This window comes from Pinus tabuliformis, chromosome 6, assembly GCF_031772625.1.
Source record: "Pinus tabuliformis cultivar Carrire ecotype Pingquan chromosome 6, CPIR1, whole genome shotgun sequence".
NCBI lineage: Eukaryota > Viridiplantae > Streptophyta > Pinopsida > Pinales > Pinaceae > Pinus > Pinus tabuliformis.
This window is the reverse complement of record NC_142292.1, coordinates 69,078,718-69,150,806: the sequence shown is the minus strand read 5'-3', so window position 1 is coordinate 69,150,806 and position 72,089 is coordinate 69,078,718. Positions and strand designations below refer to the sequence as shown.

The 72,089-nt window shown below is 37.5% G+C and overlaps 1 protein-coding gene and 1 pseudogene across 1 annotated transcript; both read right to left on the bottom strand.

The window, feature by feature from the left end:
* Positions 1 to 2,150, bottom strand: part of LOC149257279 (germin-like protein 1-1) — a 37,158-nt pseudogene extending 35,008 nt beyond the window's left edge.
* A 15,736-nt stretch (positions 2,151 to 17,886) lies between these two features.
* Positions 17,887 to 23,255, bottom strand: LOC149257278 (uncharacterized). The gene is made up of 2 exons (XM_089413880.1): positions 22,929 to 23,255; positions 17,887 to 18,316 (listed from the first exon to the last, which is right to left on the bottom strand). Exons 1-2 carry the CDS (start codon positions 23,084 to 23,086, stop codon positions 18,250 to 18,252), a joined length of 225 nt encoding a protein of 74 aa, XP_089270006.1. The 5' UTR covers positions 23,087 to 23,255; the 3' UTR covers positions 17,887 to 18,249.
* Between the last annotated feature and the right edge of the window lie 48,834 nt (positions 23,256 to 72,089).

Sequence of the window (72,089 nt, the reverse complement as noted above, 5' to 3'; positions counted from 1 at the left end):
GGTTTCCCCCTCGAAGAGGCTGATTTTGAAGTCGTTGATCTATTTTTCTATCTTTTTGTGAGTTGGTTCATAACATCGGGGCCTCACACAACCACATTCCATTATCAGTAATGGAACAACTAGTTTTGGAGATCACCAGACCATACAAGGACCTGTACTCCTTTGACTCCAAGAGAGTCAAATGCTTAGGCATGATAAAGGATCTGGTGGTAAACCTGGCTCAGATCCTGGTGAAAAGTGTGGTAATGGATATAGTGGTGGCTAATATACCTCCTCATTTTGGAATGCTCTTATCCAAATCTTGGGGTTCCAAGGTGGGTGGCTTTATTAAGCTAGATTTGACTTATGCCACCATTCCCACTTTTGGAGGTGAGCAAAGGAGGTTGTACAGAGAATCATGGACTGTGAAAACCCTGACCCTAGCTAAAGGCTCAGAAAAATCCCTAGTGCATGGGAAGGATAGCGACATCTTCTGTCTGTTCCTAGAAGAGGATGAGGCCTTCCTAGAGGAAACATCAGTACACCTAATAGGGCAGTTAGAGCACTTGCAAACAAATGAAAATAAAATGTGGAAATTATACTTCAATGTAGCAATCTCAAAAGATGGGAATGGAGCTGGAATATTGTTGGTGTTTTCGTAGGGCAGCCTGATACCCCTATCTTTCAAACTGGAATTTGAGGCAACCAACAATGTGGTGGAGTATGAAGCACTGCTCCTTGGATTACAAATGTCAAAAAATAGGAAATATCGAATGCCTAACAGTCTATGGTGATTCTGAACTGGTCGTAAGGCAATTCAGAAATCAATGCCAGGCCAAACACCCCAGGTTGAGGATGTACCGAAATGAAGTGTGGGACTTAATCGATAATTTCTTCCTGGCCTTTAACATCCAGTTTTTGTCCAGGGAAGAAAACAGGATGATTGACTCTCTTGTGGTAGCTGCAAGCACTTTCAAGCCCCCACAAAATCCACTCCTCATATATGAGATACAAGTTAGACACAGGCCTTCAATACCTGATAATGTCAAACACTGGCAGGTATTCGAAGATGATGAGCAAGTGAAAAGATTCATAGAAGTCGTTGGGGAGTTCACCCACTCCACCATCGATCAAGAAGAAGAAGAAGAAGCAGAACAAGAAGCCACTTTGTGGAAAGACATAATGGTTGGGCAAAAAATTTTGCAACTAAAAGGGAACACCATCCCTCGTGGACTTGTTCCACTAGAAAGGATTTTTAATAAAGATGACATAGCCTCCAAACAAATGGCCCCCGAGAAGGATGAGAAAGTAGAATATTGCAACATCGGATTAGAGGAGGAACCCCAGACGATCAGGTTGTCCAAAGAAATACCCTTGCAATACAAACAAAGGTATTTAGATCTATTCAAAACTTACAAAGATGTATTTTCTTGGTCTTATGATGATTTGAAATCATTTGATACTAATATCATTCAACATAAGATTCCCTTGAAGAGTGGGATAAAGCCATGCAAACAGAAACTCAGACAGATAAATCCACTCTTACTCCCCTCCATTGAAAAGGAGGTAAGGAAGTTGCTGCAGGCCAAGATCATAGTACCTTTAAGATACTTTGAGTGGGTAGCCAATTTGGTCCCTGTCTGGAAAAAGAACAGAGAGATAAGGCTATGTGTGGACTTTCAGAATCTAAATAGGGCATCTCTAAAAGATAACTACCCTCTGCCCAAGATGGATAATATATTGCAGAAGGTAGTGGGTGTAGCCAGAATGTCCATGATGGACAGATTCTCCAGATATAGCCAAGTTGCAGTCCACCCTGAGGCCCATAAAAAGACTACTTTCACCATCCCGTGGGGAACATTCATGTATGCCCCCATGCCATTCGGGTTGATAAATGTAGGGGTCACATTTTAGAGAGCTATGGACATACCTTTCTTTGGAAAGCAAGACAAATTTGTGGTAGTCTACTTAGACGACATCACCGTCTTTTCTAAACTGATGAAGAGCATATCCTCCATTTAAAGCTCACCTTCGAGAAGTGCAAAAGATATGGTCTCTCTCTGAATCCTAAGAAATCTCAGTTCTCCCTGAGTGAGGGGAAGCTTCTTGGACACATAGTAGCGCAGGAAGGAGTAAAGATTGATCCTGAACGAGTCAAAGCCATCAGCCATATTCCCTTGCCCAGAAACAAGAAAGAAGTCCAAGCCTTTTTGGGGAGGATAAATTTCTTAAGGCGATTCATACCCAACTATGCTGAGATAGTCAAAGGTATTACAGACATGCTCAAGAAGGAGAATGAAGTCAAGTGGAGCTTTGTCCCCCATGATTCTTTCACTAGAATCAAAGAAGCTTTGGTTGAGGCCCCAGTGCTAGTCAACCCCGACTATTCAGTGCCTTTCTACATCTTTTCTTTTGCCTCTCCACATACTATTATTGTTGTGCTATTACAGAAAAATAAAGAAGGTTATGAGCAGCCCATTGCCTTTTTCAGCCAAGTCCTAAGGGATGTTGAGCTGAAATACAATATATTGGAGAAACAGGCCTATGCACTGGTCAAGGCGTTGAAGTCATTCCGTATGTATGTGCTACAATCAGGAATCACAACGTTTGTCCCAACGACTGCAGTCAAGGACATCTTGGTGCAGGGAGACAACGAAGGAAAGAGGGGCAGGTGGATAGCTAAAATACAAGAATATGAGCTAGAAATAAAGCCTACCAAGCTCATCAAAGGCCAGGGGTTGGCCAAGATTTTATCTGAATCCAACTACCAAGCTCTAGGGATAAGATTGATCATAGAAGAAGGCAGACCAGAGGATCACCAAAGCGGAATTAAAACCGCTGAGCAAAAGATCTATGCCAAATATGAGGGATCGCCCGAGTATAAGAACATTGTTTATTACCTCTTATTCCTAAGATGCTCGTTGGGACTGGATAGATATAAATACTCTAAGGAATTTAGTGTTTATTAATAGAATTGAAATCATTTCTTTTTCAACTCTGGTTCACGGTCACTAAGTGGCCTCTACATCCACAGGTAATAATCCGGGAAGATCCACCTGAAGGGATCTACCCGTCGACTTATCTGGTCGGACTTAACCCCCAAGGGCGTCGAGGAGATTTGACCCCATGACCTCCCAATTGGAAAGGTACTTCGTAACAGGAACACGACCAATTGAGCTATCCCTTGGGGCTCAATTGAAATCAATTTCAAATGAATCATCTTGGAAATTTCACTATAATTTTTATTATGGGAACCTCTTATAGATAATTTTTGCAAATATTAAGGAGACATATGAGGGTATAGGTGGTAGAAATTTTAGAGGTTGGTTCATCATACTTTTGAAGATATACCTTGTGGTGTTGGAAAAGTATCTAGATTTGGTCTTTATAATTATTTTTGTACTTGTATCAATTTTTAATTTATGTAAAAGAAGAAAAATAATTTTATTTAAGCATGGGTTTCATGCTCAAGTCTAGGTCAAAAATTTTCTTCATGCTTCTAGGTTTTGATTGATTCAAAGAATTGAATTTGAGTTAAAGTCCATTTGGACACTTTGTAAGAAAAATGAAATGAATTTTTGTTAATGAACTTTTGTTTAAGTAAAAAAGAGTCAAATTGACCTCCATAAGACCAAGTCAGCCCTCCAGATGGTCAAGTTGGCTCACTCAAACGAACATGTTTGTTCTTATGTGAGAACAACTATTTATAGGCATGAATCGTCCTCCAAAAGAGAGGCAATTCATTTAGGTTTTGAAATGACATGCGAATTTTAGTGGAATGGATATACGAGTTTCTATGGAAGGATAAACAAGTTCTCTAAAGTTTTAATGACAGGGCCAAATATCTGAAGCGATCTGCAACTTTGTGATAGGGCCAAAAATCTGAAGTAGTCTGCAACTTTGTGATAGGGCCGAAAATCTGAAGAAGTCTGCAATTTGTAGCAAGACCAAAATTTCTCTGAAGTTGGCAATAGAAAAATGATATGATTTTGTAGTTTGAAAGAAGTTTGAAGAAGCTTGCCTTTGACTATGAATTGGGAGAACAGCTAACTTGGGGATCTTATGGAGCAATTTGTCTTGGTCTTTGGGTCTTGAAGGTTTCATTTTGATCTGGTTCTATAAGAAGATGATTGTTCAGGTTTTCCCCAATTTGTGGGGTTTTTCCCTAGCGTGGAGCCTATATCTTGTGTTCTTTGTGTCTTTGTGAAATTCATGTTTTGGTAATTGCTTGATGAAGAAGTAAAACTAAATAATAAAAGCCAACAAATATCACAAGTAATTATCAAGTAAGGAAAATCAGCATTAATCTTCAAAGACCTTGATTTTCCAACGTGTGGAAGTCAGGATTTGTGACTAATCTAGGAAATAATTTCAAATGAGTCACTTTAGTATTGTCACTATAACTTTTTCCACATATTTCAAACTGAGAAATTTTAAGGTGTCTGAGGAGACTTATAGAAGTACATGTTGATCCACTTACACAAAAAATTGTGCAAACCATTGCACTATTATCATGATTCCTCCTCTTAAAAGACTGAAAAATAATAAACCTAAAGCAACTAAATTCTAAGTCTTCATAACAGAAGTATCCTTAGACACACAAATTTTATTAATAAGGAAAATAAAAATTACATAAATTATGCAAAAGCTTACACACAATCACTCAACACCCTTGCAATTTCCATTTACATTTAATGCATTTGTAACAATGCTCCTAACTATTTTCCTAAATTAGTTCTTAAGAAATGACACCTATGTCATATCTTTTATAACAAATATATATTCTAAGAAGACTCTGAGACTCTAAATAACTAATCTAAGAAAACTCTAAATAATTAAATAGTAATTTATGTACTTTGGATCATACATCTAACATCCCCCCCCATTTGATCCAAAGGTACATTACAACAGATACCAAGCTCTTCCCTGAACTTAGTAAATTTGATCTTGCTAAGTGGGTTTGTGAAAATATCTAAGATCTGATCTTCTAAAGGACAATACACTGGTTGATGACATCCATTGCGATGAGTGCCCTGATGTAATGTTACTTTGTGTCCACATGCTTTGTTTTGGAATGGAACATTGAATAAAGATGTGGCTTTTGCTTGAGGAATGCCTAAATCCTACAAAATTATGTGCAATCAAACAATCTCACATGTTGCTTCCCATGCTGATATGTATTATGCTTTTGCTGAAGAAGTTGCCACAGTGGCTTGCTTCTTGCAACTCCAAGAGACTATTGTTGACCCCGTGTTCATCAAATAATATGATGTTGATGCCCAATCATCAATACTTCGAGCAAAAACTGCATCTGAATATCCACCAAGTGCAAATTTCTTAGTCTTTTTGTAAAGGATACCAAAATATTTCGTCCCTTGGATATATCTAAGGACCCTTTTTACTACATTCCAGTGGATTTTCCTTGGTTCATGCATAAATTGTGAGAGAATACTAACTGCATAAGATGAGTTGGGATGAGTGGTTGTCAGATATATCAAAATGCTAATCAGTGTTCTATAAGTAGTATTATTCACTAGTTCCCTCCCTCAAATTTTGAAAGTTTTAAGTTTTGTTCCATTGGGGTGAGAACGGGCTTGCAATCTTGCATTCCAAATCTTTTAAGTAGTTCAGATGCATACTTTCTTTGACTAATGAAAATATTGTTTGGATGTTGGAATACTTCAACTCCAAGATAGTAATGGAGTAATCCCAGATCGGTCATCTTAAATCTAGCCTACAACTATTTCTTTATCTGAATAATATGATCAATATTGTTCCCAGTAATGATCAAGTCATCCACATACATAACTAGAATCACCAGATTTTTACCGTATTGGCGCACATTAAAGTATCATCAGATTCACTTCACTTAAATCCAACCAAAAAAATGTTTATAACAAACCTAAAAAATGACACCTTTCTAGATGTCATATCTTTTATAACAAATAGATATTCTAAGAAGACTCTAAGACTCTAAATAATTAATCTAAGAGAACTCTAAATAATTAGATATTAATTTATGTACTTTGGATCATACATCTAACAAGTCTTAGTAGGTAAGATCCCTTGGAGAAATAAGGAGTATTGTTATCATTGCATCAAGATGTGGTGCTACATTGAGGCTTTACATTGCTATACATGTGTTTGTATCTACAATGCATACATAGTTTGAAAGTTTTAATTATTTTGATAGTACTTATATAAATCTTATGAATTTGAAAGCCAAAGCATTTATGTCAGCATGTTATCTTGATATCATTCTAGGGCATAACAAGAAATGGACATTTTCTCATCAAGTATATACTCTTTATAATATTGTTATACAAATATACTACGAATAAAGGGTTTAAAGAGTTACACACACACACACGGCTATACAATTGTGTTATGCAAACATTAATAAATGAAATCATGCCATAACCCCTAAGGGAATATGCATTCAATGACACGTTATCATAAAGTTTGTTCAAGAGGTAATGCACCCCGCGAGCATATATACAAAGTGGATGCTAGCTATAAACAAGGGACATCAAAAAATTGTCGTTGGAAACACTGCAAATGTCAAGTTATAAAGCATGCCACCCTAACACAAGTTACTAAATATCATCTACCATCGCTATAGACTCATGGGAATCCTAGCCTACTATGTAATTTATATATTCTTATGACCATATGCATCATACATCTGGCACAAAGTGTCTACTAAAACCCTTAGACAAGCCATATGACATCACATAGTGGATATATCTGCTATTTCAACGTAAATGTTAAGATTTTTTTCGTGGAGTTGTAAAGACAACACTATATTAATCTGAGGCGAATCACATGGTGAAAATTCCATTCACCAGTGAAGTAATGGAGACGTGGTATGCCCCACAGCTTGAGGAGCACATTGAAATGGTAATCGAGAGGAGTTAGTATGTCCATCTGTGTATTGAGCAAGAAGTTAAACTTTTGACAATGAGCACATGGGCTCTTTCGAACGCGCATCCTATACCCAAAACTACTGAGGAGAACTGTTACCAACTGAATTGGAGCAAATAAATCTTGTCATCATAGGTATGAAACAAGTTGGCCTTTATTCTCCAATTAATGGTTTTGGTTGCAAAATATCATATTGTTTTAATCTGTTAAATATGATGTAGTGAGTTAATCCCTTCCATGTTTTTGCTTTCCATTATTCCCTTGCTTGTTTACTAACATGCATGTGTTATACTTGGTGTTTTTCTTCCCATTTTCTCTCTAATAACACACCCAGATTGCTTGTATATGCAATATGATTTTTCTTCTTTGTGACCTCATTCTCTTCTCTTGCTTGAAATGCATGCATGCACAATTTTGTGACTATGATCAATCGTTCCAACTATGCTATGTTATGGATGCTTCAGTCGAAGGGTAAATTGTTATTATTATGACACCATGTAGTTTTGATCTATGCCCACAATCCCTGCCCTGATGTCCCATTCAGCCTCTCAGGTCCACACCAATTTACTCACTTGAAATTCTAATATATATATATATATATATAGTCAGAGCCTGTTGTGAGTCATGTGATCTCTCTTATTCATTTTTTCTTTTTTTCCTTAAGCATTGTCTTCACACATCATTCTGCATTGTTTAATTAGCATTTCATATGGGAATTGTAATGTTTATCCTTATCCTCCCTGTTATGTTCATGGATCAACATACATGTTTTGTTACACCTATCTTAGATACATGCATGCACAATTCCCCTCCCTTTTGTTACACATTTCCCTTTTGTATGTATACAAATACTCCAGCATCATGTGAAACATGACTTCAAACAGTCTTTATTTTACTATTTTATGATAAAAAATTGGATGGATGCATAACAAATTGTCTTGATTACAACAAAGTATGAGTATTTTCAACAGTGTGTGAGTATTTTTAGCATAGGTTCATAGGGAAATAGAAGAATACAAAACAAAAGAACTAACATGTCATGAAGGAAAAATAGAAATAGAAGGATCATAGTTTTTATTCATTTTAATGCAGAATTTAACTAGTTAACTCAAATTGGTCACTTGTATCTTGGAGGTCATCCTCCACCTCCTTCTCCACATGCTTCTCAAAATATGCCTCTTCCTCACTTGAATATAATGGAATTTTGAAAGACTCAAGCACCCCACCAACAACGAGTCCATAATGATGGTTGGGAAACCGACCCTACTAGGCCTACATCTATATTTTCCCATTGGCCCACCATTTCTCATCACTTTGTGCAGTTTGTGATCATTTTCCCCCGCATACCTTCTGCTTTATCTTAGGCCACTTTGTTTCATGCTTAGCAGCGTCTCGATTCCCCTGCACAATTGGCATTGGGAAAACTTGTATTTTTATTATGCATGTACACTCTCCCTCTAAGGCTACCTCATCTTGTACTCATTATGACATCCCTAAGTTGATGGAGGAAGGAGGAGAGAGGAGAGAAATCTCTTTCACTAACATGCACCCAGAGATACAAGAGGGGAGAGAGAGAAGAAAAGTGGCCATCTTACATGGCTAATCGAAGCATATATTTGGAGTTGACTTGAGTTATTTCTTTGATATTATGGGTTTCTACTTCATTTACTTGCAATTATTTCATATTATGACGTTGGCATATTTTTGAGAGAATACTTTAATTTTTAATATGATACACATGTTTGATGATGCTATGCTATGTGGGAGACACAATATGGTTTCAAATGCTTGATTATATATGTTTATAGATGTTGGCTTGCTCGATACATGCGATTATTATGATGGCAATATTCATGTTGATGTCATATTTTATATGTTTTAATATGTATCTACAAGTTTAATGATAATACTTTATAGACATAGTTAGGGACCCCACTTTATAAAAAATAATTATCTAAAAAGACCCCTTCTAAATTCCTTCTCCTGACTTAAAAAGAAAACAAATTTTATATAACACAAATATTAGTTGTGAGACAATTTTTCCCTCCAACTACCTAAGAGAGGTATAAAACTAAAGAGAAGGCATATAAAGGAGGAGGATGGAAAATGTTAGTGAAAAAAGGTATGCATAAGTTTCGAAGGTTGTCATTTTTCCTCTTATTCATTTATTCTAGAGTGCTAGAGCTTACTTGTTTTGGTGACAGCAGAAATCCTTTAAGGATTGATAAGGAGAAAGCGAGTTAATTGATTTCTGGTTCTTTGATAAAGGTTGTTGTTATTTCTTGCATTAATAAATAATGTTAAAAGGTTTGATATTTCGTCTTATCAATGCTCACTGTTATGTTTTTTGCAGAAAACATTGTTCAAATTTTATCGAAAGAGTCCAAGTTGCTCAACAATTTGTCTTGCTTGATTATTTGTCATTCTGGGTGTTTATGTATGAATTTTGTTACATCTCAAATATTTTAAGGTGATTTATGGTCTTGATTTTGCAGAAATCGATCAAAACAATACATTGTGCTCTCATTTTTATCAATAAAAACAATATTTTGACAACTGATATTATTGGCATATTTGCTCCAATGAGTTTGCTTTATATTTTTTTTATTTTGAGAGGATATTTCTCTTATATTAACAACATAAAATTATTATCTAACTTATATTAGATTGCATAATATATCTCTATAGTCTTATGGATGACACAGCATGATCTTTAAAATATACTTGTAAAGTTATTTATTATTTTATCATTTGTTTATTTTAGTTTCAGAGTATTTGTCCACAAAAATGTATATGGTTGTTCATTTGATTTATTTTCTATGTATTTTGTCATTGTAAATTATTTTCCTTTATTTTCTTGCATAAATCTGTTGTAAATATCTATAACATAATCATTGGGCATTAAACCTCGGGCCTAGTCCCATTATCTCACTAGCCTAATGATATTCAAGGGTGTCGACAGTGAAGCATAAAAACATCACTCATCAACAATACCTCTATTGCAAATTTCATAATCATATTTTAAAATTTGGACATGTGATATGATGGACAAGTTTGCTCTCGAGAAGGGACCAAAAATCAATAATTTTTGGAAAGTTACCATAACTTTCACTTGTCACACAAATTTTGGTTAGGCCTATGGGATTGTATAGAAGACCTATCATAATATTATAGGCTGAAATTGCAAAGATACACCAAACGAAAGCTCAGATAGAAGGACAGACTCCAAAACAAGGTTTTAAAAAGTCTGTTAACTTCCAATTATCAACTTTTGATTGGGATGAGGTGATTTAAAAGTATTTGGAGACAAAAAAACAAAAAATAATAAACTCGGAAAAGTATCAATAACTATTTGAGATCATTAATTTTAACATATTAAGGTTGTAAATTGAGGGTTTGGATTAGACCTCACTTAAGAATCAATGGAAATACCTCACTTTTTTGGAGATGAAGATAGAGATGAAATCAATCCCGAGGAATGGTTGAGATTGATAAATGAAGCTTTTTCAAGTCCTTATTTTTTAATTTTCTTTTCAAGGTAAAGCTTCCAAGTGGTGGAAAGGCTTTGATGAAGATACTAGATAACACATCACATGAGAAAAAATTGAATAATTGTTCCAACAAAATGGATCAAAGACTAAAAAATGGAAGCAGTACATAAAATTCGAGGTGAATTGAAAAAAACTAAAGAAGAGATAAAAAAAAAAATAACAGTGAGGAGAAATACAGAACCTTCACGAAGCATTCATTGAGGAGATTCAACAATTAAAATGAAGAAATAGTAGCAAGGGGAATTGAAAAAAGGATGATTTAAGGAAAGAATTGAAAAGAAAGATGAAAATAATGTAGATTATGAAACCATACTAGAAAACTATTAGATGACATCAAGGTATTGAAACAAGAAAATAAGCATTATCAATTTCAAGAAGGAACAAGGATCTTACACAAAGTAACTACCAAAATACTTGAAGAGGAAATTTGCAAGAAGATTGAAGAAGTCCTACACACAAACGAGGTAAAATCATAAATTTGAAGAAAGATGTTGAAATTTAATAGATGGGGTCACATTCTAGCTTCAAAAGGAGAAAGAAGACAATTCAAAATGGTCACCAAATGATACTAGATGAATTTGAACACCATTTAGAGGATGTGCATGTCAATATGATGGTATAATCTCCAAGGCTAGAGTAATTAAGGCCAAGCAAAGAGGATAGAGGAGGCCATTGTCATTGAAAATAAGGCAAATGAAATGGGTATGTAGATTGAAGGAAATCCATAAAATATGAACTATATCAACATGCTCATCACCAGGAACAATTTCATGGAAAACAAGAAAATCAATAACAACATAATCAAGGAAGAAGTTGGAATACTCATCAATATTCATGGAACAAGGCATCACAAAATCGTTGTTCAAAAGAATATTATCAAAGACTAACAACTACTACAAATTGGAGAACCCTTAACAACATTACATGGAATCAAAGGAAAGAAAATTATGTAACAACTTGCCATCAAGCATTAAGATTGAAAAGAATTGAGTTTGGATGGATAGAACATCATCAATGACAAGAAGATTGTAGGAATATAAGGAAATCATATTATTTGGTTTCATAACATGTAATACCCTTAATTGCAAAGCTTTGAGATCAAATATTTTTGGAGGATACTATGATATGAAACCAAGGGGGGCATACAAGGTTATATGTAAATGATATGACCCCTAGGAGGGGGATATATGGGGTTAAATGTAAATGATATGACCCCAACAAGGGGCATGCATGGGGATAAATGTATATGTAATGTGTAAATGTAGATGTAATAGGGTCAACCTAATAAGGAAGGGCTACATGTGCAATGTGTGAATAGGCATATATAGAAACCATGAAGTCATTATTGAGGGCATGTAATTTGCATGTATGAATGTATTATGGTATTTAGAGGAGGTTCTCCTATTTTTTAAAGAGATATTAGGTAATTTTCCTCTCTTATCTATATTGGAGTTGTATTTCAAACTCACTTTGGTGTACATGGTGTGTACATCTAGTTTCTTATAACATTTTTAGTATTCGGATCATAAAATGGTAAAACATCTTATTTCCCAAGGTTTCTAATTGAAGAATGTGATCAACGAAGTTTTCAAGAGGAATTAAAGGTTGATCTTTCTTTATTCAAACAAGGCAAAAGTCCTAGTCTAGATGGATTTCTTATGGAATTCTATATAAGGTTTTATAACTTGCTTGAAGAAGACATGCAAGAGTGATAAATGAGATCAAAAGCTCAGTAAAAGTTCTAGGTGCACTTAATGCTACTTTCTTGGCTTTAATTCCTAAGGAGGAAAACTTAGATAGCTTTAAGGAGTTCAAATCAATATCATTATACAATTGTATATATAAAAAATATTGGCAAAAGATAAGGGGATGGGAGAGGAAGGGGCGCAACGGGGGAACCCTAGGCACCTTTGAACCCTTATGCGGGTTGTTGTTTCCAATTTATTGGGGTCATCTGGTGTGTCAGGTGCCTATGCCTTGGCCTCTTTCCTTCACTCTGCTAGTGCAGCCCATTCATATGAGGGTTCTGGTGGTGCTTTGATTCACTACGATTGTTGCCACCTCAGCGTCTTAGCATTGTGCCTGTCATCAGTGTTCCTTTTCATTGTCACCGTCGATGCCTCTAGTTTTTCTCATGTGTTGATCTCTATGGGATTTCTACAAGGTTTGAATCCTTTGTCGTCACCTATGCTCTGTTGTTGCAAGCTTTTTTCGGATCTGGGTTCTAGATGTCTGCTTTAAAGCTGTTTCAACACCTTGGTCATTGTGTTTATCATCACCACCTCTTTTTGTATGTTGCTCTTTGCTCTATTTTTTGTTGCTTGGAGTTTTCAGCCTGAGGGCTTGCTTGCCAGTGGATTTTTGAGTTGGGTTTTATGTATGTCTATTTGTTTGAATGGGGGTATGTGGCCCTGTAAGGTGGTTTCCTATGTACAAGGGTTTTCTTGTTTACTGCCAGATTTCTCATATACATGCCATAAACTATTTCAAATGGCATTTATATCTTGCAAAATACTTTGTATCAATATATTTTTAGTAACTATTAGTTACAGGTCTTAATACTGACCAGTTTGTGACTCCTTGTGGCATGCTTTACACATGTCACAGGAAAGAAAATACTTGAATACACTGACATAGTGTATATGCAAAATGTAATCTCTTTTCATTTTTTTATGAAAGTAATTACAAGCATCTCTCTCTCTCTCTCTCTCTCTCTCTCTATATATATATATATATATATATATTAAAAAAATCTTGATTATTAGAATTAAAAAGCTTTTTTTTAAGGGAATTTCAAAGGAGCAATTTGGTTATTTTTGGAAGGAAGACTAATCCATGATGTAATAGGGGCCACTCAAAAAGGTATTCATTCAATGAAACTAAAGAACAATCCAGTAGTGGTGATGAAGATAGACCTATCTAATGCATATGATGAGGCAAATTAGTTGTACATTATAATGGACTTGATACAAATTGGATTCACCTTGCCTATGGTAAATTGGATCATGGGATGTATTATTTTAGTATCTTTTAGCAATGCTAATAAATGAGTCAACTTCAATTTTTTTTGTTTTTCTCCTTAGGGATTAAGACAAGGATGTCCATTCTCTCTCATTGTTTTTAATAATCATTGAAGGGCTTAGTTGATTTATAAAAGAGGCAAAACGCTTTATATTTATTGTAGGGGTAAAAGTGGAAAGACATGTTCTCTATCTCGTTTACTATTTGTGGGTGATGTATTATTATTTATAAATGGTGCAGTGAGAGAAGCAAGAAGTTTCAAAGAAATAATATATTTGTATAGCACAACCACAGAAATTGAGGTAAACATTGGGAAATCTTCAACTTCTTTTATTAGAAAAAATGATGGGTCAAAAAATCAATGCCTTGATCTCTTTCCTTTCAAAAGTATTAGACTTCATGAGGGTTTCAAATACATAGGGTAACCTTTAAAGCCTAATGGGTATGGTAAAATAGATTAGCAATGGCTGGAGGATAAAATAGAGGTTAGAATAAATAATTGGTGCAATAGGTGGTTATCTAGTGGTGGAAGGTAAAGTTTGGCCAAATCAATCTTAAATGTCATTCCTATTTTCTAGCATACTTTAGCATATATGCCTAAAGGGGTTCTTGAGAAAATTTTCATGAGGAAGGTGTTTAGGTTTCTATGGTCGAGGAAAAAAATAGAATGAGGGGATTCCTATTGTTAAATGGAAGGTTATTGCTCAACCAAAGAACAAAGGAGGGTGGGGCTTGAAATTTGTAGACCTATTTGGGAAAACCTTAGTAGCTAAGAGTTAGTGTAGGGTGATCACCTAGTAAAGTTCATGGAAAGAGATGTTGTGCAAAAATATATCAACCTCAACACTATTCTTGATTATATCAAGGGCTAGAGGAAATCAATAAGCAATGTGCTAACTCATTATAAAGATTTGGTGCACTCGTTCCCATTCATAGGAAATCAGATAGAAATGCAAACATGTAATGTGAAACAAATGAGGGTAGGGATAAATCTATTGGTGGGTTGTAGAAATGATAACAAGTTGCAAAAGATGCTAATACAATTATTGTTGCATAGGGGTATTTTCACTCTCTTAAGTAAGGTATAGATAAAAAAATCCCCTAGTATTTAATAGTGAAGCTAGAAGATGACAGATGCAATAGGATTGGAAGGGGAGGATGTAGATGTATGGAATGCTTACAAAAAATCACGTAAGAGTTTCATAGGATCATGACATTGTAATGTGGCAAAAAATAATCTTTAGGTTTGTGTTTAGTGAAAATGGGCTACCAAGAAAACTTTTCTACTAATTTAAAGGATAGAGATTAGTGGTGGAAAAGGCTATGGAAGGTCAATTCGCAAAAGAAGACAGATCTTCATATCACTAGCTTTAAAAAATAGTCTTAACCTAAGAGAATCTCTAGAAAATAGTGAAGCAAGGTCCTAGGATATGTTTATCATGCAAATGAAGTGAGGAAGATGGGGCCATGCGTTTGTTAAATGCTATTATGTCAAGCAATTTTGGGTAGAAATTGATTGATTCTTGTGATTTCGGGGAGGTTAGGTAGGGGATATAGTGGATCAATGCCTTAAGTTGGTGGGAAAGAAGGAATTAAATGGAGCGTCGTTCCTTTTCGTTATGATAGGGAGTATGGGTAGCTAGAAACCAACCATAAGAGTTTTAACCTTAGAACACAAAAGGGAAGAGAGGTACTTGGTGTGTTTTATTTTTGTCTAATGTTCATGTCTTTAAAGTAAACACAACATTAGGGAATGGCTCCAATAACTTTGTAAAACTTATGGTTCAAATATTGCTTCTAAAAACCACCATGGAGGAAAATATAAAGCCTATTCATATTTATTATGATTCTAAATCTATTATTACATGGATGGATGGTTCTACCTTACTATTCAAAAATAAAGTGGCAAGAAATTTTGATTCTTGAAATTTATCACATGTATAGGAAGTAATATATGGAAGCAAACAAGTTATCAAAAGAGGGTCATCAAGTGGGACAAGGCAAGGATGTGTATAAAGAAAGTATAGATGGGTAGTCCATCACTACAATGTTATATCCCTGAAACAAAAGATTAGTTTCCTTGTTCCTTGTGCTTTTGATCCATGTGTGTTTCTACCAATTTCCTAGTAATAGTTGTTTATGATAGATAATGGATGCAATTCCGTTGTTATCTTGGGAAGTATTTTGAACTCTAATATAATATGTACTCATGTAACAAGGATTAAAACTTAAGAACAATTGACTTTTATAATGAAAGATCCACACAAATCTCATAGGTTTTTTCAAATAGCTCATTTTTTGAATTTGTAAATTGAGTGTTTCATAGGAAGCATTCTAAGCCCTATTCAAGTTAGTAGGCATCTAAAAGATGTGATTGTGTTTCTCGTTAAGTAAAAATGACAATTTTCCTTGAAATATATGTACATATATAATAAATTTTCTGAGCTTTTTTAAACTTTCATCGTCCTTTGAAATCAAACAGAAACATAAACTAGGTGACTTACTATCTATCTATCTATCTATATATATATTCATGCTATTTTATTTGCTGAACTCAATAGCAAATTTTATCAAATGTTTTTGGATGGGTAAAACTTCTAAAATCCATTTTTCTCAAATTTGACCATGATCAGAAACCAAGTGACTTTGATTTTAATAAGGTATAATATAATTAAAATTGTTAAAATGCTATCATTTAATTTAGTAGTGAAACCAATGTGCAATTATATTGAAAATTCTATTGTAAATTATTAATAATTTGATTATAATATTGAAAATATTAAAACAAAATAAATCGGTACACTTTTTATTCTGAAATTTTACTTCGGACCCTTAATCAATATTATTATAATTGTATACACACATTTTTTTCAAACCCCTCGTAGAACCACTTCCACTTGCATGTTATTGCAAATACCATGTGCATTTTCCAAATTACTCATTCCTAATAAAAACTTTGCTCATTCCTAAAAAAACATGTATGTATTGGGAAATTTCATGTATGTCTTCCAAAGTGCTCATTCCCCAGGTCAAAATGGTATAAAATAAAGCCTTTTAGTTGGTCTAATCAGTATTATTATAATTGTGTACGCGCATTTTTTTTCAAACCCCTCATAAAACCACTTCCACTTCCATGTTATTATTGGAAATGATTGAAAAAATACCATGTGCATCTTCCAAATTGCTCATTCCTAATAAAAACATGTATGTATTGGGAAATTTCATGTGTGTCTTCCAAAGTGCTCATACCCCGAGTCAAAATTGTATAACCTAAAGCCTTTTAGTTGGTCTCCACTATTTTATGATGATTAGTAAGAACGACTCCACATTGTTGATTATTTTCGATAGCATTTGGGTTGTATTTTTTTAGTTGTTTTAGCACTTCTTTTTAGAGTCTTTTAGTTGGCCCCGCTACTTTATGATGATTAGCAGGAACAATAGCATTTGGGTTGTATTTTTTTTAGTTGTTTTAGCACTTCTTTTTAGAGTCTTTTAGTTGGCCCCACTACTTTATGATGATTAGCAGGAACAACTCTGCATTGCTAATTACTTTGGATACCAATTGGCTTGTATTCTTTTAGCACTTCTTCCATGTTTTGTGTGATGTTTTCTTTTTTATTTTATTGGAAATGCATGAGGTGCTCCTTGACTGCTTTCTGTTGGTTGTATTTTTAACATTTACTTATTTTGGTCATGTACAGATATTAATATAATTTATTTATTTAAGAAAATAAAATCATGAAAAAAAATATGTATCTATCATTATGATAAACAAAGGATTATGATTTTTCCCCTTCTACTAAAAGTTTTTATGAAAAAGGCTAGACATTCTATAATTTTTTTGTTTTTTCAGGTTTGCCATCACCAAAATATGGTCTAGAGATATTTGTCAAAATTGCAATGTTGGATAATGAAATTGTTATTTTTAATGTAGAGATAGATTCAGCACCCTCAAATACCCCTCATGCAACTGAAGTGTACAATTTTAACATTTGGTATCTGCAATTCCATCCAGCCAAAATCCCCAATTTTCCCTTTTTGTTATTTTGAATGTCGGGGAAAGGGTTGTTAGTGCATTTGGGCTATGGTGTTTTACAATTAGTTTATAAGTTAACATCTTTGAAATTTTTGTTACATCTACCAAACAACCTATTAAAACAGGAAAAAAATGTCGATGAGTAAAAGGATGAAAATGTTTGATTAACTCTCTCTTGTCTGAGATCTGATTTCTTACTAATAGGATTGTACTTCCAGAATTATCAAGCTTTGTTTTTTACAATATTTAGAGCAGAAAAGAGCGTGGTGTGAAATAAGCCTCACTTTTGGAAGAGGGAAAAGGCCATTCTAACTCTAAAAAGAAATGTATTTGAAGTTCAAACCAAGCTTGCTTCCAAGATGTTTTCTATACTCATTGCATCCAAAAAGAGAAACGACTCAATGAATCAGCTCTCATTATATTGCTTACTGTACTTAAAATAACATCCATCATGATCAAAATACTTGCCAAACATCAATTACAAGCCTCATACTTTCTCCTTTAAAACAGAAGTTTGATGACTTGTCACACGTGGCTACTCAATTATGATAATATGCATAACCAGAAAAGGACACTATCAGATCCATACTGATCGTTTTCCTTGGAATTCTCTCAATTATGTAGATACAGAAGGTAATCCTCTTCTGACGGGTCATCTGAAGCACAAAAAGCACATAAAATGCTCGCTCTCATGCAAAGCAAGGTGCATTTTGCTTTCCTGATAAATGATCTAAGACCCTACATAATGACACAGCCACAAGACTGACAATGTTCTTCCTCCTCCTCACTGTCTGAATCACTATCACTGCCCACAGAAGTGCCAAACATACGTCATTGTGAGAACTTTGTGGATGTCATATTCAATATAATAGAACCTTATTAAATCATGTTTGAATGGAATAATGTGGATCTCCTCCACAAAATGTATACATAATATATTTGATTGCTACAAGACATAGATTAACAAAGTAGTTACTCAAAAAATAGTAAAAGCATGTGTTTTGAGTCTTGACATATAACCCCACGATTTGCATATGATCAATTTTTTTCTCATTATTTGTTTTGATTCCAAAATCAACAAATTCAACACCTTTACATGACTCATAATTTATTTGTATTTCCTACCAATGAAACCTGTGATGATGAGCAATGCCAAAGACGAATTGGTACAATTGTCATCTCATGAAGCAGGAAAACAACCATGAAACTTCTTAGAAGATTATAGTCTATAGAGAGTTTGTCTACCACTAATGACAAAATGCTATAGCATGAGAAACAAGAATGCTTTCCTGGAAATTCAATATGGAAACAAACTTTAGAGAAAATTGGTATTGTTCACACCACCATAAATGGTAAACCCAATCCAATTGTGGTTCCCAGTCCTGGCATGCTTGTCTAGTAAATGCTCTGTGCTCTTAATGCTGGGAGGTGAAATACTGGCTGGATGCAATGTGTTAGAATGAAGCTCGATTATTTATCCAAGCATGCTCAAGTCTCAACCTCATCATATATTTGAAACCCAACATTGCAGACACATGACTATGATTAGACACAAGAAGTCAAAGCTCCACAGATTAGAATACAATTTATAGAAATGAAAATCTGATATTGAATATTCCCTTTATCCGGGTCATGATACATTATTCTTCATATTCATAAATCTAGGATTATTCTTGTTCTGAAAAATAAGAGGGCTATTGTGATTGAGCACACGCAATATTTTATGATGAGGTGATTGATATGCACTGATCAGTAGATTTGGAGAAGAACAATCTCAGATCTAGAGGGCAGGCTTCAGGAACGACCACCAAGCCATCAACCACATTTTCACTTTACAAGCTATCATTGAAGAAGCTAGACAGAAATGTGCTAAGATTTATTGTTGTTTTGTGTACTTCAGGAAGGACTTTGATTCCATACCCAGGCATTTACTTTTCAACAGACTGAGATATTGGTATCTCACAAGCCCTCATTACTGCTATCATGAGGCTTTATGGATCAGTTATAAGCTGGTTTTGCAAACCCAATGGCTTCTCTGACCTTATTCTAAGTGCTGAAGGGCTTAAGCAGGGCTGCACTCTTTTCCCCAACTTAATCAGGATTTACATTGAATCATGAGCTTGACTAGTTTCTAAGGGAGATGACACATGCCAATGAATAGTGCATTTTACACCATGGTCTAAGCACTTATTGTCGTTGACTGATTTCGTCTTAATTGCTTCCTCTCTCAAGAGTCTTCAGTCACAGTTTGATTCGTTGGATTGTTTTTCTGACATTCGTAAGTTGGGGTTGTTAACCTTAGTAAGACTAAGAATACGTTTTTTAGTGCAACCAAAGATACTATGGCTTGGTTGCATTTCTCCATCAGAGGAGAACCAGTTAAGATTACCCCTACCTATACTTATTAAGCTATTTAGGTGTCCAATTTTCAAGGCTTTCTTTCAATTTGGGACCAGCTTCTCAAATGCTGCTATGCAAGGGATACGCTTCTTTAGCTGTTTTGGAAAAGCAGCACTTCCAATTCCATTTTCAAGACATCCATCGATGATGACACTCTTTCACTCTCTTGTTAGACCAATTGTATTGGATAGATCAAAGATCTAAAGACCGAACTTGGGTGAGGCCAACTGAACACTTATTGAAAGAACTCCAACCATCATGCTCCAACAGATGATCAGATGTAAGTGCACAGTTCCACATGCCATTCTACAAGCTGATTTGGACCTCACCCACTTCAACTAGAGACTTTGTTCGGACTCCTGGCGATTTGGCCTTTGGAGAGGAGAGGTAGCCCTATATGGCTCTTTTCTCTTCCAAGGAGATTGCTTCATATCCTTCTCAAAGTACATTGAAGAAAGAATGCTGGTATTTAAAATTCTAGAGGTATCTACATTGTTGTAGTCTATAGTTGTTTTCATTGATCGACTTCATCCCTACATGTCCTCTTTGAATTCCACCCTCTCCTGCCTGCCTGCCTCCTTTGAAGGCAGAACTCAACCGTCCAGTAGACAGTATATATAGGCAGTTCATTCAGGCAACATGGACCTCCCCTGCGCGAAACCCTCACCCACCCACCTACTCAACAACCCTCTCAGCCACTCAATCTTAAGTTGGGATCCAAGGTTGAGACCTTAATAAGAATTTTAGAGGTCATTCTTGTTCAACCAACATACGTACAATAGCATTGGTCTCATGGCTTTAGATAAGATAAGATAATTATATTTATGTCCAACTAATGACCACAAAGTAGGTCAAAGGGACTGTTGAGTACACTGATGTATATACAAAGCGGGAGAACCAAACGGTCTCCTATAAAAGATACAATGCATAAAGTAAATCAAAGATACAATGCATGAAGTAAATCAACATCTGACCCTAGCGGAGAAGAATTTACAGGAGTCCTCAAAGCAGCCTCTGATAGGTTGAAAGAGTAGCCTGACTGTTTAGCATGTGCAGCAGACAAGATGGGAGGACATTACAAAGTAAATATGGGCTATAAATCTGAATGTTTGCCATTCTCATGATGTTGGAAGTGGAACTTTAGGCTCCTCCCAAATAAAGAATTTTCCTCTGGTTGATCCTAAAATTATCTGGGATTACCTACAAAAGGGGTCTTGGCAAGGACCTGGTATTTACTGTTTATGTAAGAAAAGCTCCAAAAGTATCATGCATCTCTTCTTGAACTGTCACTTTACCAAGGAAGTGTGGAATCTGGAGTGACTCTGGAGTCTGGACAGCCTCACAATGTCACAGCTGTGGAAAAAGAAGCTGGGAAGGAGAATCAATTGAAGCAACCCTGGAAACCTGGTTCAAACACAATGGGGCCAGAAAGAACCACCAGTCCCTGCCAGCTTTTGTCCTATGGGAAATCTGGCTGACAAGGGATGAGGCCTTGTTCCAACTTCCAAGACAAAGTAATCTCTGCTGGGAACCTTCCCTAAATTTAAGACAGCCTACCTTTGCTACCAAAAAGTCTCAAAGCAAGAAAAACTAAAGAAATCTAGCAGCCCCAGACAGCTCTCCTAAACTTTAATACTCCTCATGGATTCTTCGATGGCGTAGCAAGCAAAGTGGAGGTGGGGGGATTCTGATTCTTCCAGAGAATCTGAACACAAAGCCAATCTCCTTTGAATGTGGATTAGGTGCTGCCACAAATACTTTTGCAGAAGTAAAGGCTAATGAACCTAGCAAGAGGAGGAGGTCTCAGAAACCTAAACATATATGGCGATTCCAAACAGGTTATTGACTGGATGCAGAGCTCCAAAAATCAGGTGTTCAATTACAGGGGTGCCTCCAGTTTGCAGAAGAACTAAAGAACACCTTCATTTCTGTATCCTTTCACCACATCTACAGAGTATAACCAGGAAGCTGATACTTTCTCAAATCAGGCACACAGAAGAGAACATGGTTCCTTGCCGATCAAAGGATCAACTGTGGGTGGGGGAGAAATCCATCCACCTAGACAAATCGAATACTAGTTAAAGAATACTCCAGTTGAGCATGAAGCTGTTTTCAGTCCATCTCTGATGATTGCAGGTTTTCAGAATCTTTCTTTGAGGCCAAAGTAGTAGCTCACAGACTAGTACTTTATCCAGTCTGGCAATACTCTTTCATTGTATATGAAGAAAATACCAGTGCCGCCTTTGCAAAACGTGTTCCTTGAAAGACGAATTCCAGCCCGAAAATCCGTCTCATTTTTGGACAGCGCCGTAAGGGCAATGCTTTTGGATGTACTCCTTTGATTTAATAAATGTTTATGCTTTCTTTTTATGGAAAGTAACATAGCATTGGTCTCGTGGCCTAATATTTCCATTGGGCCAATGAAAGTGTGATACAACTGGCACATACATACTAGAGGTCTGACTAGAGTATGAAATTAAGGAATTAATTTCCAAATCAAGGGCCATTTACATAAATCTTAATGACAAAATTTCGTGTTTAGGCACAGAATAGTCGACGGATAAAACCTGAAGGTTTTTCTCAACTGGCGGTACTAATTCATATGTGTAAGCTTAACAGTGAACACGGAATCATCTATGCCCGTGTATGTTTTGGGTGCTGTATCTCATATAGGCCCTGTGCTTTCAATATTCATTACAAGTCTTATTCTGAATGTAAGTATCTCCACAGTTTCTCGGGATCTGTTCTCTACATAATCCATAGTTTGAAAGAGAACCTATTCAACCCAGGCAGGCATAACTTTCTGTGGTTATAATTGATATTTTAAAGAAAGGAAAATCGAGATGCTAACTAGAAGCTTCATAAATAAAATTATAGAGATCCAGGGGATACCCTAAAGGCTAATATTAATATCTCTTCTCCCAATTTTATCATACCTAAAAGCAATTTGATTTTTTTCAATCAATTAAAACCTGTTAATTGAAAAACAACAAACATATTTGATTGTGAGAAGGTACCTTGGTTGAAACTTCCAGACTGAAGTGAGGTCCTTTCCGTTTCTGTCATTCCATTGCACCTTCCGTTTACTAATGAGATCTTGATTAGAATCTACCAGAAGCGCAACGTTTGAATCCTCATCTTGGAGGTCATTGACATTCTCAGAAGGCAAACTCATAGAATCCTTCTGAGCAGCACCAGCAGTAATGGCTGTCGATGGGAAGTTTTGGAAGAAGAACAAACGTGGCGAGCAGAGCAACTGGGATGGAAAATAAAGTCAATAGAACTACCAACCAACCCCCAGCCATACGCAGGTTGACAACCGCCTTTTCATCGCCACGAGCTCTCTGTCACCCAAAATTATTATGTATTATTTAATTTGTTTTTGAAACCTAACTCCTCGGCCCACAAAATCAAGTTGCAAAGATCAATGACCATTTTTTAATTATTATTACTGTGATTTTATATTTAAAAATATAATCCATCATAATTTAGGTTTTTTGATGTTTTTAATTATTAATTTTTTTTATTTTATTATAATATTTGATTTATATTTAAATATTAGTTAGTTTTATATTTAAAAAGTCATAGTCCAACGAGTCACAATTTTGGTGGGAAAATATGGAAATTCTGGCAGAATTTTTTTGGAAGTTATAGTTGTCAAGTTTCAAGATTTTGGATGCCCAAAATTCTTGATACTAATTCCATTTCCACCATAAAAAACAATTCATACAAGTCAAGATTAAATTTTAGTTGATTTCGTCAATATTTAACAATCCAATTGAAATTGTAACTTTAATAAACAACGCCATTTAAAAATGCATCCATCTCAACAGATAAATTTATATTTTTTATCGAATTAAATTTATCTAAAATTTAATATATATTTTTAAATTATAAATTTAATATATAAAATTCATGTGTAACAATTTTACTAAATTTATTTATATATTTTAAAACATTTTAAATAATAATAAAATCACAATCTCTGTTAAAATTATATCCCCAAATTTAAAAAAACTACACTGCATCTGCAGTTTTAAACTTTTATTTAATATTTTTTTATTAATAATTTTACCTTTTTAAAAGTCAAATTTCTCTGTTTTATTGTTATTACCCACTAATTGCTTAAATATAGATCTCCTCCCATTGCCCAACCTTGTTTTCCACGAGGACTTGATTTTCATTTCTCCCTTTTTATGCACGAGGAATAAAAGTCAACTATAAATTTAAATAATTAAGGACATAACGTAACAAATTAGAATCTTATTATTTAATTATTTAATTACTAATTAACGATCTAAAGTCAGATTAGAATCGTATTATTGATTTATTGAACAATTAAGGTTATGGATTAATTTAAATAAAAATTATTTGCCAATCAACAAATTATATAATAATGGAGGTTTTGGAGTAATTTAGGTATCAAGTCTCAGGTTTATTAATCTAATAGCTCATTTGATTTTGAGTTTTTGGAATTAAAAATATATTGATAAAAAGGCCTGGTGTCCGTCAAGTTTCATGCTTCTTGTTGCAGGGGTCGGCTTTGCACAAAATTATGACATCAATAATAATAAAATTTATTTTTGTTTTATCAATTTCATAAAATAGAGTTTTTTATGGGATTTTAGTGACTGTTAATTTTTATAAAATAGGGTTTTTTTAAATCTGGGCGAAATTATATATAGTTTTTTTAAGGTGTAATTTAGTTAATAAATGAAATGGTTTTTTGAGATGAATTTGGTTATACAATTTTAAATGAAATTGGGTTTTTTAAATGGGAATTTGGTTATATAATTTTAAGTTAAATTGTTATTTTTGTATTTTTTTTTAAATACGTTTTTTATGTATAAATAGATTCAGTGCCTTAAAAAAAGGTTTTTTTATGTATAAATAGATTTAGTGCCCTAAAAAGCCTTTTTAGATACATGACTATTGCGAATTAAACAATTTAAGCTCAAAGTTTTCCTAGATCTCTACCATATTTTGGTTAAAATTGACTCAAACAAAAACCCAAAAAATGTCATTTCATCTATTAATTAGACTACTTTTTTTAACTATATAATTATCATAAATTATATTAAATTTTAAGAATTTTATTGAGTCCGCTCATGTCATTTCATCTATTATTTAGACTATTTTTTTTAACTCTATAATTAGCATAAATTATATTAAATTTTAAGAATTTTATTGCTTCTTCGCTTTCTAAACTATGTTAGAGATGTTGTAATGGCATGTTCTGTTAAATATTTTGACTCGGCCAAATTACATAAAATAATAATAAAATAAAAAACATGAAATTAATAATTATATTTATAATTATAATTAATAATTAATCCTTCCTAGATCCATCTTAATTCCATATTTACCAAACCACCAAAGGATCAAATCTCTTTTCACTCTAAAAAAGGTTTGCATCAAGAGATTTGATCTCTTTCAATGCTTGGTAGATCCCGAGATAAGATGGATCTAGATTGGTATTAAAAATGTCGTAGTCTAACTAGCCCGAGGAATTGCACGAAAAGTTATGGAAATTTTGGTCATATTTAGAGAAAATCCCGCAAGGATTTTTGTAAATCCAAGTTATAGTTCTTAAAATTCAAATTTTTAGGTGTCCTAGACGTTTTTGATGGTGCTGAATCCATTTCCACCATCAAAAACACGATTCAAACACTGTGTCTACAAGATTTTGCCCGTATTTCGACCACTTTTGGCCGTCTGGGCAATTCCTCCGCCGGGTTCCTTTAAAAAATTTCAATCACATATCTCAATGTTTTCCACATAAATGCAACTTCAAAACTATGATCTCAAGAAATAAGGACATTGCTTACTAAGAATCTTTTCATCTTTAGAAAGTTTCATAAAAATACAAATAAAAAATAAAAAAAATTGCGAGTTGTTATTTAATTATATATATTTAATTGTTTTTATCATAGTTAAATTTTTGTTAATTTGATTGAATTTTGAAGATTTTGCTTTGTAAGATTGTTTAGGTTTGAAATTCATTTTAATCTATAAGAGATATAGAAAAAAAAAAATAGCCATGGTAAGAGTTGGTGTAGCTAAGGGTAAGCCCAATCCCAATTTATTTTAATGATTTAGATGTTCCTCGTATTATAAACACACAAATAAACCAACAAAAACGAACTTTGATTGTATCCACTTTTAGACCATGTATATCATTACTTACATAATTTTTATTTATTTAACTATTTTTATATGTTTGCATAAAACAATAACATACACTTGCATAGTATGAACTTCTTTTATTACACCAATCTAACATTTATATCTATATGTAACAATAATATTTGTATATTTATGTTTTAATCTTTTTTTTTGGTTTATATATATATATATATATATATAAGCGTAGTTTAACTTATGAAATGGTCTTTTTCATGACATTTTTCTGGTTAATTTTTAACAAAAATTGGGCATAATTTTTTTAAACTTGAGTTTAAGTTGTTTAATTTGTAGAATTCAAGTGTCATGGGGTTTTTTAGGGCGTTGAATCCATTTATGCATTCAAAAATGTATTTTAAACAATAAAAAATCACATTCTTGCTTGAAACTGTATCGTCGATTCCAGTGAAAAAGGATATTTTGTCTATAAGTTAGACTATTCATATATATATGTGTGTGTGTGTGTGTAATTTAATTATTCTATGTTTTGATTTTTTTCTAGGTATATTTTCTAGTTAATTTTGTCTAAAATCTAGTAAGGATGTAGTCTCTACAATTTGAGTGTCACAAGGGTTTTTTTGGGTGCTAAATCCATTTATGCATTCAAAAATGCAATTTAAACGACTAAAAATTAGAATCGCATAAAGAATTGTATGACATAATCCCAACAAAAAAAAACAAAACATAGAACAATTAGAGAATATATATATATATATATATATATATACACACGCTCAATTAGTTAGCTTGAGTGGTTGAATGTTGTAACTTACAAGCAAGGGGTCAAAAGGTCAAGTCCCTAGGTTAGCTACCTCTATGGATACTATTGGGCCTCACTCAATGTCCTCACTAGGCTAAGATGCCAAAACTGCAATTGGTTGATTTACCCTAGGCACCATCCTTGGAATGAGTGGAAGTGCTTGGAGTATTTCAGTGAAATGTACATTCCATCATATATATATATATATATATATATATATATATATATATATATATATATATATATATATATATATATATATAGGTAGCTCAAGTGGTTTAGTGCTTTATGCTTCACATAAGAGGGTCAATCCTTCAAGTTGGTTGCCTTTATTGCACAAATCACTTAATGTCTCGATGGGATTAGGCATTATAATAAGTGTTGACAAGTTTACACTAAGAAATGTCCATGAACTGTAAGTGGCTAATGGTTACCTCGTGAACTTTTCCATGGAATACACATCCACACACCCACATATATTATAACGCACAAGCATCCCTTGGGTTTCCTTTTGTTTAGCATGCATCACCTGGGTTTCTCCACAAGTTTTTCCTAGATATATTACCCAAGTGGATTATGTTAATGTCCAAAGTGGATTTCAGGCATATATACCCTTTAGGGCTCTTAAGGAAAAAGAAGTGAATGGAAACCTAGATAGGTCAAGGAAAATATTAAAGATGGAAATTTATATTGAAATGTAGGAACCTTAGGCATAAATACACTTATAGGGCTCTCAAGGAAAAAGAAAGTGAATGGAAACCTAGGTAAGCCAGGGAAAATATTAAAGATGGAAATTTATATTGAGCTGTAGGAACCTTAGCGAATCTTACTAATCCTTAATATGTAAAATGTAAAATGTTTGACAATATTTTTATAAAAATATTCAAATTTCTAAGAATTTCATATAGTTTTTTATAAAATGTTGACAAGTTTTAAGGTGAAATAGTTTTATCATATAGAATTTGGGCAAATCATTTTAAAAAATGGAAATTAACAAACCTTTCAGGAGAAAGCATAGAAAATTATCACATGGGTAAAATTTAGCCCTTAAAATTTCCCTTGTCATGTACTGCTTAGAGCCCTAACTCGCTAACTAGGTGATCTGAAATTGGAGTAGGTGATTTCTTCCTCTTTTCCAAAATCAAATAAAACAAAAATTTAGGACCATGTCAACACTTTGCAAGAATAAAAATGGGTCTTGAAACAACAGGTTGTTCAATGTCTCTTCAATCATGAATTAGTCTTCATATGTAACTGAACATAATGAACATAACACACATAATCCATGAAGGCATAATGAAGAGCAAGACAAAATGTTTGTCCTGGGTTACATCTCCAGGTCTGTCAACTTGACCAGGCCACTCATATATTCAATGTAAAATGAAGTACATAAAGTTTGTTGTAGGTAAACATGTGGCTATTACCCCTACAAGGTAATGTTCTCCTACAAAGAACTCTCACAAATAGTAGCAACACAAAGCATCTCCTACAAAGATGACATACTCCAACTGAAATGAGCTAAAATGAGCATGTGCATACTTCAATTCCACATTGAAGCACATAAACATAACTTCATGTTAAAAAAAGTTAAACCTGAGCTGAACCCTGCAAGTTATAGCTGCTGTAGTAGACTTCTAAAGGTGAGAATACCCCTACAAGGTCTTCTCCATGTCCAAATACCTTCCAGAATTGCTTCCAAACCCTGACTGATCCATACACCTTTAGTCTCAAACCTGCAAAAATACTTTGTAGATGTGCTCAAATCAGAAATTAGAGGTTACCAATGGATTCAAAACATCCAAAAACCCCTAAGTAGCCTCTTTCTAAGCTCCATTTGGATAAAAACTCAAAACGTTATGAGCTTCCAAGCTCTCTCATGAATTTCACTACTAACCATCCTACAAATTCGACCTTCTGTCAAATTGTTCTACAAATCCACCCCGAAAATCGCTAACAGAACGACAATTTAACTAATGGCGGGTGCATTTTGTCGGATGATTAATTTAGCCTCTGACCCCTATAGACCGGAAATCAAGGCCCTAGCCACAAGTCCAATGGTCGAGCTAATCGCCTACCCTTCCCGTCGGGCCCCTTTACGCTTTCCATCAAGTCACATTAGGTTGCATAAGACCTGGGGCTAGCCCCCTTTCTTGGAACCTTCCACTGAGCGCCCCAATGTCTGCACCTGTGATCATATGAACGGCCATATGGTCTTGGGGCTAGCCCCTTTCCAGTCGCATACGGGCTAGCACCTTCCACCTTCCATCGTGGGTCATGTACTATGGCCATGTGACTAGGGCTAGGGATATGACCCAGCCCCCCTCTCCTGTAGCGCCAAACTCCGTTACTGAGTTTATATGGCGTATGTCATGTGGTTATGACCTTGGGCCATGGCTAAGCCCTAGACCCTCAGGTCCTCCGCCTGTGGTCTCATAGGTGTGGGATGACCGAGGCTAGGGCTTAGCCCCAGCCCCTTCCCCCAACTCTGCTCAACATAAACTTTATATAATTGTTCGGTTGTATGTATAAAAAGGACCACCATACAACCTAGTTGTAAGGCGTTGTATTTCCAGGTCGGAGGTTCTCCGCTCAACATAAACTTTATATAGTTGTTCGGTTGTATGTATAAAAAGGACCACCATACAACCTAGTGGTAAGGCGTTGTATTGCTAGGTCGGTGGTTGGGTGATTGATCCTTGTGAGGGAATTTAGACCCATAACATAAATTTTACACCTCCGTTGGGAGGCCACGTGGCAGTCATCCATTGACCCACGTGGCTTCCATCCATTGGACCACTTGAAATCCGCTTCGACCAATAAAAATGTTTAAAATAGCAACAAGAAATGATAAAAATAGAATCTAGAATATTCCAATTTTAATTTGTCCTTGAATTAAAATTCGAATTTAGTCTCACCAGCTGCTTGGAAATAGTTAATTAATTCATTATGAGTTAATTAGTTGGAGAAATTCAAGTTAGAAGTCTTTCTGAAGTCATGCAAGAGTTATCCCTTAATTTAAGGAGATTATCCCTTAATTAAGGAGATAAGATTGAGTTATATTTGAGTTGTAATTAGTTAGCTCAGTTTACTGAGTTAAGTCCAGTTAAATTAGTTCCAAATTGTTTAAGGAAATAATTGTGAGTTATCAGTCAGTTGATGCATGCATGCACTCAACCAATGTACTCAAGATAACTGAAGATTCACTCATCAGTAACTCATGCATGTCTATTCTGAGAAAGACCCAGTTGAGCTAAATGTCAAGGACAATGTACTATCAGTTGCATGTTTTCTCTTATAAAAGAAACTCATGCATGCAGAAGGAATAAGTTTCCTTGAGGATTACGTAGTTTTACAAGGTGTGAGATCAGTGTGAGATCAGTGTGAGTGATCAGTGTTACACTTGGTAACAAGAGGATCACCCAAGAGAAAATGTGCAAGGAAATAGGAGGCTTGGAGAGCAGAGGAGAAGGTTTGTGAGAAGCCTTGTTTGCCTGTGAGCATCCAAGAGGATTTTACTGAGAGCTGGTTAGTTGTGGGAGCTAAGGCTTTGTGTAATTCTGATGTATTTCCACCTTGTATGATAATACAGATAGTGGGGTTTTTAGCTGAGGCTTTCCCTAGAGTATTCTTCTGTGTTTCATGTGCATTGATTCTACTTCTAATTATATGTGTTCTGCTTGATCTTGCTCAAATCTATTAAGCTTCCGCAAGTTTGATTGTAGAAGTAGATATAGTATTTTGCTTTGGTATATTGCATTATCGAGTTAATCTACGGTCAGATTTTCTACATAGATCTCAAAGGTAGATTTGTAGAGAATTTGCAAGAAATTCTACATGGTATCAGAGCCTAGTTTATCGGAGCAGTGAACAGTATACGGAGAAGAGAATTCAAAGTTTGAAGTTCGGGGTTGTAGGTGCAAATCGAATTCATATCATACTTAAAAAAAAAAAACACGAGATGGGACATTATGCAACTTGCCCATCGAAGTCCAAGAAGGGATCCTTAGATGGATCAGAAGGTGAGGCATTAGCCTCTCAGTTCGAAATTAGACTTCACCCTCATCGCATGCATGGTGTCATCGATGATGGGTTGTGGTTGGTATCTTGACAGTGGAGCCTCATTCCACATGACCGGCGATAAAATTTTATTCAATACCTTGGAGGAGAAAGACCTCAAGATGCGCATAGAGATGGGTGACGACGAAAGGTTTAGTGTTTCAGGAGTGGGCACAATTGCTTTTCAGAGGGAGCATGGAGCTCCTATCACCTTGACAGATGTGAAGTATGTGCCTGGACTGAAGAAGAACTTGGTATCGGTTGCGATGTTGGAGGAAAAAGGCTACGATGTTGTCTTTAGTAAGGGAAAGGTTTTCCTTAGACACATCACCACGAGACAGGTGAAACAGATCGGTTCATGAGTCAAGAACCTGTATGCTCTTGAGGTTCAAGATGCATGCAAAGCCTTGAGGAGCAAGGCAAATGTTAGAGACTTGGTGGTTGAGAGGGAGAGTAAATTACCTCTCAACATGCAGTCCCAGAAGAAGTCTCAGACAATTGTGGAGGAGCCATAATTGGAGAAGTGGGAGAGGGATCGCATCAGCCATAACTCCAGGTGTGAGGTGGGGCGATGTAAAGTGATAGTCTCAAGAAGGCTGAAATTGGGCAGGGTCCATTGAGAGGTTTTATCTCATAGATTGTACCTTGTTACGAGAGCCCAAAGTACATAGTAGCGGGAGGAATCAGTGGGATTGATGTAGTGAGAGATCAAAGTGACAGAGGCTAGAGCAGTCAGATACTGAAGAGAGCAGAGAAGGATTGACAACAGTGCAGAAAGGCTGAGTCAGCAGAAGCGCAGAGTTTTCAGTTGACAAAGTTAATAGCAGTCAGAGACTTTGATGACAGATGCATCATACTGATTCAGGTTTGATGTTTTTTTTGTTTCTAGAGATTCCTGGAGAAACAACGCTAGAGAGAAGTGTTGCATGCAGAACATTCCAAAGGTTCAGGATCTGGATTGAGTTGAATTACTTTCTTGTTGAGAGGGAGTGTTGAAAATAGCAGCAAGAAATGATAAAAATAGAATCTAGAATATTCCAATTTTAATTTGTCCTTGAATTAAAATTGAGAATTAAAATTCGAATTTAGTCTCACCAGCTACTTGGAAATAATTAATTAATTCATTATGAGTTAATTAGTTGGAGAAATTCAAGTTAGAAGTGTTTCTGAAGTCATGCAAGAGTTTTCCCTTAAATTAAGGAGATTATCCCTTAATTAAGGAGATAAGATTGAGTTATATTTGAGTTGTAATTAGTTAGCTCAGTTCACTGAGTTAAGTCCAATTAAATTAGTTCCAAACTGTTTGAGGAACTAATTGTGAGTTATCAGTTAGTTGATGCATGCATGCACTCAACCAGTGTACTCAAGATAACTGAAGATTCACTCATCAGTAACTCATGCATGTCTATTCCGAGAAAGACCCAGTTGAGCTAAATGTCAAGGACAGTGTACTATCAATTGCATGTTTTCTCTTATAAAGGAAACTCATGTGTGCAGAAGGAATAAGGTTCCTTGAGGATTGCGTAGTTTTACAGGGTGTGAGATCAGTGTGACTGATCAGTGTTACACTTGGTAACTGGAGGATCACCTGGGAGAAAATGTGCAAGGAAATAGGAGGCTTGGAGGGCAGAGGAGAAGGTTTGTGAGAAGCCTTGTTTGCCTGTGAGCATCCAGGAGGATTGTACTGAGAGCTGGTTAGCTGTGGGAGCTAAGGCTTTGTGTAATTTTGATGTATTTCCACCTTGTATGATAATACAGATAGTGGGGTTTTTAGTTGAGGCTTTCCCCAGAGTATTCTTCTGTGTTTCATGTGCATTGATTTTTCTTCTGGTTATATGTGTTCTACTTGATCTTGCTCAAATCTATTAAGCTTCGGCAAGTTTGATTGTAGAAGTAGATTAAGTATTTTTCTTTAGTTGTATTGCATTATCAGGTAATCTACAATGAGAATTTCTACATGGTATTAGAGCTAGCTGATTTGTAAAAATTTCTACAAAAAACACAGAAAAATTCAAACCAATCCATAGAGGACAAGTGGAAACCTACCATTGGTTTAAGAAACCCAGTCACCCTACCCAGTCAGCGTACGGACTACACAGTCAACATCCCTGTAACCAATCTACAATTTTTTTACCTGTTTGGGAAAACAACCAAAAAGCGATATCGGGAGCATACAATATCGATTTTGAGTGATTCAAGTTCTGTTGGATTTAGATTGGAGAGCTCTTCAATTTGGCACCGGTTTCAAGATGTTCTAGGCACTTTCATTTTTGAGTTTAAAATTGATCACCTGATCACTAGGATACTAGATTTATTAGTTATTGGAAATATTGTTGTCATTGATGTCAAAAAAGGGGGAGAATATAGATATCCAAAATAAATATTGCGAGATAGAGATTGTTGGAAATATCGTTTTTGGACTTTTGATGGCCAATTTGAATACCCTATATTTGGAGGCATTTTTACTCTAAAGACATAGCTCATATATATGGGAGCATAAGATATATTTTTGAAAATATTATTCTGAAACCTTTCTAATGGTATGTGGAACTCCCTCTAACTCCATAATAATGGTATATTACACTCCCTCTAACTCCATAGGAATGTGGATATATGAAAGATTCTATTAGGTCGACCCAACCAGAAAGTATAGGTTATCCCAACGAGTTTTACAGGTTGACCCCATAGTTGAATGCATAAACAATATAAATAAATAATAGTTGAGTGCATTTGAAGTATATCCAAGCAATAAAATCAATTATAAGTGTATAAAAATGATCTAAGGTGTGCAAGAGGAGTTGGGGAATATTAGTTGGGTTTATGTTGCACGAGAGTCTATGAAGGGTGTGCTATGAAATTTATTGGCTTGGTAAGGGTGAGTTATGAAGGTCTAAGGTATATGATATTGTGAAGTGGATTTGATTGGGGTTGTGAGGCTATGAAGTGAACTAGTATGGGATTATATTCTGTAAATGATACTATGAGGTTTTTTAGGGCGTGAAAGTTAAATCTGACTAGGGCTTGAAGTTATGTCTAGGGTATAAAGCAAGGAGAGGCATTGGAGCATGATGTGTGAAACACATGAAGTATGAAGCATGCAAGTGAAGTTAGAAGTATTATGCACATGAAGACCTTATATTGGTGCTTATACAAGTCTTGGTAAGTTAATGACTAGCCAAGTAGATGGGTGTCTCCAATAGGTTTGTGCCTACACAATATCTTGTTGAATTGGTGTTCAACTAAAAATATAGTGTCTCCAATAGGTTGGTGCCTAAAATATTTGTAATAGTATATTGGTGCCTACAAACATTTATAAAGATAAGTTTTTGTGGTTTTCTCCCACAAGGGTTTCCACATTAAACTCTATATACTATGATTTGAGTTTACATGCATTTAATGTTTTGAAGTTAATGAATGATTGATGAATGCTCATTTACAAACAGATAAAAGGATCTTATATTAATTCACCCCCCACCCGCCCCACCCCTCTTAGTATAAGCATAAGTTCAATAATTGGTATCAGAGCAAGTTCCAATAGTTAAATAGTGTAATTGCTTGAAGGCAGACTTTGGAAACACACATGGTCATTCAAGAAGTGTCAGGCGGAAAGAGTCGATAGTGCAGACACAACCAACCTCCCTAGGAGCCTAAGACTCTCTAGTGACAAACAAGACAAACAAGAGCAATCCTTCTCTAAACATGCATTTACTATATAAGAAATCAAGTGTTTAGATCCTACCTGTAATCCAACGCTGTTGTAGCAGTCCAGCTCCGCTGATCCGGATGAGCTCCTCCTTCACTTTGAAACCTGCATCCACTAACAATCAAACGATTAAATAGCACTTGATAATCTCATAGAATAAAACATATTTAACACATAGACCAAGGAGTACATGAAACAACTCATAAATAACAAGTTATTGAGAAGAATGGACTCATTTGCATTAATAGGTAACAAAAGGAACAAATACAACCTGAGCCTTGGTGTTGTGCGAGTTCCTCCCAGGGTCCATCAAGAGTTCTCCTTTACTTTGACAAAGCTCACCCACTTCCAAATAGAACAAGCAAAGATGGCAATCTCTCCTCACAAGCTTCTAAATGGGAGTCCTAATTCCAGCAGCATCTACCCATAGAAATGTATAGCTTCCAACCTCTCCTCCTTCTGGCCCAATGCCTGTATTTATAGTGCTCAAGAGGAAGTTAATCAGGTCCACCATCAATGGGATAATCCCCTCTTTGGATGGGATAGCTCCCTTATTGATGGGATAAGTTCCTCTTTGGTAGGGGTACATGAACCATCTGGAGGCGCTCAATACACGTCGAACAACCTTCTAGAATGCTCTAGAAATGACCACAAGTAACTTTTTAAAGATGAAACTTGCGCATTTTGACCTTTACAGGGGGACGCACCTGCTCCTTTACATACAGAGCGTCCAAAGACGTAGCTTTTGTGAACATTGGGTGCGTACCCGCAGGTAAGGTTGAGAGAACCTGCGTACCCAGAGATAAATACATTTATAAAGACTTTCTCTCTTTTTGGAGTTTGACATGGAGAGCAGAGGCATAAGACTTGCCTAAGAGGATAGCATGACTGTTGATAGAGCCATACTAACTGTAAATAGCCATGGTGACATTTTTTAGTGTAATAGATTGCCCCCTAAAGTGCGAAGCCTGTAATAGATTAGGGTTTTGTATTATCTAGGAAGGGTGAAGCGCTTTATCATTTCAAGGATTATCTCGTGGAGAGCCTGGTCAGAACCTGCAATTTTCAACACAAAATACATGTATAAGATTATATCATCACTGAGGTAGGCATTCCCATGCTCAGATCAAAACTTTAACTAACAGACTAACTACTCTGATATAGGAATGATCTTGTAGTACATCATAATCATAGACTTTTGTAGACACAGTATGGGCGCAGCCATCTGTTTATGATTAGTCTACTTAGATAATGAATACAAAACTCCTCGCAGCCTGGATGGTGGAAACTAGATCCAGGGTCTTCATTTCTACTTCCCGAATTGGTACGATTCTAGCCATGCGAATAAATGAGCTGATGTCGAACATGGTAGAAACCACTTGATTACCAGTCGATGATGTAAACTGTTAACAAGTGTGAGAGAGACCACCAGTAATGTCAATGGTTCTCAAAGTACCCAGTACAATCCATGAGATGTGAATGAATGAGTTGATGTCGAACATTTCACGGAATCCTTCGATCGAAAGTCAATGATGTAAACTGACGTCAAAGGCGAGAAACCTACCATTGATGCATGCAGACTTCAAGGTACTGACGATTTCTAAGTCATCTCTCTAGATAATGTGCTGATGTCGATAGAAAGCGACCCGTTGCAGGCAAGCCCACAACACGAAATCATTGTTCAAGTTGAAGAAATGTTGTTGTAAGGACTGACTCAGGGATGGCCAAATGGATGACAAGTATTTTGCAGATGAAAGTTTTGCTTGCAGACCTCTTGAACACATAACGACACGACAGATGGCTTGGTGATGAATAACTCAAATTTAATCCCCGGAACCCGGCTGAAGACTTTCAAAGTAGTTTGATCAACTGTGAGGTAAAGAATTTCCCAACCTAGGTGAATGAAAAGTGTCGTGTCCAAGAGTGGTAATAAATTTTCTTCTGAGACAAAAGATAACAAATAGGCTCATTCTTCTCTCTTTTTCCCCCACCATTTCTGGCAAGTACCTCTTTATTTTTAACAAGCTTGAGGAGGATAACATATGCTTGATTATAAGCTCATCCTTCGGATGAGTCCAACCTAGTTTTGATTCGAACCCTAGGAAGGAGTGGTTCGTTCCTGTTTGTAATTGAACAGGTCCTTTACTGTGAAATGTTTAACGAGCCCAGTATAGGAGAAACTCGGCGTTTTTCAATTTTAGAGAGTGAAAAACTTAAGAAGACTCCAAGGTGAACTTTTTCGTAAGTTTGTGTCCCCCAAGCCCGAAAAAGTATAAAATAATACCTGGGGGAACCGCTTGATCTTGCGACCAAGGAGTACTTTCATAATTAGTGCCACTGACCTGAAAAGTAAAAAGCGATCAAGGACACGTCGTTTTATTTCCAGTATCGAGTTTGAAACGACAAAAACCCGGCAATCTTTTCCTGATTTTACGGTCAGAAAAGGGCTATAAGGGGACCGTCTTTTAATTCCGTTTTAACGAGTGTAAAAGAAACGCTCGGCAATCTTTTCATGTTTTAGGAGTTTGAAAAGAGCTTAAGAGAGAACTCCAAGATTTCACTTTTTCATAAGTTTTAACGAGTTCGAAAAAATGATAAAAATGTACTCATATGGCCGACTTTCAATTTAATTTACGAGTAGGAAAAGACGGAAAGAACTCGGCATTTTCATGAGTTTAACGAGTCTTGAAAATAACTGAAATTGACTCGAAATAGGTTTCATTTTTACAAAAGCTTGAAACAGGGAAAAACTATGCTTCAAAGTAGTTTCATTTTTACACAAGCTTGAAACAGAGATAAAACTGTGCTTGATGCCCCCTAAGCATAACTGCTAGAGTGCATGCCCCCCTGCTTCATTTCATTCAACCAGTTGGATGAAATGAAGGTTGAGTTACGAGATCATTTGAAAGACTCGACCTAAAACTGTAAGAAAATTATGCAAAAACACTGAAATAACTAACCTAAATATACAACTTAACATTTACGAGATCTAGGCAATCTCTCGACTCAAGTAGAGGAGGATTTGTTTCATTTTTTAACGAGCTTGGCACAGGAAAAGAACTACGCTCGGATTCAGTTTCATGTTTACGCAAGCTTGAAATGAAAAACTATGCTTGTTATAAGTTCACATGCCCCCAGCATAATGACGCAAAACGAGGTACATGCCCCCCAAGCTTCATTGCATTCAATGAGGTGGATGGAATGAAGCTTTACTTTCAAGATCTTGGAAAGACTTGTAGGAGTTGTTTCATTTTTTAGTGAGGTTGACACAGGAAACGAACTATCCTCAAACCCTTGTTTCATTTTTTAAACGAGCTTGACACAAGATAAGGAACTATGCTCATAACTACTTTCTACAATCTACCTAACAAAAACTCTACTCTAAAAACCTTGATTCATTTTTTAACGAGCTTGACACAAGACAAGGAACTATGCTCTAAAATCCCTGATTCATTTTTTAACGAGCTTGACACAAGACAAGGAACTATGCTCATAACTACTCTCTACAATCTACCTACTTAACCTACCCTTGTTTTATTTTTTAAAGAGCTTGACACAAGACAAGGAACTATGCTCAAGACGTTCGCATGCCCCCAGTATAATGATGCAAAGCGAGGTACATGCCCCCCAGGCTTCATTGCATTCAACCAGATGGATGGAATGAAGGTTTACTTTCAATATTTAACTTGAAAAGGGAGTTGTTTCATTTTTAAGGAGGTTGACACAAGAAAAGAACTATCCTCATACCTGATTCATTTTTTAACGAGGTTGACTCAGTAATAGGAACTATCCTCAAACCCCTACTTTCTACAATTTACCTACATATCCTAAAATCTAGCTGATTCATTTTTTAATGAGGTTGACTCAGTAACAGGAACTATCCTCATACTAGCCTGTTTCATTTTTTAACAAGGTTGATACAGGAAAAAACTATCCTCGTACTTGATTCATTTTTTAACGAGGTTGACTCAGTAACAGGAACTATCCTCAAACAGCCTATTTCATTTTTTAACGAGGTTGATACAGGAAAAAACTATCCTCGTACCTGATTCATTTTTTAACGAGGTTGACTCAGTAACAGGAACTATCCTCATAACCCTACTTTCTAAAATCTACCTACATATCCTAAAATCTACCTGATTCATTTTTTAATGAGGTTGACTCAGTAAAAGAATTATCCTCATGCTATCCTGTTTCATTTTTTAAATGAGGTTGATACAGGAAAAAACTATCCTCGTTGCAGCCTGTTTCATTTTTTAACGAGGTTGGTACAGGAAAAAACTATCCTTGCACACTCACTGATCATGGCTTCCAACGGGAAGAAAGACATGTCAATGGACACACCTTGATCATGGCTTCCAAGAGATCTTCATCAGAAGGAAGAATAGTTCTCTGGAAGGAACACATGTCAAGGGACTCAAAAGGGATAAGAACATCGTGTTCAAATAATCCCATAGAGTTTTCCATGTCAATTACCAGATCTAAATCAAAGGAAGATGAGCAAACAGTGAGAGGCTCACTTACATCGGTAACTGAAAACATGGGACCAGTTGCCACATAATTAACCCGTGGCAGGGTAGATACCACTTTAGAATCAGGAACATTTAGGGGTGTCATATTATTGGTAGTCGAAACAAGACTAGGGAACGAAAGCTGGTCTACAGTCACAATACTGCCATTGTGAGGGAAAGACATCACGCGAAAGAGTGTCGATACGACAGCTTTCATTGCATAAACATAGTCTCGTCCAAGGAGTAAATTGAAATCCAAGGGACCTCGAACTACCATAAGATCAATATAGACAGTTTTACCTTCCAAGGTAATAGAAAACTTAGGAAGGATCCCTAAAGGTTCGCTAATGGTTCTGTTAAAAGCTTTCAGATTCTGCGTAATATGCGCAAGCTGAGGGGAACCCAAAGCTTTCCAAACAGTTGAGGATAAAATACTAACAGAAGCACCTTCATCTACCTGAGTACGATGTAGGTCCCTACCACCAGCCTTGACAATGATTTGGAAAGGGATGGAGGAAGGAAGATGAGGTTCTGTCAGTCTATTCCAATCAAAGGAAAAGACCTCAGTACTTGGAGGGGGTTCTGTAGAAACAGGTGAAATGCCCCCCGGCATAGAAGAATCTGATGTAACAAGAAGAACCTGAGCGGTATGAAGTTCACTCTCTAAATGGAAAGTGGGATCGACCGAATGTGAAATTGAATCGACTACTTGATCAACTAATGGATCATCAACCTGAGTGACATGAGTTTCACTCTCCAATGGAAGAGTGTGATTGACTGTACTTGAATTTAGATCAATCACTCCGTCAGTTGACGGTAGGTTGGGAGAAAGTTTACGGTAACCAGTTGGAAATTCTTGCTGTGGAACAGTAAGGTTTTCCAACAATGTTGAGGCTTCATCCATGTGAGGGCAAATGTGAGTTTGATGACTCCCTTTGCATAACTTACAAGGAAACCTAACTCTACCCTTTTTCCCAGAAACCTGACTATCACTAGTTGATGGATCAACAGAAAGTTGATGAGATTTTTCTGACCATACTTCCAAGACCTGTGGAATACTAGGACAATTGACAAGGAAGTGGTCACCCTTACAAAGCCTGCAAGGGTATTTGGGTTTACGGTGCATGTTGGAGTTTTCCTCAACACAACTAACACTTACAGTCGTTGTTGGTTGGTTGACTTCTTTCTTATCTTGCTTCTTCTTCTTCTTCTTCTTCTTCCCTTTCTTCTTCTTCTTAGCCTCCTGGTTACTAGCATCAAGGCTTTTACCAGGCGAAGAGGAAGAAATGGAGGAAGAAAAATTAGGCGAAGAAGGTAAAGGGTCAACAGAAGGTTGGTGATGTTGAGATGGTGAACTCTGTTGAGGTGAAGCATCCGGTTGAGATGGAACAATTGGAGTATTTTGGGCCAACGAAGTTGAAAATAACCATATCGGTAAACCTATTGTAAATCCAGGTAATGACAAAGTAGCCATATAAGGAGGACCAACATTTCCAAAGTAAGGAAAAGTACTAGGATTCTCGTTAGGATGGGTTCCTAGGTTGGTAAATTCCAGAACATTTGCCATTATATTCAACTTCAGTGAATTTTATTAACAATTTAAAACTTAAATTAACAATGCACAATTCACACCTAACAACTAAAATTCACAATTCACACCTATGGTCTCTAAAAGTAAAAACAAACAAATTAACACGCGCTATCAAATCTAGGAGTCAAACCACACACAAATAGTAACCTTCCGGACCGAAAACACTAGTTGGTGATGAAGCCCAACATCGCAGAAGTCAGTACAGAAGTGGCGGGTGGAATAGTTACCCCGGCAACCTGCTTAATGAATAGACTGGACCAAGTTCCTCCACTTTAACCGTCTCGAGTGAAGTGAACCCCCCAGAAAATCCAAGTGAGTCTAGCCGACGTCTGCTCCAGGTACAGTGGGATCTTCCCTCCACCGTCACCTTGGGTAGAACCCTAAAGATAATGGTCACTAAGGTTACCAACAACAACAAATGCACCTGGGGGAACAGTCTACACTCCGACAGCACGCAAGGGCAGAGTATCAAGCTCAATCCCCTTGCCGGCTCCTTGACAATAATCCAAGGTTTACCGACAAGTGACCCCTGGCTCCTCGACAATGGTTAATCCGAGGTTTACCGTTTGTAATACATGCATGTCTGGCGTCATTCCCAATGAGGGAGGATTGATCCCCTCACTGGTTCGGACACGAGCTCGTGCTTCTCCTTTAAGAGGAGCTTTCCCAGAGTACAAATGAAACAATTGGATTTATCCTACCACAAGATGAGATACTTGTTTGGTTTTGCTGTCTTGGAGAGTTAATTACTCTCCTACTCCAAGACACTAGCCTGATCTATATTGGTGTTTCAGAGCCCTAGAAATGTAAAAATTACTAGATGAATTTTAATTAAGCACTGTGTTATTAAGGCTGTTATTACTCAAAGGGGTAAATGGAGATGAAACCAATGGTGTTATGACCCGACTCAACTGAATGCAATCGAATATGATAATGTAATCTTTTCAATTCGATGAATCCTAACTAAAGTAAGGAGAGAGTTTCCATTCACTTCCAACAATGCAAGAAATTGATCACTAAGAGAAAATTCAACAAATTCTCTAATGCACTAATTTTATCAAGAAAAACTAATGCAAATCAATTCCAAACCATTTTTTTTATTTTTTATTTTTGTGTAAATTCAAATCAAAGAAAACTGATCTAAATCTACGATTGATTTTTCATAATGTAAACTATGCAATGGTAATCTAAGCACAATTCCCTTGAAAAGTATGCAAGTGTAATCTATGCACATTTTTCATTCATATTCTGAAAATGAGAATTCTAATTATGCAAATGTGATCTATGCAAGAGAATCCTCAAACACAAGATGATTCTAATGTAATCTAAGAACCAATCAAGTGCAAGTCGAGAAAATTGGGTGAGAGTTCCAAAGATCAAAAAATAAAAACACTCAAAGGCGATTAACACTCATACACAATTTAGCCCCCCCCCCGGCGAATGAGGGGGAAATTTTTTTGCAAAAACAAAAGCAAAAAGATGCAAAATTGTGAAAAAACTGAGAGAAACCTCCAAGTTATGACCAAAGGAAAACAAATCAAAAATTTCTCAAAAAGAGACTCAAAACACCCAATTGATGAAAGCTTAAAGTAGGAATGCCAATGAAACAAGCTTAGGTGAAGATTTATGGCAGGTAACCAGTGGATCTGGGCAGTGAAAACAAATTGAAACCAAAATCTAAAGAGCAAAAAAGCAAAAAATGGAATTTTCTTAAATTTTAGCAGGGGACGCAGGCAACCCGTTAAGACAGGTGCAGGCCCGCTCTGTGCACACAGCGACAGCGCGTATAGGGACGCACTGTGCAATACTCAGAGGGTGCGTCCTACTGAAAAACCAAGAAAAACTAAATTCAACCTAACCCTAAGCTAATCCACCCAAATACAAGTTCACACAGCCAAAAGCCAGAAAAATAACCAATTTTCTCAGAGCAAAGTTCATTCAAAGGAAAAGACTTTCACATCAATGGATTCCCCAGCGGAGTCGCCAATTTGTCAGGCGGAAAGAGTCGATAGTGCGGACACAACCAACCTCCCTAGGAGCCTAAGACTCTCTAGTGACAAACAAGACAAACAAGAGCAATCCTTCTCTAAACATGCATTTACTATATAAGAAATCAAGTGTTTAGATCCTACCTGTAATCCAATGCTGTTGTAGCAGTCTAGCTCCGCTGATCCGGATGAGCTCCTCCTTCACTTTGAAACCTGCATCCACTAACAATCAAATGATTAAATAGCACTTGATAATCTCATAGAATAAAACATATTTAACACATAGACCAAGGAGTACATGAAACAACTCATAAATAACAAGTTATTGAGAAGAATGGACTCATTTGCATTAATAGGTAACAAAAGGAACAAATACAACCTGAGCCTTGGTGTTGTGCGAGTTCCTCCCAGGGTCCATCAAGAGTTCTCCTTTACTTTGACAAAGCTCACCCACTTCCAAATAGAACAAGCAAAGATGGCAATCTCTCCTCACAAGCTTCTAAATGGGAGTCCTAATTCCAGCAGCATCTACCCATAGAAATGTATAGCTTCCAACCTCTCCTCCTTCTGGCCCAATGCCTATATTTATAGTGCTCAAGAGGAAGTTAATCAGGTCCACCATCAATGGGATAATCCCCTCTTTGGATGGGATAGCTCCCTTATTGATGGTATAAGTTCCTCTTTGGTAGGGGTACATGAACCATCTGGAGGCGCTCAATACACGTCGAACAACCTTCTAGAATGCTCTAGAAATGACCACAAGTAACATTTTAAAGATGAAACTTCCGCATTTTGACCTTTACAGGGGGACGCACCTGCTCCTTTACATACAGAGCGTCCAAAGACGCAGCTTTTGTGAACATTGGGTGCGTACCTGCAGGTAAGGTTGAGAGAACCTGCGTACCCAGAGATAAATACATTTATAAAGACTTTCTCTCTTTTTGGAGTTTGACATGGAGAGCAGAGGCATAAGACTTGCCTAAGAGGATAGCATGATTGTTGATAGAGCCATACTAACTGTAAATAGCCATGGTGACATTTTTTAGTGTAACAAGAAGGTTTCTACACAAATAGAGCCTCATTGTTTGATGAAAAAACTATGCATTTTGGAGTATAAGGATGTGGATCTATCTAATGGCTATTGGATTTGATATTTGGAAATTAGTTGTGACTGGTTATACATTCCCAAAAACTTCTCCAACTAATATAACAGTCGAGAAGAAGACTAGTGAACATAATGCAAAAGCCATGAATGTTATCTTGTGTGGTATGTCAAAATCATAATTTGTCAAGGTGATGCATTGTGAATTGAAAAAAAAAATGGAACAAACTTCAAAACATCTATGAAGGTGATGATAAGGTGAAGAAGGAAAAGCTCCAAACTCATATAAGACAATTCGAGAGTTTGAAAATGAAAGACAATGAAATTTGTGTAGCCTATTTCTTGCATGCGAATGAAATTGTCAACACCATGAGAGGACTTGGTGAGAAGGTTGAAAAACCAATTATTTTGCAAAATGTGCTAAGGTCACTCCCCTTAATATGTGATGCCAAGGTCTCTACCATTGAAGAAATAAATGGTCTAGATAAACTAACGATGGATGAGCTATATGGGATTATCACTACATATGAAATGAGGACAAAAAAATAAAAGTCAACACAAAAGTAAACAACTTTCAAAGCATCAAATAATAAAAAAGGACGAAAATTCCATGATTGTTCCAGCCATGAATCATATATAGAAGAAGCACAATTTGTGACAAAGCTAGAAATATGATATGGAAAATGCAAAGGTAAGCTACCCTTCAAATGTTTTAATTGTGGTAGAGTAGAACATTTTGTTGTTAAATGCCTGCATGCAAAAATGGAAAACAACGATGATGAAAAAGAACATAACAATAAAAGAAAATCTTATAGACACAAAAAAAGGAAAATATACTAAGAAGAATATTTTTATTCTAGAGAGGAAAATAGTTCATATGAAGAAAGTGATGGATATGTTTATGATATTGGAAAAGAAGAATTCCTCTTCATAGCTATGGATACAAAGTCTATTGATAAATAAATGAAGGCTATCATAAAGAAAATTAAATTTATAAGAAAAAGACAATGATGGAGAAGTGAGTCCTGAAGTAGAACTTGTTATTGCCTTAGAAGATGTAGACAAGCTCAAGGGAAAGAATAAAAGCAGAAGGATCAACTGCACAAATAGGAGAAGAAGGATCATGATATTAATTGTTAGGTCCCTATAATACTAGTGTAGCCCCTTATTGATAATGTTAGTGTAGCCCCTTTATTGTTATTGGTGTGCCCATATAGTCCCCATATTGTTATTATTGTGCCCCATAGAAGCCCACTATTGTAATTGTTGTGCCCTTACATTATTATTGTTATGTAGGCTCTGATTATATTATGTCCATTTAGACTTCTATATATAGAAAGGAGTTTTTTTCAATTGAATCATCCAAGATTTGTTCAATTATGTAATGTAAATGAGGTTTCCCCCTCAAAGAGGATAATTTTTAAGTCGTTGATCTATATTTTTGTGAGTTGGTTGCATAACATATGGTACCAGAGCTTTGGCTTATAGGGTTTCGCTTCTTCAAATAGGTCATATTGGAATGCTCGCTATAAAAAGATTTTACGAGGCTTCAGAAGCTCAAATTTTGACCAGATGGAGCTGAAATCTTGGTGAACTTCATGTAAAATTTTCAGATCTTGGTTCACTATATTTTTTGAGATATGATCCGAGGAAATTAGGGTTCTTGCAGGCTCCAAAATTCAGTCTCAAACAGGTGACCTAGGTAAAATCGTCATAACTTTTGTTTCAGGAATTGGATTTGAATTCTGTAAAAAGTGACAGAAATCGAACAGACTTTAGTTTTCCTTGTAGAAATTTCAGGGCTGAAGGTCTAAACAGTGACACGTGGCACTTCGTACAAATTCTCTCCGCTGAACCAGTCCATAATCAGGTCATCGTGGGAGATCAAGCATAACTCTTTCTTGAAGACTCCAATCTTAGTATGACTTGTGGGGTTAGAAATAAGACTCATAGGGCTACATAGGACGAAATTTTAGACCTTGGAGATCTGAAATTATAGAGATACAAAAAATTCAATATCGAGCTACTACAAAGCAAGAAAAAGGTGTGTATTTTTTTTAATTTGCAGAAGTTTTGTTTGAAAAATTAGTTTAAAGTGATTCAAGGGGCATAGTGAAGCATAAATATCATTGTTTGATTCCAAAATGACTCGAAGCAAGAAAATGGAAACACATAGTAAGAAACCAGAAAGCTCTACTATGACGCATGAAGAAGAGGAAGAAATGCAACATGATATATCAAAATTACGAGACCAAGTGCAACAATTTTTTCTCTCGCAAAGAGTAACCAAAAATGAAATGGAAGCTAATATGGATCGTTTGAAGAATGGTTTAAAATCATACATGGAAGGTTTGAAGGATGGTATAGGAGCAAAAATGAAAGGCAACATGGAAGATTTGAAGAATGGTTTAAAAGCAGACATGGAAGGCTTGACAAAGTTGCTACAAGAAATGCTTCATAATGGAGAAAAGGTATTATATGAAACTCATGATGCGAACAAAAAAAATCTCAATCATGATTTCATATACTCTAACGTTGGATTGAAGACCCACCATATTAGAAAGATAAATATGAGGAATTTTGATGGCAAGGATCCGGTAACATGGATACCACAAATGGAGCAATATTTTGATCTCCATATTGTTCAACGCACACAAAAGGTACGCATTGCAACTTTATTTTCAGAACCCAATCAGTTTGTATGGTATCGATGGATTTGTTCTCGTAAACCACTTGTCACTTGGTCAATTTTACGAAGGAAATGCTAGCACATTCTAAGGATACAAAGAGCAACACCCTCTTTAGCCAATTGCTAAATCTCAAACAAAAGGGTTCAATGGTGGAGCACATTGAGGACTCCCAAAAATTTAATATAAGGGTAAATGACATTCCAGAGGAGCATAGGAATGATGTCTTCATAGGGACTTTAAAGGATAACATCCAACATGAAGTTTGCCTTATGGAACCTAATTCATTGGAAAATGCATTCAGGTTGGAAAGAAAAATTGAAAGAAAAATTATGGCAACAAGGAAGCCTACCACTCACAACTATAAAGATGGAAGTGTTGCTACTCCTCGCCTTCCACAACCTACAAGGTTGACACCAAAACAATTGGAAGAAAAAAGAGAAAAAGGGCTTTGTTACAGTTGTGATATAAAATACACTAAAGGTCATATTTGTGCTGAGAATAAATTAGTTTACATAGATTGTGAATAGGAGGAAGAAAAGGAACAAGAAACTTTAAAAGAAGAGGATATACACCAGGAACCAACCTTGGAGAAAGAAGAAATGAATCCGACCATATCTTGTAATGCATTGGTAGGAATTACCACTCCTCAAACTCTCAAGATAGAAGGACATATCAAAAAGAAAACTATAATAGTGTTGATTGATTCGGGTAGTACCCATTCATTGTAAGATAGCCAAGGAATTGAATCGCTTCCGATATCCAGCACCACTGTGTCAAGTGATATTTGCAAATGGAGGAACTATAAATTGCTCTGGAAATTTCCATAATATCAAGATAACCATGGGGGAATATGTATTTAACAGTCCAATGATTTCCATTTGAATGGGTGGGGTTGATGTTGTACTAAGATTCCAATGGTTACAATCTTTGGGTACAATAGCTTTTAATTTTCAAGAACTTTTCTTGAAATTTTTTTGGGAAGGAAAGGAAGTTGAATTAAGGGGTATCGTCGGTAAACTAGGAAAGACATAAGCTCTAATGGCATGACAAAGCTTCTAAAGAAAGAAAAACGGGGTGTAATTGCACAATTATGCTCACTAGAGGTTCAAACATTGAAATCATCTATTTCTCCAGATCTCCAAAAAATCTTGGACAATCATTCCAAGGTATTTGAGGCTCTCAAATGCCTCCCACCTATTTTTGATCATGATCATGCTATTCATTTAATTCCAAGAAGTGTTCCTCTAAACATCAGGCCTTACAAATATCCCTATGCCCAAAAGAGTGAAATTGAACATATGGTTGCAGAAATGCTAGAGGCCGGTATAACTCAACCTAGTCAAAGTTCTTTCTATGCTCTAGTAGTATTGGTGCACAAGAAGGATGGATCATGGTGCATGTACCTGAATTATAGAGAGCTCAACAAGCTCACTATTAAAGATAAATTTCTCACTCCTGTCATTGATGAATTACATGGAGCAATTTACTTCACCAAGTTGGATCTTTGTTCAGGATATCATCAAATTAGAATGAAGACTGGATACATTCTGAAAACAACATTTAGAACTCATAAGGGTCATTATGAATTTTTGGTCATTCATTTTGGCATTACCAATGCACCTTCTACATTTAAAGGTTTGATGAATTCCATTTTCAAACCCTTCCTTAGAAAATTTGTGTATGATATACTAATCTACAACAAGTCTTGGAAGGATCATGTTCAACATGTTGATAGGGTGCTCGAACTATTGGAGGAGAAACAACTATATACAAAAACCTCCAAATGTTTATTTGGAGTATAGGAGGTGGAATATATGGGTCATATTGTATCTCATGAGGGTGTTAAGGTAGACCCTAACAAAATTAAAGTCATTAAGGAATGGAAAATCCCCACAACCATAAATCATCTACAAGGATTTCTCGGGTTGATAGGGTACTATCGCAAGTTTGTTAAGAATTATGGGAGAATAACAACACCTCTAACAACATTACAGAAGAAAGATGCATTTCCTTGTACTCCAGAAGAAACTAAGGCCTTTGAACATATTAAAGAGGCAATGTGCCAAGCATCGGTCTTAGCTACGCCAAAATTCACAAAAACCTTTATTGTGGAATGTGATGCCTCAGGAAATGGAATTGGTGATGTTTTAATTCAAGAAGGAAGACCCATTTCTTTTTAAAGTCGTCCAATCAAAGGAAAGTATTTACACAAACCTATTTATGAGAAGGAAATGTTGGCAATACTACATGCACTAAAGCAATGACGACCTTACCTAATGGGAAGACACTTCAAGTTAAAAAAGATCATGATAGTATTAAATACTTTTTGGAACAAAGATTATCTTCAGAAGAGCAGCAAAAATGGGTCACAAAGATGTTGGGTTATGACAAAAATTGAAGCAAAATGTTGTTACAGATGCACTCTCAAGAAAGGATGAGGATGTGGAAGCATTGCTTTGTGCCATTTCTATTATCCAACCAGATTGGATAACCAAAGCAAGGGATGAATGGAAGAATGATGAAGAAGTGTGGACACTCATTCAAAAGTTGTAGCAATATCCCAGTACATCTGATACATTTAGCTGGAAAAATGATTCATTATGGTACAAAGATCGCTTATATCTTTGTAAGAATTCCAAACTCAAACAAAAGATTCTTTTGGAATTACACACCTCTCCCTTAGGAGGGCACTCAGGATTTTTAAAAACCTACTACAGGGTCAAGAAGGAATTTTTTTGGGATGGCCTTAAATTTGATATTCAAACTTTTGTGGTAGAATGTTTGGTTTGCCAACAAAATAAATTTGAGATAATTAAGACCCCGAGCCTGTTACAACCTTTATCCATTACAAGTCAACGTTGGGAGGGGGTTTCAATGGAATTTATCACAAGTTTACCCAAGTCCGAAGGAAAGAGTGTCATCATAGTGGTAGTTGATAGACTTACCAAGTATGCACACTTTTGTGCATTATCTCTTCCATTTAAAGCCAATACATTTTCTATTGCATTTATGGAAACAATTCAAAAGCTACAAGGAAACCCAAATATTATTGTAAGCAACAAAGATCCCATTTTCACTAGAAATTTTTGGACTGAATTACTTTCTTGTCTAGGTACTCAATTACCTCATAGATCATCTTATCATCCTCAATCTGATGGGAAAACTAAGATAGTGAACAAATGTTTGGAAGGATAGCTTCATTGCTTTTTATTTGATAAACAAACACAATGGGTCAAGTGGTTACCTCTTGTTGAATGGTGGTATAACACTCCCTTCCATATTGCAGCAAAAATGACCCCATTTATGGAAATTTATGGATATCATCCACCGTCCATCACATCATCTTTAAGAGAAAATTATAAGGTTCAAGCAATGGAAGATCACATCGAGCATCAACAACAAGTTCTCTAACTCTTAAAGTATCACCTCACTTTGCCGAAAAATTGAATGAAACAACAGGCATATCAACAACGCAGGGAAAGAAGATTTGATATAGGTGACTGGGTATTTTTATGACTAAAACCATACAAACTAATGTCCATCAAGCAAGCTAAGAAGGATAATAAATTATCACTAAAGTATTATGGTCCTTACAAGGTGTTGCAAAAGATTGGTACTATGGAATACAAATTGGAGCTTCTTGCATCTTCCCGAGTGCACCCATTTTTCCATGTTTCATTCTTAAAGAAGGTTATAGGTGACAAGCTCCCAGTTCAAACAATAATGCCATAAATTAACAAGGAAGGAAAAATCATATTGGAACCTAAAGCAGCCACAGAAACAAGAACTCGACATCTACGAAATCGATCAATTTCAGAGTATCTCATCAAGTGGAAGAACTTACCCATTGAATATTCCACATGGGAGCATAAGAATTTTATACAAAAGCATCCAGAACTAATCAAGCATTGAGGACATGTTGTAGCAGCTACAACCACCCTCCAAAATTTTGCCTTCGCTTCGTTTTGGAGCCTCCCTACTAAATTCCCATCAACTTGTCTTACACTGCCCAGGTGCTTGTGCTTTCATTTGAGTTTGATATTTTTCTTTGCAACTTGTGTTTTCTTACTTGCTTTGTCATATAACCGCAAGGTGACCTCTTCACTTGGTTGCAATCTGGTTCTATCACTGCCTTGATGATCTGCGCAATCCTAGAGGGTAACCAAACTTGCTCCCAGGAACTGTGCAAGTCAACCCAGTAGTGAACTTCGGCTCTAGAATTGCGCAAACCCAGCTGGCAGCTTGTCCTCAGTTGAGAAATTGCGCAGAGCATGAGAGACAACTATACCACTCAGCCCAGGAATTGTGTAGAAGAATTCCCTCAACTGTTGTTCAGTGAATGTCCCAGTGAGTTGCCTGGTTCTCCCCACAAGTGCGCAATTTCTCCACGCATGCATGGCAGCCTTTCCCGAAAAAGAAAAAAGAAAAAAGCATCCTTAAAATATTGGGATCTATTTTTAGCAATCGAAGTTACACTTGAGCTATTTTTAGAAACTATTGCCATGTGTCGCTTTTTCCTAGATTTTTGGCCTTCACATCTTAAACCCTAAATCAACCATATCTACTTAATGGGCACTGCCATAGCTCATTCACACATTTGATCTTGGAGCTCTGGCATTCCTAATGCATCTAGGAACCTTCAGCAAGGTCGACACAACTTTTCTAGGTAAGTCTTGCTTTTCTTGTCTTTTGCTACTTTTTCTGTCGCTTTTGTTTTCTTGGCTTATCATAGTGTTGTTTTACCCATTTTATTGAACGACCACTGGAGTTTTGATTTGTTTTAGCTTGTAGAAATGATGTTTTAAGTTTTACATTGCCTTTCCTAAGCGTCGCATGCATAACCCAGTTTTGCGCTAACGGCCGTCGTTGCGACAACTCTCTCTACAAGCTTCGTTGTTCTTCTTTTTGACTGATTCCTACATTTTTTTTTATTGCATGCATCACCATGCACTCAGATATGCACCAACCATCACTCACACATTCAGATCTGCTCATTTTTATGTTTCTGTTGGGCAAATCTAGGTTGCCTTGGCCTCGATCTAGTTCTTCCTGGCATACACTACGCATTTATGGATCTCAAGGCTCTACCTTGGCTTCAAGAATTGTGCAGAGGATTCTAGTGACTGGCTCCAACTACGTATTGCACAAGTTCCAGGGGCCAGTCCCAAAGTCTTGCCCAATGGGATTGCACAATGCATAGTCCCAGCCAACATCAAAGCTAGACTGAATTGCACATTGCGCTGTTGGAGTCATCATCACCTCTCATTGACAGTTGGGAATGTGCAATGCGGAGATCCGGTTGACAATCCCTCACCGTTGAGAGCCAGAATTGCGCAATCTTGCCCAACAGTTGCCTAGTTTTTTGCATGATCTTCCCTTGAAGTGATTTTTTATTTCAAGCTAACATTTGCATGCCATGAGTGTCCTCTCTGTCTCCAGGTACATCAGTTGTTGAGCATCTTTTCAGCAGTACAAGTAACATGGATTCCAAGAGAGCTGGATCAAAGGATACTGTAGAGAACAACACTAGAGATGTAGTTGAATAGGTGTTAATGAAATTGCCAGTCTATGCAGACACACAGTTGTTCATAGAGAAGGACATGAAGATAACATGGCAAGAAATAAAGGACATATTTGTAGGCAGCTTCAAGGAAGATCTGGAAGATCGATAGGTCTATGTCAACATCCACAAGTCAGGCTTGTACAAGGTTGCATGCAGGTACCCCGCCTTCCCATGTGCGAACATCATTCACTGGATTATCTCACATACCGATCTCGAGACGATGACATTGAGCAGTGCCAGTGGAACACAACTTGCTACCTTCAGGACGGAAAACTATCATCAGATGTATCACTTACCACAGTTGGTGAATCGCATGGATGCACTCTTCTATACCCCCAATAGTAATGTGAACACTAGAGACATCATGAAGTGTTGGGTAAAAGAGCCATCGAATTTCAGGTCGACACCCAATCAGGTCTACAAGACTAAGTCACTCAGGAAGGCCTACCAACTCTTGATCATCTTTGCATGTCACTTGTATAGTCAAGAGAGCACAGAGACATTTCCGCATAATTGGGTGGTTGTGTTGGATCGCTGGAAAATGAAGGAAGGTCATTCAAATGGTCGGATATGTTAGCTCTTCAGCTAAAAGTGCATGTGACTAATTCCCGAAATCCATCTAAGGATGGGAAAGCGAGATTCTATTTGTTTGCATGCCTGCTTGATGCAATCTGTGCCTAACACCAGTTTCCTGGCACGAGTTGGATGTGGACACCATTAGAGAATCTTGTGAACATGTATTACAAGTTGCTTTATGAGTGCAGCTACTGAGGATTCATGGCGAGGTTATCTGACCATTTCATCACCTTGTTTTACAAGATGATATTTGAGCAGGATCCACCTTGCATGTCCTAAGAAGTAATGTAGGCATTGCTTAACATTTCAGATTGGTCTGCCTCACCCCGTGACACCTTCATCATGATGTTTGGCAGAGAGAAGCCTTTGCATGTGCTACCAATATTTACATAGATAAGTTGGTCATGCAAGAGGTTTCATATCACATCTCCAAAGGGTTATCAACAGGACTGAACAGGTGGAAGAAGGCAACATGGATTGCTCTTCCTTTGTGGATTGGACAGGAGCTTGAATGGTTCGGATGCTGAGGTCAAGGACTTAGAGAAGTTTGAGTTCAGTACCAAGGATTTCAATCCATATGATCCCCAATGCATATGCAAGAACCATTGTGTGAAGGTGTATTATCCATGGATCCACTGGACATGTCATTGGCCAGAGGAAGATCCTTGGAGGCACTGTTACAACTCCTCTAAGCTCAATGAACCGGTCAGCATCGCTATAGCATGGAAAGCAGCTCTATAGCAGCAACACCATAGGAAGAAGCAACAACAACAACAGTGATCAGCAAACTGACATAGGACAAAGGCAAGAGGAAGATTTTCGAGAACCCAGAGGTTGAGCAAAGCTACAAGTTCAAAGAAGATCCTCTCGTTGAGAGAGTAGATTTGGAAATAGAGGCAAAGAGGCAACAACGCAAAAGGAGAGTAGAATGGAGGAAGAGAGAGAAGCAAAGGTTGGAGGATGCAGAGAGGAAGTTGCACGAAACAGAGAAGAAGCTAAAATAAGAGCAAGAGATAAAGAGGAGAAAAAGGGAAGAGAAGCATAAACATGAATAAGAATATAGGCAAGGCGCAATGATAGAGAAAATTGTGCCTATACATGTTGAGGAGTCAAAGTATCCAACAGATGAAGAAGAGGGTGAGCAGGTGCAGGTTCGGGAACTTGATCAATAGATTGAGCAGATGGTTGAAGCAACAGACATGGAGTTGGAACAGGAGCCACAGGACCAAGATACCAACCTCATGCTGAGAACATTTGAGGTCGCACCTCAGTCTCCGCCACTTCCAGAATCATAACCACTCCCAGTTGAGCAAGGAGAGGTTGTCCTCCTTGATTATGAGTGATGGATGTATACAATATGTTATTTAATGAGTCACAACAAAGGATTTTACAAGCATGAAGAAAGAAAATCCCGAATGATCACGTGTCACCTTCACATATAGAGGAAAGGGTTGTTGTGTCATATGTTAGAAGACATCCAACTACCTTGTTCAATGCTTCTAAGGCTTATGAAAAAGCCACGAGTTCAACTACCAAGTTCTTGTGAGCAAATAATGATTGAATGACAAAGGAGTTGCAAGAGGCCAGGCAGAGGACAGAACAATCCGCAGGATATGCTATGGCAGAAATGAGAAAAGTGATACTTGCTAAAGTATCGACTCTTGAGACCACCATGTGGAGATTGTATGACAAATTTGTCACTGTGCACAAGGTGGTTGTCCATCTATATGGTTTTTAGCAACAGTGCATGAAGATTGTCCAAAATCTCAAAGGAATACACAATGATATTATGCATGTAAAGGAATGGACTATGAGGTAAAAGGGAGCCCCACTTTACTTTCATAAGATGATGAAGTTGTAGGGAGAGCTAGACAAAGCATGGATTTCGATGTTGATCTGGAACTATGAGCAGCTCCCTCCACTCATCGCCATCATTGAGGCTTCCTACGCACAGTTGTTCAAGAGTCTGGATGTCATAGTGAGGACACACGGGATCCCTCACTCAAGCCATGAAGAAGAACCAAGTCCTACTAGAGGTCGACAGGTATATGGAGAATTTGATGCGAGAAGCCACGAGCGATGACTTGCAGCTGAGCATAGAAAACATGTAGAAGTACATCAGTTTCCCAACCACACTCAGGACAATGTTGTGCATGCTTCAAGATGAGTTGGAAAGAGGTTCCATAACCATATACCCAGAAACCATGGAGGCAAGAGTTTATTTCCAGAAAGACATCACCAAACAATACGGGGACACAATAGTGCAGTACTAAGATTGGTATCAGTTCGTCACTAAAGACCATCAAGAGGATGTTTCTGAGTTGGTCTTTCCACAAGCTTCTGAATGGTGGTGTTTGTCTTATTAGGCTGACTCAAGCCTATTTTGTCCCACATGGGTATATGTGGAATTTGTATCATTATTTGTAAATATATTTTAAGTGAAATTCCAAGTGTCATTAGTGGAATGTGAATAGTGACTATGTAATGTGAAGAGTTATTTGTAAAGGAGTTGAAGAGTCATTAGGGTAGTCAAAGAGTCAAAGGGGAATGTCAAGGGTCACCCCAACCTTTGTTATATATAGAACCTTATAACTCATAGTAAGGGCTTTTGGGAGCCAAGATTTTGGCTAGCCATTGCTTAGAGAAGGCTTGGAGAGTATTGTGATGAGCCTTGGATTCTACAAAGCATGGAGTGAGTACATCTCTTTAGAGGAGTAGGCGATGTTGACTATAATGTTCCACTATTGGGGCTAGTGGCTTTCAATGGTGTATGTATGGATGGAACTCTCACTTAATAATATAACTGAGCCAACACATTTTCATGCATATATTATTGTTGTAGTTGGACTATTCTAGTTGCTTTAGCAATGTATGATATTTAACTTACGCATTTTTGTACGAACTATTTTGTGTGAAACTATATGAATCTTATTGGAAACGTGTTGTTGGATTAACCCATCACTTTGGATTGTGGACTATTCTTCTTTCCAGCTTGTGATGCCAGTTCGCTCATGTGTTCCTTTCAGGCTGCGTACTATTATAGGCTTCTAAGGACACACTTCCTTTTCCCCTCTGTGTGTTATAACTCCCATGTATCTCACCTGACTCGCTGCAAGGTCACACACTTGCTTCTGACAAACTTATCATACTTACCTCTCCGCGGTGCCACGATTAAGGCACTACTTTACTACCCACTGTAGGGACTCCTACTCCAAATGGTCTGAGGCCTACTTGGGACTCCTTACTGTGGAGATCCCCTTGACATGTTGGCGGGTCCAACACCGTCAACATTTTTTGTGCTAGAAGGAGGGCCAGATGACAAGTTGAGCCCTCAAAGTTTGTTTTGAATCTTTGCACATCATTCATGACTTACATCACAATCTCAACTCTGACATGTTTTTCTCTGAAGCGTCAGAGGATGTCATCGATGACTTGTCACGACTCACATACAACGGTGAAGGCAGAATAGCCCTGTTAAGACATGGAGTTGCCTTCTTAGGTTTCTGTGAGAGGAATGAAGTCCCCTCGGATGACATTTCCTGTGGGCTATTTGCTCACACGTTCAGATGGCACGTTCAACAATGGTGTCTCACATTTCCCGCAGCCTCTATTCACTCTTTTAATCACATGATCAGAGAGTTAGGTAATGCTTTCTTCCATTATGACTGTAAAGCACTTAATAAAAAAATTCTAGAATTATGAAAAGCACCTGATGAATCTGTTGCGCAATTTTGGGATCACTTTCATAATCTTGCTTTTCAAATCCCAGAAGATGAAGTTGATTGGAAATTTCTCAAAGAAATATTTCAGTATCTTCTTCATGTATTTGAAAATCCACATGAGTTGGAATCATTCATACCCCTCACATCATACCTTGGTGTTAGAGCTTCCAAATCTAAGACAGACAAGGTCGTTGTCACGAGTGACTCTTCGTCCTCTTCTCATCAAACACCTCTAGCTCCACATGACAAGGTGGGAGAAGTTGTGAACCCATCTATTGAACTGTCACCTCCTCCCACCCAACCTGCTTTAGATATTTGCATATATTTGGACTGCAACCCTAATGGTTGTCACGTGATCTTGTTTTATCAACCTTCGTCCTTTGGTTCCTATGATCCTCTGGATTTTACTGTGTTATGTTCACACATTCTAGACTCCACATATGTTGTTCACAAGGATCATGTTGTCGACGAAGTTGGTGCTGAGAAACCAACCTGCGCTGTCATTTTTTATGAGTATGTGTGGGAATCTGAAGAGGAACCTGCAGTGAAGGATGAACTCCTTCTATCAGCCCCTCATCCACTTTATCCTGACATCTTTTGTGATTTTGTTGTTTCTGATTTTCCTTGTGAAAATTCATACCCAGATTTTTCTACTTCTAATCATTTACAGGACACACAAGATGTCAGTCTATCATTTGATTGAGGTAAGGACAATTATTTCTTTCTGAATCCACCCAATCTGTGATCTTTTCTTTCTGAAAATTTAGAGGGTGAAAAATTTTGTTTCTCATCAACCCCTCTGTATGATTCGTCAGATCATGAGGATGCCGACGCAAATCTCGAATTTTTTTTATCATGGATTTCGTGATCTCTTTACTCATTCATTTGATCACGATTCTGATTCACTTACTGTTGATATTTTTAAGCCACCGGTATTTGATGATACATCTTCTGATGAAGTAGATACCCTTCAAGTTGTCGAGGCACCTCAGCCTGAGCTGATGGTTATGTCAGGTTCTCGCAACCCTGAAGTTAGTCCCTCTTCTGATCATAAATATGTTGAATCACCTCAAGATCCTCATCACTCTCTCATGCACATTAAAAATCAAGTTGATCTATAGATTTCACATCCTTCACCAAAATATCATGATCCTGTCGCTCATGCAATGGAGGAATCATAGATAGCAAGTCATGGTGCGAAATGAAATTTTTCTTCTTTCTACATGTTTACTCATTTGTCAAGATCAAGAGAGTGTACATGCTTGTCGTCTGCGCACAATGTGGTGCCACACCATGGTATGTCTACAGAGTGTTTGCCATGTGCTTTTACTCTTTTATTTTCTGTGGACGCAATCAAACTTCGAGCATGCTGGTTTTCATTGTTTTATCTTTCTTTCCTACTAGTTTTCCTGAATATCTTTCTTGTTAACCATGCCTTCACTTACATGGACCAACCAATGCACCGGTGGCTGCATTGAAAATATCACTTCACGTGAGATGGCCCATGTACTGTTTAGCTTAGGAGTAGGAGTAGTGTTTGCTTTCTTTTTTTCTTTTGCTTTCATGTTTTTCTTTTGCTTACTTGATTTTGCTTTCGTTTTACTGCTTTCCTTTCTCATGAAACCATGTTTGGCTTCTTGAGACAAGCAGGGTGAAATACAAGAGGGCTTGTAAACTATCAACATTTGGTTATTTGTATACTCCCTCTCCTTATGAAGATCTTGCGTTTTGTTTAGTCGATGATACCCTGATGGAAAATGTGTTTCTTTCAGAGTGAGTTTGGGTGAAGTTGCAACACTTACACTTTTAACTAGTACCACCTACTCTAATCGGTTTTCTATTTTCAGTTAACCCTTTTTAACTCAATAAAGTAGAGTAAGGTGATGGGGGGAACCTTAACAAGTATTTCATAGGTATATATAACATCCTTTTCTGAAGGGACAGCCTCCTCTACTCTCAATAAGTCGGGAGCCCTATTCTGCCTCATGAAATAAATAAGTGCCTATGCACAGTTATTTGAAAATGAAAAATGAAGAAATAAAATAAAGGTGAAATAATGGAAAGGCTTCCTACATAAAGGGTTGAAGCAAGTAACTCCGTCGGGGTACTATCCAGGCTAGCCGGCAATGGAGCAATTATGGTGTTCCTGAAGTGACTTCATCGGGGTACTATCTAGGCCTGCTGGTAGCAGAGCAACACCAGAGATGAAACTAAAACTTTGACAGTCTATATTACTTGTGCAACAATATACCCCTCATCCCCAATTGAAACAACTCAGTTTGAATTGGCTTGGTATGTGTGTTGACCGATCAAGAGAATGGCAGGGGTTATATCTTTAACTAAAGCTAGTGAAGAAACAATTATGATCAAAGAATCGAACAATACTTCCGGAAGAATTAGACTCGCTTTACAGGAGACAAGGTCCATACAGAGAGCTGGAGTTCTACCAGTGTGTCACCAATGTTGTAGCGGATACAACCGCCCTCCAAAATTTTGCCTTCACTTCGTTTTCAAGCCTCCCTACTAAATTCCCAGCAACTTGTCTTACACTGCCCAGGTACTTGTGCTTTCATATGAGTTTTATCTTTTTCTTTATAGCTTGTGTTTTCCTTCTTTCTTTGTCGTCTAACCATAAGTTGACCTCTTCACTTGGTGGCAATCTGGTTCTAGCACTGCCTTGATTATTTGTGCAATCCTAGAGGGCAACTAACCTTGCTCCTAGGAAATGTGCAAGTCAACCCAGCAGTGAGCTTCAGCTCCTGAATTGCCCAGACCCAGCTGGAAGCTTGTCTTCAAATGGGAAATTTCGCAGAGCATGCGAGGCAGCCAAAGGTAATTAGTCCAATAATTGCGCAGAATCATTCCCTCCGCTGATGTCTGGTGCATGTGCCAGTGAGTTACACGGTTCTCCCCAGGACTGCGCAATTTCTCCATGCATGCATGGTAGCCTTTCCCAAAAAAGAAAAAAGCAAAAAGAAAAAATTCATCCCTCAAAGATAAGGATCTATTTTTAGCAGTCATAATTACACTTGAGCTATTTTTAGAAATTGTCGCCATGTGTCGCTTTTTCCTAGATTTTTGGCCTTCACATGATAAACCCTAAATCAATCAAATTTATTTAATGGGCACTGCTAGAGCTCATTTCCACATTCGATTTTGGAACTCTGGCATTCTCGACGCATCTTGGAACCTTCGGCACGATCGGCACAACTTTTCCGGATAAGTCTTGATTTTCTTGCCTTTCGTTGATTTTTCTGTCGCTTTTGTTTCCTTGGCTTGTCAGAGTGTTGTTTTACCCATTTTATTAAACGACCATTGGTGTTTTGATTTATTTTATCTTGTAGAAGTGTTGTTTTAAGTTTTTCATTGCCTTTCCTAAGCGTCGCATGCATAACCCAATTTTGTGCTAACAGTCGTCATTGTGACGACTCTCTCCACAAGCTTCATTGTTCTTATATTTGAGTGATTCCTACATTTGTTTTGATTGCATGCATCACCATTCACTCATATTTGCAACAACCATCACTCACACATTCAGATCTGCTCATTTGTATGTTGCCCTTGGGTAGATCTGGAGTGCCTTGGCCCAAATCTAGATCTTCTCGGCATACACTACGCATTTTTGGATCTCAAGGCTCTGCCTTGGCTCTAGGAAATGCACAAAGGTTTCCCATGACTGGCTCCAACTGTGCACTGCGTAGTTCCAAAGGCCAGTTTCAGATTCTTGTCCACTGTGATTGTGCAATGCGCAATCTCATCCAGCATCAAAGCTAGACTGAACTATGCATTCCGCAGTTCTAGTCATCAGCAAGTCACACTAGACTGTGCATTACGCAGTTCGAGTCATCATCGCCTCTCACTGACAGCTAGGACTGCGCAATGCACAGATCCAATTGACAATCCCTCACCTCTCAGAGCCAGAATTGTGCAATCTTGCCCAGTTTTTTGCATGATCTTCCCTTGAAGTGATTTTTTATTTCAAGCTAAAATTTGCATTCCATGAGTGTCCTCTCCGTCTCTAGGTACATCAGTTGTTGAGCAGCTTTTTAGTAGTACAAGTAACATGGCTTCCAAGAGAGCTGGATCAAAGAATATTGTAGAGAGCATTACTGGAGATGTATTTGAACAAATCTCAATGAACTTGCGAGTCTATGCAGACACACAATTGTCAAAGAGAAGGACAAGAAGATAACATGGCAAGAAATTAAGTACATATTTGCAGGAAGCTTCAAGGAAAATCTAGAAGATCGACAGGTATATGTCAACATCCACAAGTCAGGTTGGTACAAGGTTGCATGCAGGTACCCTGCCTTCCCATGTGCGGACATCATTCACTAGATTGTCTCACTGATCCCAAAAATCTTTTCCTTGTGATGCATTAAAGAATTACATATTAAGCTTGCACTTAACCATGAAATCATAAGTGCATAAAATAGGAGGAAGAGAAGAATAGCAAGTCACGCATAGAAGACACAGGATTGATATCAGAGTTTGTCTAGGAGGGACTACGTCTCTGGGCCCTGCTCGAATTAGTGGGGAGGCCCTGTTTTCATTAGATGGAAAAATAATGAAAGTACATCAAAAGTCAAAATGACGACCTTATACCTCCAAAATTGAAGAAGCCTGAAAATTACAGATCTCTGATGGAGAAACGAACAACACCGTTGAGTTCGTGGCATCGAGAAATGTTGAAACCATATAAAATTTGTCGAAAACTGACAAAGTGAAAATCTGGCCCCTTGGAGAAATTGCTCAGATCATGGTTCTGGCCCCCTCTCTGCACTGCTCATGGTTCCACCTGCATAGAAATGCGTGCCCGCTCCTGGCCTCCTCCGGCGCACTATGAAAAAAGGTTCATATAATGTTTGTTGGGAAGATAAAACAAGAAATGTTGTTAGGCGCACTGGCTAAACATGTCAAGTTGTTGAAGAGGGGTCGGGGGATCAAATCCCGCCCTTCCTCGAATTAACATGCATATACCGTTTTTTGTGTTTTTTAAGGTTGGCGATTGGGTGTATTAAATGGTTGTGGTTGGCATGTGAGGGTGCCCGGGAGGCAGGCCAGCCACACCGTCCAAGCGGGTTCAAGCCCCGCCACCCTCGAATCAACACTTGGCAATGTGGAGAGGCATGGATCGGGTCCACCGGAGGTGGCCTGCCCTGCCATATATAATATGTTACAGTTATATGGTTCGGAGGTTGGAGGGTTGGCGGGGGTCATGGCCTGTCGACCCATATTTAATATCAATTTTGTTATGTTATGGTTCCAAGTGCGATGGGGGTGGCGAGGGTCATGGCCCGTCACCATTTTAATATATATATATTTTTTATTTTTATGATATAAAAAATCAATAGGCATTTTTGAAAATTCGGAAAATTGACCAAATGAGTCAATTTAAGTAGGCCACAAATTTTCCCGGAATTTGGCCTAGGTTTTCCAGAATCCGGTGGCCAGATTTTGTCCAAATTGCTACCTCCTTAAGCCTGTCGAGTCATCCAAGTCAAACCTGAACTTTGACTGCTCCTAATTTTCGCATACGGACTCGGTTTGATGAACCGTTCGCACCACCGTGATCATGATGACGAGATATTCAACATGATCCTAGTTCGAGCACAATCCAAACACTTTGATTTTTGACCATTTTTTAGTCCTCTTTGGACTTTTGCATGTGTCTGGAACCACCTGGATCAATCCTCCCCACTGAGGAGCTTTTGGACCCCAAAAGCATTTACACTTAGCACATTGTTTGTGTCCTTTTCAATCCACACTTTCAATCACCTGCACGTGAAACTGGTACATCTTTTGCAATCATGCACACCACACATGACTTAACAACCCTTCCTTGCCAAGAGTTTATAGCACACACTCCTTGGCCAAGGATTACATAAAAAGTAATCAATACCTCAACTAATAATAAAGAAAGGCAAAAATATCATCATTGTGTTTTGAAGTGATGGAAACACACCATCACTTTTATATTTACTTGCAACGTATGATTTACAATGGTGGCCATAACAAGCTACTACCTCTAAAAAAACCAACTTAATAAAGTAGACCACCGTGAATGGGGTGGATTCATTTGTTGAACATGTTCACCTTTTGGCTCCTTTAGCAATGTTTCTAGAGCATGGAGCATTGGACACGTGGTTTGCTGGTGTCCCTCTTTGTTGCAATGACTACAACGATTCTTTTTCCTCCAAACTTTCAAGGCTACCTTGGGGCACTTTCCCCTAGTGTTCCTCCGATAAGTGTTCATGGAGACCTCACTATCACTGGACTGTGAGGAAGGAGTTTCATCATCTATCATTGGTTGGTTACTAGCTGTATTGGAGCTTTCTCCCATTCCCTTTATGGCGTATCCGAGTCCTGCACGACGCGGAAATTCCTCGACTTCGATGGGGTTTATGATGCCTTGGCCTTTGATGCCGAGGCCCTTTCCCTGATACCCCATATTATTCAATATTTTGGATCCAATCCCTATAGTATGTTTTTCAAAAGCAACGAATTCATCATCATGAAAATCATATGAAATTGGAGAATCGGCTTTTACCTCCAGATAGCTATGCTACCACTTTTCCAAGGCCTCATCCTTGGCTTGCAACTGGCATAGTAATCTTTGTTTTTCTTCCCTTGCCTCCTATAGAAGCCTCCTTAGCTTAGCATTCTCTGCTTGGATGTGGTGGTTGATCTCCTCAAGTTCTTGGAGTCCTGCTGCGGGGAGTGCCCTTTTCATTATGTCTGTTGAAATCCTTGATTCATTGCCAGAATCAGACCCCAAATCTATGGGTCCTCCTGCCGTGATCCCAAGGGCTGCAAACTTCATTTCATCGTCGGAATCAGACCCCAAGTCAATGGGCCTACCTTGTGCAAATCCCGCAGCTGTGACCTTCTCATCTTCCTTTGACTCGGAATCTTGGTTTTGCTGCACAGTGGTGGTGACCTTTTGCTTCCCCTTTCTGTCATTCCTTTCAGGTCTCAGCTCAGGGTGCAGCTTCCAGCAATTTTCTTTGTCATGCCCCTCTTTCTCACAATGTGTACAAGAGGGCTTTGCTCCCCTTCTCTTGGTTGTTGCAGTTCTCTTTGGGTGGTCATCTCATCCATGTGTTCCCCTATTTTCCAGATGAATGGCCTTTACACTGGCCGAGTCAATGGTAGTAGGTTCAAACAATAATAATGAATGTCTAATGTAACTATGTAATGATCCAATATACTTAGTTACTAATTCAGGTGAGTCAAGTGCAATGCCGAAATTAAGTGCTTGTTTTCTAAACTCCTCGGTAAAGCTCTGAACATCTGACCTTTGCCTTGCCTTAAGTATTTCCAATCCATTAAGTATTTTTGCTTATAACCCAAGGGATAAAATTGTTCTTTTAATGCAGAAATGAAACTAGGCCATGAGGAAAGAAGATTACCCGCACTCTTTCTGCTTCGCAATTTGCTCTCCCACTAGACGAGAGCAGTGCCACTCAACCGAAGAGAGGCGAACTGAATCTTTGCCGCGTCCTCTTTGATATGTTGAATCTTGCAGTAGATCTCAATCTGCCTAATCCAGTTATTAATCTTTTCTGCATTACTTTCATTGTTATACATGGGAAGATCAAATTTGACATGTAATTTAAAGAAAGGTTTCTTAGATGCACCCCTTGAATTTCTATGATGATGGTGATGAGAGGAAGAACTTTCACTCGTGGAAGGAGAAGGAGGGGGTTCTTCTCCACCATTTCCATGCACTGAACCTTGTTCTTCTGCCTTTTTCCCTTCTGCTTTCTCCAGCCTTGAAAGCAACTGACCAACATTTTCTACCATTGTATAGAAGGTTTTGCGGAAATTGAGCTCCTCTTCATAACAAGCCTCTTCATCTGCCATGCTTCTCCTTTGATGTGCACACCCTGCTTTGGGATCGAAAGACTTTAGTTTCCCTTCACCTCTTCGGAGCATGTTTCTTGTTAGCATACAAACATGCAATTCACATCTACAAAGACCAGCTCTAATACCACTTCATCCCAAAAATCTTTTCCTTGTGATGCATTAAAGAATTACATACTAAGCTTGAATTTAACCATGAAATTACAAGTGCATAAAAGAAGAGGAAGAGAAGAATAGCAAGTCACACATAGAAGACTCATCACGGTTCTGACAAAGTGAAAATCTGGCCCCCCGGAGAAATTGCTCAGATCATGGTTCTTGCCCCCTCTCTGCACTGCTCATGGTTCCACCTGCATAGAAATGTGTGCCCGCTCTTGGCCTCCCCTAGTGTAATGTGACAAAAGGTTCATATAATGTTTTTTGGGTGGATAAAACAAGAATTGTTGTTGGGCGCACTAGCTAAACACGTCAAGTTGTTGAGAAGGGGTCGGGGGATCAAATCCCGCCCCTCCCCAAATTAATACGCATATATCGTTTTTTTATGTTTTTTAAGGTTGGTGGTTGGGTGTATTAAACGTTTGTGGTTGGCGTGTGAGGGTACCCGGGAAGCGAGTCGGCCACACCGACCGGGCAGGTTCGAACCCCGCCACCCTCGGATCAACACTTGGCAATGTGTTGAGGTGTGGGCCATATATAATATGTTACAGTTATATGGTTCGGAGGTTGGAGGGTCGGCGGGGGTCATGGCCCGCCAACCCATATTCAATTTTGTTATGCTATGGTTTCGGGTGCGATGGGGGTGGCGGGGGTCATGGCCCACCACCATTTATATATATATATATATATATATATATATATATATAGATATCTTATTTTTATGATATAAAAAATCATTGGGCATTTTTGAAAATTTGGAAAATTGACCGAAGAAGTCAATTTAAGCAAGCCACAAATTTGCCTATAATTTGGCCCAAGTTTTCCGGAATCCGGTGGCTGGATTTTGTCCAAATTGCTGCCTCCTTAAGCCTGCCCAGTCATCCAAGTCAACCCTGAACTTTTATTGCTCCTAATTTTCGCATATGGACTCGGTTTGACGAACCGTTTGCACCATCGCAATCACCATGACGAGATATTAAACATGATCCTATTTTGAGCACAATCCAAACACTTTGATTTTTGACCCTTTCTTAATCCTCTTTGGACTTCTGCATGTGTTTGGAGCCACCTGGATCACTCACATATTGATCCTGAGATGATGACATTGAGAAGTGCCACTGGAATACAACTTGCTACCTTTAGGACGGAAAATTATCATCAGATGTATCACTTACCATAGCTGGTGAACCGCATGGATGCACTCTTTATACTCCCAACAACAACGTGAACACTAGAGACATCATGAAGCGTTGGGTAAAAGAGTCATCAAAGTTCAGGTCAACACCCAATCAGGTCTATAAGACTAAGTCACTCAGGAATTCCTACCAACTCTTGATCATCTTTGCATGTCGCTTGTACGATAAAGAGAGCACAGAGACCTTTCCGCAAAATTGGTTCATTGTGTTGGATCAGTTGGAAAATGAAGGAAGGCCATTCAACTGGTCGGATATGTTGGCTCTTTAGCTAAAATTGCATGTGACTAATGCTCAGAATCTGCCTAAGGATGAGAAAGCGAGATTCTATATGTTTGCGTACCTGATTGATGCAATCTGTGCCACGCACCAGTTTCCTGGCATGGGTTGGACATGGACACCACTAGAGAATGTTGTGAACAGGTATTGCAAGTTTATTTCTGAGTGCAGCTACCAAGGAGTCATGGCGAGGCTATCTGACCATTTCATCACCCCGTTTACAAGATGATCTTTGAGCAAGATCCACCTTGCATGTCCCAAGAAGAAATGCAGGCATTACTTAACATTGGAGATTGGTATGCCTCATCCGGTGGCACCTTCATCAGGATGTTTAAAGGAGAGAATCCTCTGCATGTGCTACCAACATTTCCCATTGATAAGTTGGTCATGCAAGATGTTGCATATCACATCTCCATAGGGTTATCAACATGACTGCACAGGAGGAAGAAGGCACCATGGCCTGCTCTTCCTTTGTGGATTGGATTGTACGAGATCCAGAGCTTGAAGGATGCAGATGCCGAGGTCAAGGACTTAGAGAAGTTTGAGTTTGGCACCAAGGATTTCAATCCGTATGATCCCCACTGCATATGCAAGAACCACTGTGTGAAGGTGTATTATCCATGGATCCACGGGGCATGTCATTAGCTAGAGGAATATCCTTGGTGTGGAAATTCCCACTATAGATCACCTGGTAATGCAATGTACTAAAGCAAAACACTTGATCTACTTCTACAAATTAAATTAGCGGAAGCTTAATCGAACATGAGCAACATAAATAAGAACACATATAATTGATATGGAGAAATCAATCACACATAACACAAAAGAAATATCCAGGGGAAAGCACCAGCCTAAAACCCCATCTCTTTATTATCATACAAGTGGAAATATAACTAGTATTACAAAAAGAATCAACTCAAAAGATATCTTGCTCTCTCTGCAATACCTCTATTTCTCATAGACAGTCAAAGGCCTCTATCTAACCTCTGGTCTACCCTCCAAGCCTCCTATTTCTTTGTGCAATTCTGATTGGGGTCCAGTGCAGCCACTTGTGTGAATTGGCCTCTTCACACACTCACTAACCTCTAATTCAACTGCGCAGTCTTGAAGGAGATAAATCCTCATCATGGATAAGCTTCCTTTATAGGAAAAATACTCATCCAACTGATAGTACATTGTCCCTTCTCTGATCTCAACTGGGTCTCTGTCTGAACTGACATGCATGAGTTATTCATGAGAGAATATTCAGTTATCTGAAGTGCAGTAGTTATATGCAAGCATGCATTAACTAACTGAACTCACATTAATTTAAACAAATTGTTTAAATCAATCTAATTGGACTTGACTCAATTAACTGAGCCAACTAATTACAACTCAAATTAGAACTCATCCTTATCCCTTTAACTGATGGATAAATTCCTCAATTAATAGATAAACTATTGCATGTCCTCACATAGACTTCATGTTTGATTTTTCACAACTAATTAACTCATGGTGAATTAATTAATTTATTTTCAAACAGCTATTAAGTTCAAATTAGAATTTTACTTCCTATTTTTAGTCCAGGGACTAACTAAAATAGGAATCCATCCCGAACTGCTAAAAATAGAATGCTATTTTTATCACTTCCATTTTTCATTCCCTGTTGCTCAATCCAGCATTGATACCCAAACTTCTATTTATAGTAGTGCTATTTTTAGCACTTCTATTTATAGTAGTGCTATTTTTAGCACTTCTATTTTAAGCATTTCTTATTGCTATTTTTCAACACTTGGAGGTATTGTTACAACTCCTCTAAGTTCAATGAATTGGTCAGCATGGCTATAGAATGAAAAGTAGCTCTGTAGGCAACACCACCACAGGAAGTAGCAACAACAACAACAATGAGCAGAAAACCGGCACAGGACAAAGGCAAGAGGAAGATTTCTGAGAACCCAGAGGCTGAGCAAAGCTACAAGTTCATAGAAGATCCTCTCGTTGAGAGAGTAGCTTTGGAAATAGAGGTGAAGAGGCAACAACGCAAAAGGAGAGTAGAACAGAGGAAGAGAGAGAAGCAAAGGTTGGAGGATGCAGAGAGGAAGTTGCAGGAAACAGAGAAGAAGCTGAAAGAAGAACAAGAGCTAAGGAGGAGAGAAAGGGAAGAGAAGCAGAAACAGGAACAGGAAGAAAGGCAAGGCGCAATGATAGAGAAAACTATGCCTATACAGGTTGAGGAGTCAGAGCAGCCAACAAATGAAGAAGAGGGTGAGCAGGTGCAGGTTCAGGAACTTGCTCAACAGATTGAGCAGATGGTTGAAGCAATGGGCATGGAGTTGGAATAGGAGCCACATGACCAAGATATCGACCTCATGCCAAGAACATCCGAGGTCACACCTTAGTCTCTGCCACTTCCAGAATTAGAACGAGTCCCGAGCGAGTAAGGAGAGGTTGTCCTCCTTGATGATGATGCGGTGATGGATGTGTACAATATGTCATTTGATGAGTCACAAAAAAGGATTGTACAAGCATGAAGAAAGAAGCTCCTGGATGATCACGTGTCACCTGCACATATAGAGGAAAGGGTGATTGTGTCAGATGTTAGAAGACATCCAACTGCCTTGGTCGATGCTTCTAAGGCTTATGCAGAAGCCACGAGTTCAATTGTCAAGTTCTTGTTAGCAGAGAATGATTGGATGGAAAAGGACTTGGAAGAGGCCAAGCAGAGGACATAACAGTCCACAGGATCCGCTATGGCAAAAATGAGAAGAGAGATACTTGCTAAATTATCGACTCTTGATACCACCATGCAAAGATTGTATGACAAATTGTTCACCGTGCACAATTCGGTTGTCCATCTATATGGTTTTCAGCAGTAGTGCATGAAGATTGTCCAAACTCTCAAAGACATACACATTGCTATTACGCATGTACAAGAATGGACAATGAGGTACAAGGGAGCCCCACTTTACTTGCATAAGATAATGAAGTCGCAGGCAGAGCTAGACAAAGCACAAATTCAGATGTTGATCCAGAATTATGAGCAACTCCCTCCACTCATCACCAGCATTGAGGCTTCCTATGCATGGTTTTTCAAGAGTCTAGATGTCATAGTGAGGACACATAGGATCCCTTCAATCGGATCCCTCACTCAAGCCATGAAGAAGAACCAAGTCCTGTTGGAGGTTGACAGGTACATGGAGCAGTTGATGTGAGAGGCCACCAACGATGACTTGCAGCTGAGCACAGAAAACATGCAGAAGTACATCGGTGGCCTAGCCACACTCAGGATGATGCTACACATGCTTCAAGATGAGTTGGACAAAGTTTCTAGAACCATATACCTGGAAACCATGGAGGCAAGAGTCTGTTTCCAGAAAGACATCACCAAATAGTACGGGGACACAATAGCACAATACCAAGCTTGGTATCAGTTCGTCACCAAAGACCATCAAGAGGATGTTGCCAAGTTGGTCTTTCCACAAGCCTCCGAGTGATTGTGTTTTTCTTGTTAGGTTGACTCAAACCTATTTTGTCCCACATGGGTATATGTGGAAATTGTATCATTATTTGTGAATATATTGTAAGTGAAATTCCAAGTGACATTAGTGGAATATGAACAGTCACTAGTGGAAATTGTATCATTATTTGTAAATATATTGTAAGTGAAATTCCAAGTGACATTAGTGGAATGTGAACAGTCACTATGTAATGTAAAGAGGTATTTGTAAAGGAGTTGAAGAGTCATGAGGGTAGCCAAAGAGTCAAAGGGGAATGTGAAGGGTCACCCCACCCTTTATTATATATAGAACCTCACAACTCATAGTAAGGGCTTTTGGGAGTCAAGCTTTCGGATAGGCGTTGCTTAGAGAATGATTCGAGAGTATTGTGATGAGCCTTGGCTTATCCACAACGTAGAGTGAGTACATCTCTTTAAAGGAGCAGGAAGTGTTGAATGTAATGTTCCGCTATTGGGGATAGTGGTTTTCAATGGTGTATGGATGGATGGAACTTTCACTTAATAATATAACTAAGCTAGCATGTTTTCATGTGGATGTTGTTATTGTAGTTGGACTATTTTGGTTGCTTTAGTAATGTATGTTATTTAACTTACACATTTGTGTATGAACTATTTTGTGTGCAATTGTATGAATCTTGTTGCAGATGTGTTGTTGGATTAGCCTGTCACTTTGGGTTATGGACTAGCCTGCTTTCCAGCTTGTGATGTCATTCCGCTTGTGTGTTCCTTTCAGGCTGTGTACTATTATAGGCTTCTAAGGAACACACTTCCTTTTCCCCTCTATGTGTTAGAACCCCCATGCATCTCACCTGACTCGCTGCAAAGTCACACACTTGCTTCCGACAAAGTTATCATACTTACCTTCGCGCGCTACCGCGGTCAAGACGCTACTTTACTACCCACTGTTGGGACTCCTAACCCAAATGGTCTGAGGTCTAGTTGGGACTTCTTATCGGGGAGATCCCCTTGACATGTTGGCAGGTCCAACATTGTCAATAGGACAACACTTTTTTAACGGAGAGGGGCATGTTAGGTCCCTATAATACCAATGTAGCCCCTTATTGTTATTGTTGTGCCCATGTAGTCCCCATATTGTTATTATTGTGCCCCATAGAAGCCCTTTATTATTATTGTTCTGCCCTTACATTATTATTGTTATGTATGCTCTAATTATATTGTGACGCCTTAGACTCCTATATATAAAAAGAATGTTTTTTCATTTGAATCATCCAAGAATTGTTCATTTATGTAATGTAGAGGAGGTTTCCCCCTCGAAGAGAATAATTTTTAAGTCGTTGATCTATCTTTTTGTGAGTTGGTTGCATAACATTAATGAAATAGAAAAAACAGTTTAGGGTTTGCAGATTTTTGTGGGGTTCAATTTGAATCTGAGATGTTGGAAATTCCACAATAGTCATTTTTTAATGTCAACATTTCAAGTCTATACCAAGACTCATTGTCAGGACAAATGTCGAGGAATAGCAGAAGAGAAATGGAGTAATAAATAGAGAGTGATCAATAGAATAGGCCGACAGAGAGATGGAAGCTAATAATATGTTACCTTAAAAAATTTATTAATATTATAGTATTGTATTATTAATTTATTTTATTTTGATATGATTAATTTTTTTATTATAATGTTTTTATATAAATATTAATTCAAATACCTTAATCTATTAAATATATTAATAACCATTATAGTATGTTAATATATTAATAATGATTAAATATATTTGAATTAATATGACTTTTATTTATTGTGAATTGAAAGTTATCTTGTATTAAAAATTTTGTTAATGCTATCATATTGTATTATGGAGTTATTTTTAGTGCAACTTTTTGGACATTCCGGTGCCGGAATCCAGTGGAAAATTTTGAGGTGAAATCTTGATTTGTGTTATTTAAACTGGTTTTTTTACTGTATATATGGATTCAACACCCTGAAAAACCTCTAGGGCACTTCGATTGTGCAAGAGTTACCCATCAAACTTGTGATTTCAATAAATTCCTACCGGATTTTAGAGAAATTAGACTGGAAAACCCCACCTAAAAAACTTCCAAAAAATCACACTAAAGACAACTCATTGTATTATTACTTTAGTTTATTTTAATTTGATTAAATTAAATTTTGGTTATAATGTTTTTTATATATAAATATTAATTCAAATACCTTAATCTATTAAATATATTAATATCTATAAATAACCATTATAGTATGTTAATATATTTAATAATTGAATAAATATATTTGAATTACTATATCTTTTATTTATTGTAAATAGAAATTTATCTTATTTTAGTTTAATAAATTATTGAAATGTTAATTAATCTGATTTATATGCTCCTGGATGCGGGTGCACATCACAGTTAATAGAATGGCGGCAGAACGGGACGGCAAATGGCCTTGCCACATGGCCCTCCGTAATCCTGCACACCAATCCATAAATTGCATTAACAGTGGCCATAAATGGCAATTAAGCCGGCACTGTCTTCAAACCGACTGCATCTACCCGCCTCGGCTCGGCTCAATGACGACCTCTGGTGATTTTACTTCCACCGCCCCAGTCTCTAATCCCCTGCCTCTACATTGCCAATGTCCTCTGGCAGCAGCGGAACCAAGCTCTCGCACTGCTATGGGCAGGCACTGCAGCATCCTTTGTTGCATTAATCTCGGCCCGGCATTCATTTTACTCAAAGCTTGGTCTGTAATTTCATCTTCCACCCTGCATCTACAGCTAATCCT

Excerpts from the sequence above, each read along its gene's own strand:
- LOC149257278 (XM_089413880.1), bottom strand. The coding sequence starts at position 23,086 with ATGAGTTTGCCTTCTGAGAATGTCAATGACCTCCAAGATGAGGATTCA. Across the intron at positions 18,317-22,928 it reads GTCTGGAAGTTTCAACCAAG|TGATAGTGATTCAGACAGTG; the intron begins GTACCTTCTCAC and ends TTCTGTGGGCAG.